Source organism: Hypanus sabinus, chromosome 18 (genome assembly GCF_030144855.1).
Source record: "Hypanus sabinus isolate sHypSab1 chromosome 18, sHypSab1.hap1, whole genome shotgun sequence".
NCBI lineage: Eukaryota > Metazoa > Chordata > Chondrichthyes > Myliobatiformes > Dasyatidae > Hypanus > Hypanus sabinus.
In genome coordinates this window covers 6,770,833-6,842,921 of record NC_082723.1, presented here as the reverse complement: position 1 = coordinate 6,842,921, position 72,089 = coordinate 6,770,833, and the positions used below count along the sequence as shown (strand labels likewise).

The 72,089-nt window shown below is 44.1% G+C and overlaps 1 protein-coding gene and 1 long non-coding RNA gene across 4 annotated transcripts; both read left to right on the top strand.

Moving 5' to 3' along the window:
- Positions 1-15,052: 15,052 nt before the first annotated feature.
- On the top strand, positions 15,053-25,234 carry LOC132407306 (uncharacterized). The gene is made up of 3 exons (XR_009516444.1): positions 15,053-15,575; positions 22,050-22,116; positions 23,323-25,234. It is a non-coding gene; the product is annotated as an uncharacterized LOC132407306 (long non-coding RNA).
- Positions 25,235-27,791: 2,557 nt separating this feature from the next.
- On the top strand, positions 27,792-48,991 carry LOC132407295 (NACHT, LRR and PYD domains-containing protein 3-like). 3 transcript variants are annotated; one of them, XM_059993592.1, is made up of 10 exons: positions 27,792-27,919; positions 29,349-29,515; positions 31,074-31,245; positions 36,059-36,124; positions 41,386-43,123; positions 44,008-44,094; positions 44,188-44,358; positions 44,514-44,684; positions 48,196-48,363; positions 48,528-48,991. In XM_059993592.1, exons 2-10 carry the CDS (start codon positions 29,354-29,356, stop codon positions 48,613-48,615), a joined length of 2,823 nt encoding a protein of 940 aa, XP_059849575.1. In that variant the 5' UTR covers positions 27,792-27,919; positions 29,349-29,353; the 3' UTR covers positions 48,616-48,991. The 3 variants fall into 3 exon arrangements, with proteins under 3 accessions (XP_059849575.1, XP_059849578.1, XP_059849577.1); XM_059993595.1 differs by lacking the exons at positions 27,792-27,919; positions 29,349-29,515 and adding an exon at positions 40,933-41,187 and having other exon boundaries at positions 31,200-31,245; XM_059993594.1 differs by lacking the exons at positions 27,792-27,919; positions 29,349-29,515; positions 31,074-31,245; positions 36,059-36,124 and adding an exon at positions 37,461-41,187.
- The last annotated feature ends 23,098 nt before the right edge of the window (positions 48,992-72,089 follow it).

Below are 72,089 nucleotides of genomic sequence, written 5' to 3'. Positions count from 1 at the left end.
TCACTTTGTCAATTCAACTACTGAGACACCAGTCAGTTCACACCGGGTAGTGGACTTACAACAGCTCAGTCTGTGGGAAGGGATTCAGTTTCTCATCCCACCTGCTGAGACACCAGTCAGCTCACACAGGGAAATGGCGGTTCACCTGCCCTGTCTGTGGGAAGGGATTCAGCTACTCATCCCAACCGGATGTACATCAGCGAGTTCGCACTGGGGAGAGGCCATTCACCCGGTTAGACTGTGGGAAACGGATACACTTCGTTATCTCATCTACAGAGACACCAGCAAGTTCACACTGGGGAGAGTCCGATCACCTGCTCAGACTTTGGGATGAGATTCTCTCAGCAAAATCAACCAAATGTGCATCATTGAGTTCACGCTGGGGAGGGGCCGTTCACCTGTTGTGAATGTGCGAAGTGTTTCACTCAGTAATCTAGGCTTATGTAACTCTCGCTTCAGCCGGCTGCTCAATATAGGGGGTGATAGCCCCCATCCCTGCCAGACATGAGAAATCTCGTTTGGGTGGATACTGCGTGATGTGTCCCCTGTTACAAATCAGTACCCTGAAATAACATACAGTACACAATATGTGATTAAATGATTCAGCTTCAGAATTCTTACTTTGACTATAAGGTTAGTAAAGTAAAAAAAAAGAAAAAAGGCCCTCCCTCTCCATTCGTGTCTTCTCATCTCTCCCTGGCAAAAGACCGCAGAAATCTATCTTCCAGACTGATAAGAATGAACACCATTTCTCTCATTGGTTAGCCACGCACTCCAAAACCCTGTTATCTCTAGTCATAACCTAACCATTGATGGTACAGGGAAGCCATTAGCTCACCAGTGAAACATAACAGAGAGGCCATTACATGAGCAGTGACACCTCACACAATGTTACACTACCGGGTTCACACTGGGGAGGTTTCAATAAGCTGCATATTGGATATTTGTCCATCACCGTTGCTGACCGCTATTTCGAGAGTGACGGTCGGTGCTGAACTCTGCAATGATTGCTGCTGCTCACCACACCCAGTTCTCCACCTTGGTCACTGGGCATGAGTGCAGTTTCTTCTGCTGCATATTCACCTTTAATGGGACTCGAGTTTAATGTGGTTTGGAGTGGAGAGCAGCCAATGAATGAGTGGAGCTATGAGACTTTGTCCCGACAGGTTTCGGCGAGCCGAGGGGGAGGATGAGTTTGCTCCCAGTAAGGTAAAGCCGAGTAAATTTATTTAATTAATTTAACTTAGGAGTTGGTAATGGAGACAGTAGATAGGGCAGTCCAATGCTCCGATTGTAGGATGTGGGAAGTCATGGACAGCACAATTGTCTCTTATGACTACACCTGCGAGAGGTGCATCCAGCTACAGCTCTTGTCAAACCGAGTTAGGGAACTGGAGCTGTAGCTGGATGAACTTCAGACCTTTCGGGAGACAGAGGCAGTAGTAGATCAGAGTTTCAGGGAGGCAATCATCCCTAAAAGTCAGCAGGCAGGTAACTGGTTAACTGTCAGGAGAGGGAAGAGCAGAGCACCCCTGTGGACGTTCCCATCAATAATATGTATGCCGTTTTCGATACTGTTGGTGGGGATGACTTATCGTGGACCCTGGACCCTCAGTTCAAAATGGAATGAGTGAACAGAAGAGAGCAGTAGTGAGAGAAGTTTCGATAATTAGGGGGACAGATAAGAGGTCCTGTCGGAAAGATAGAGAATTGCCTCCCTGGTGCCAGGGTTAGCGATATTTTGGATCGAGTTCTCGGTATTCTCAGGAAAGAGGGTGAACAGCCAGATGTCGTGGACCATGTGGGAACCAATGGCATAGATAGTTGGGATGAGGTTCTGAAGAATGAATATAGAAGTTAAGAAAAAAAGTTAAAGAGCAGGATCCCAAGGGTCGTAATCTCAGGATTGCTGCCTGTGCAATCAGACTGAGAGGGTAGGAACAGGGAGACATGGCAGACGAATGCGTGACTGAAGTGTTGGTGCTTTGGGCAGGAGTTCAGTTTTCTGGAACATTGGGATCTCTTCTTGGGAAGGTCTGACCTGTACAAAAAGGACGGGCTGCACCTGAACAGGAAAGGAACCAACATCCTGTGAAACATGACACATGTGAAAATGTCTTTAGAAATCATCGTGACGATATCCATAAATCACAGTTTGACCACCTGCGCAAAATGAGATTTTGTTTGATGATTATAGAGACCTCTCCTTCACCCATGCGGCCACAACACCGACCTCTGCGGAACAGAACTAATCAGCTAAATGGAAAGAGTCCCCTTGATTCTATGCCGTGCTATCTGCTGTTCAGCCAAACCTTCATCCATCATAGAACATTTAAGTAATAGCAAGGGCATTTTATGTTGCTTAGAGTCCACAAGTATTGCATAATGTCAAAAGACTTCTTAAAATCCAAGTAAACAACAACCACTGACTTTGCTTTATGGAATCTGCCTTTTTATTTTCCTCAACGAATTACAATAAATTTAGCAAATTTAAGAAAATTTACCCCTTTAGGGAACCATGGTAAAATCCAGCCTAATTTAATCCTGGCTCTCCATATATCAGAAAGCTCATCATTAATAATGAAGTCTTAGATCTTTTCAACCACTGAGTTAAGGCTATCCAGCCGTAATTTCCTGTCTTTGGGACAGCTCTCTTCTTAATGAGTGGAGTTCCACTCATCTGGTCCATTCCATAGTCTAGTGATTATTACAGATTCACTGCTTATGCCACCACAATCTTCCAGCAACCTCTTTTCCGAAACGCAGGATGTTATCAGTATCACAGCTGCAGTTTTCCCGGTGCAATACTTTGCTTTCCGATTCTGGGAACAGATGGCGCCAAACCGATCAAACATAAAAGTGCCAGTGAACCAGATAGCATCCTGCTTTCCGCCATCTGATCCAAGTGACGTATTTTACATCACATATTTTAGCCTCCAAACCACCTTCTCCTTACTAAAAGCAACAACACGCACTTCTGTCAAATAACAGTCGTAAACTGCAATGATTTGAAAGCGAAATTAATTGTTTTTGAAGTGTGATGAAACTCATTGGCGGATGAGTATCATCAAAGGGGAAAATGTCAGAATGAGAAGATGGTGTAAGATGGTGTAAAAGGAGGTGAAAGACAAGCTGTAAGATGATATGTGAATCCAGATCGGTTCATAGGTTCATTTGTTCCTTTATTGTCATCAAACCAGGTATTAATATAGAATTCTTAAATCTGTATTTCTCCCGAAAGACACGAACAAAAGAATATGGGAGTTTCTCAGACAGAAACATCAAACCCACCCTTCCTCATACAAAGAAATGGCATCCTAATTATCACACCCCGCCCCCACCAATTCTAGAAAACCTTATCAGGAGGAACACCGACGCCCGAACAACAAACCCTCTCCTGCACAATAAAAAACTAAGAGACAACAGCGGAACATTAACCCGTAGACACGTTTCGCTCGCACAACAGGAAGGAAAAATAACGGGAGATTAAAAAAAACAGAGAGAGAATATAAAGAACTTGTCTGAAAAAAAATCTACACACCATAAACGCAGATGCACGAAACCGAGCCCCGATATCACTGACGATCGTCGAAAGAGAGGAAGACACGCGAGGCACAGGCCGACGCGCCTGCCAAAGCAAGTCACGTAGAGAAACGCCGTTTCTTCTTCTGCGGCGAACCAAAGGCATGCAGTCGATGCTCAAACTCTCTCTCGCCGTCAGCATTCTCAGTCTCAGTCTCCCTCCGTTTCTTTCTAAACGGAAACAAATTTCGGCTCACGCCCCGTCCGAGCCATTGAAGCGTTTACTTCGCAGAAAGATCTCGCAGCCAGCCAAGCGCTGGGTCACCCAAACGATCTCTAGGCTGTATGTCGCAGACTCTTACTGTCCCGCAGAACCGAGAAAACAAAACATTTAATGTGAAAAACAGGCGTAAACGTAGCTACATCAGTGAGTAAGTTATCTGGAAGATGTCGACCGGGGAAGTTTTGAACGCTGGTGCCATCTTGACGAACAAAACGCTAGAAGATAATTTGTAAATTAAGAGCGGTCGGGAAATGAAGGGCTGGGAGCTGATAAGTGGAAAGGGCGCAGGGTTGGAGGAGAAGGGATCTAATAGGAATGGAGAGTGGATCATAGGGGAAAGGGAACAAGAGGTACCAGTGGGAGGTGATGGGTTGATCCAGAGAAGTGGTAAGAGGCCAGAGTGGGGGAAATTCGAAATAGGGAAGGGGAAAGTGTACAGTATCGTCTTTTAGAAGTTGATGCTTATGCCGTCAGATCAGAGGTTTAGTGAACGATGTATGAGGTGTTGCACGTTCCACCTGAGAGTAGGCACAAGATGCCAGAAGATACGGCCATGAACCGATATGTCAGCGAGGCATTTGGATTGGAATTGCAATGCCTGGGAATCGGGAAATGACGCCTTTGGCGAACGGAACTGTGCTGCTCAACAAAGAGTTCATTAATTTGTTTAGTGGTCTGCCTGAGTTCAGTCTCCTCGTAAACCGGAATGTTCTACTAGTTTAAGGCTCCTCACGTCATCACACGAAAATACCATCAGCATAGATTTTTTAATACTTCTGTTTGGAAGATCTATTGCCGAGACAAATTCCAGAGTGAAACAGAGCAGCCCAATGCATTATAACATTGACCTACCATGGCACAATCTATGGAGTCTAGGAATGGACAAGGTCAACAATAACAACCATGAAACCGAGAGGTGAGCCTGAGAGTGTCTCGCAACAACATTCACTGCCTTCTTCAATCGACATTTCTTCGTCTTTGAGATTTTGCAACTTCATGTCAAGCTATCCATACCTCATCACAATTCGGATTTTACCTGAATTACGTCATGTTTATTTTTACCTCAGCTGTTGGAAGACTCGTTACCCTTGTGTAGTGTTGAATGGTCAGTGTGCTGGAGCAAGTATAAATGAATAACCGTTTTCATCAGCAGCTGGAAGACAGGCTGAATGTCACACAGAATGCTTGAAACATTTCACCGAGTGAGAAAGATATATTTCATGATCATTGTTGTTATTGGCGTTCCTGGTAAGAATATGGTCGAACAAACATTTACAGTTCTATGTGCTCTGTCTTCAGACTCGTTCAGTTACCAACAGCGTTGTGATGCCGGTGTCTCAATGAACGCGGGGCAGACATTGTGACAAAACTCTGTGTTCGTTCAGAAGATCCCTTACAGTATAATGCGTGGGCTCGACTGAAAATAAACTGGCAGTTGTAACAGATGGAGAGCGAATGATCGTGGAGATAGATACATTTTGTGGAACCATATCAAGCAATTTTGATTTATCAATCAAAAGTTACTGTCAAAGTAAACTCCGATAATACAGCGCGCTCTGCACCCTTACGGTCATGAATAACGCAACAGGCTTTTCATTCAGATTTAAGGGTATTGCACTATGTCTTAAGAAATTGCTGCAAGTTTGAAGGGAAGGTGGGAAGCGAAACACATTCATGACCATTACCCTCCCTTTCCTTCCAAAGCCAGCATCTCCATGACAAACTCCCTACCCTCCTCTGACCTGACTCTCACTCCCTCTCTCTCTCTGACCCTTCACAGAGATCCACAACCTGTGCTCAGAGGTCTCGGACGGGACGAAAGGCGGTGTGTCACAGCGAGGACGCGGATATCGCCAGTTCTTTCCCGCCTGTAGTTTTTAGAGCGAGCTCATTACATAGTAAAGGTGGGTCGGACTTGAAGTTGGAAGGATCTAAAAGGAAATTTTCCCTCCCTGAGAGAGAAAAAGGCCAGGAATGAAATCGCCTTGGAGTACCCGACGAAACACTCCGTTCTGTTATACCTTATTTTCAAAGGGTCGATCCCCCCACCCCGGGTCCTAGCCTCGTCTTGGGACCCAAAAATGTCTCAAACTCCTGCCTAGCCTTTCGGAACTAACGCATGGGATTGTCCCAGGCGCTGAGTGGCCTATAGGAGCGGGAAGGACTCGGGTCTCGCCTTCCGTTTGGGCCCAACAGGAGGCAGGGGCGAGGGCAGGCGTTCACTTCAGCCTCTGATTCCCGGGTGGCAACGGACTCTTTTGCAGGTAGGGGGCGGGACACTCTTCCACCTCCAGTCTTCCGGAATCGCAGCCGGTTGTTTTTCGCTCTCTCGAGAAGGACGTGCTGATGCTTGTTTGCGAGGCGTTTCCAGTTGATGGGGTTTTAAGACAGAAGGGGCTACGGGATGGGTGGGGAAAGTTGGGGTCTTACCTCACCTCCGTGGCTGATCCATGTCGGAGCGGCGACGCAGTGAGTGAGAGACCCGTAGACCTGGCACTGGTGTGTTGCTTTGTGCTCCTACGCTGGAGGATTCCATGGACTTGAAGTCAAAGGAAGGGTGTGGAGCAAGCGCGGGAATGCAGGGTTCGGCCATTGGGCGGAGCCCTTCGAAGTTTTTAATTTGCTGTATTTCAGTAGATCAATTTAACTATCTATACGGTAGTACAAAAAGAAGGCTCTGGAAAAATATAGTAAAACTACTATTTTATTGTGCTTCACTCTGAAATGAATTGGCTTTATTAATTACATCCTTCACAAACATGAGGAGTAAAATTCCACGTCACGCCTCTATCTAAATGTGCAAACATGGCAATTTATAATTGTAAAGGGGCTTTCTTTTTTTTCTTTGTTACTGTTGGGAAAGGGTTTCCTTTTGTTAACTAGCAGGAATGCTAATTTACTGATAACGAGAATGGTATTCCTTTGTAAACCAAATGGGGATTAATGTTCTTTCTTCTGAGTCTGTAAGCTTTTGTTGACGGGCTTTTGGGCAGATCGGCGCGAGGGGGTCGAGAAAGAGGACGCAATGCTCTAAGCTGGGCGAGGATCGGACCCCAAAGGGGGGTCCGAGGCCGGGAGATTCTCCGAGGAGGGGGGGGTATGAAGTTAGATGTGCTTGGTTGACCACTCGGAGGGTCCTGAGCTGTTTGGAGAGTCGAGGAGTTTGGAGGGTCCTGAGCTGCGAGTCGAGGAGTTCGGAGGGGATCGAATGGTGGCCAGAAGACTTCAGTAATTGAGCTCCAACGGTTGTGCACGAAGTGGTTTGGACTTTGATAAGTTTGGCGCCTTTTCTTTAATTTTCTCTTCATATATACTGTATCGTTATTAATCACTTAGTTATAGTAACCTTTATAAATTGTACTCATTTAATCGCATATGGTGTACTGTCTGTTTTTGGGCGAGGCGGGGACATCACACAGCATCCACACCAGCTGATTACCCAGTTTGGCGGGGCCGAAGGCTGCTCCCCCTAGACAAGAACGAGCTGAGCGAGCCTGAGGCGACCCAGGGGGTTACATAATAATTTATGATTAAATAGAATAGTCAATGTAATTTACAGTACTCTCAAATAAGCGTGAGTTTATCGGTCTGATGTCCTGGTGGAAGAATCTGTCCCGGAGCATGTTGGTCCTTGCTTTTATGCTGCGGTACTGTTTCCCGGATTGTAGCTGCTGGAATAGATTGTGGTTGGGATGACTAGGATCCCCGATGATCCTTCGGGCCCTTTTGACACACCTGTCCTTGTAAATGTCCTGAATCGTGCAAAGTTCACAGATGCGCTGGGCTGTCCGCACCATACTTTGCAGAATCCTGCGTTTAATGGAGTTTCAGTTCACATACCAGGCAATGATGCAACTTGTCAGCATGATCTCAACTGTTCCTCTGCAGAAATGAGCCCATCCGAAACATCCTCAATCGTCTGAACTCAAACGGGCGCTGTATCTTTCACTTCTGAGCTGCACGTGAGGTCCTCGGTGATATGGATTTCTGGAGATCAGGTCAATCAATGTAGTGTCGTCGACAAATTTAATTACCAGATTTGAGCTGTGGGTGGCGATACAGTCATGGGTCTACAGGGAGTAGAGGAGCTGACATGGCCCTGTGCAAAGCCAGAGGGGTGGAGGTGAGGGAGCCCACTCTTACAACCTGCTGGCGATCTGAAAGGCAGTGTCAATGACGAGATCTCTGAGCTTCCTGTCGGGCCTGATGGGAATTATGGTTTTGGATACTGAACTGTAGTCCAAGAATATCATACCAAGAATAGACGATGTGTAGATCAGTGACTGTTGCGCCGTCTGTCGATCGGTTGTGACGGTAGGCAAATTATAAGAGATCCAGAACCCTCCTTTCGTAAAAGGGTTATATATAGTAATCACGCAGGCCCACGTCGATGACAAAGTAATCTCAATGTCCCGCTGTGTCCCCACAACCTCGTGTCACTCCCCGTACCTATCCCATTGCCCCACTCTCTGCCCACAGCCCCGTGTCAGGATCCACATTAATCACACTACCCGCTCTTGGCCCACAGTCCTGTGTCAGTTCCCAAAGTGGAAGTGCAATTATGATGATATTAGACTGGAACATCAAAGTATAAATCGTGAACGGATCTGTCCTGGGAAATGCACAACGGAAATGTAAAGGTTATTTAAGCTGCACTTACATGGGATTTTGGACAGGTTTGCCCCATTCAGGCAGGGAAAGGTTGGTAGCGTAAAGGAATACATGGTTGACAAGAGATGTGAAACATCTGGTCATGAGTAAGAAAGAAGCTTTAGGAAACTGACCTCGGGATTAGAAAGCAAGTATCAGACATGACTGTAGAATTTCAAAGTAGACGGGGATACACTGAAGAATTGAATTAGGTAACTAGAAACGTCTACAGAAAGTCTGCAGTGGCTTTGAGGAAAACCAAAAGAATTTCTAGACGTATGTGAAGAAAAGGATGACAGGATTGAATGTAAGACCGGTCGGGGATAGAAGATGAAACAAGTCTCTGAAGTCGGAGGATGAAGTGCAGGTCCTGAATGAAGACATTAGTTCAGTATTCACCAGTGAGTGGAACTTTTGTGAGGACAGTATTAAACGGGACGATGTGCGACAACATATCAAAGTTAAGCGAGAGGAGGTACCGGTGCTTTAGAAAAAACAAAAACAATACATTAGGATAGATGTCCTCGTGTGTGGTCGGGAGAATCCCTGAGGGTCTGCGGAATGTGTTGAGTCCTACTTCAGCGATGGGCAAATTATTGGAGAACATTTTTAGAAACAGGATTACCTGATTTGGGAGAATCTGTCGTAGGACGGGTATTGAATCAGGACCCATATGCAGGAAGCAGACACTGTAGTACTAGGAACTGGGCAGAACTTGGGTCTTGCGTCGGGCTCTGACCCCCAAACCCTGGCGTAGACGTGACGACGCTTGGCTAGAGACTTGAGGTCTTATGGCTTGGCTAGAGACGGAGTCTTGAGACTATTCTAGAGACTGGATCTTGAGGCTTGGCTCGAGACTTGGGGTCTTGAAGCTTGGCTAGAGACTTCGGTTCTTGAAGCTTGACTAGAGACGGAGTCTTGAGGCTTGGCTGGAGACTTGGGGTCTTGAGGTATGGCTAGAAACTTGGGGTTTTGGATGGAGGCTGCAGTCTTGAAGCTTGGTGAACTCGGAGGCTGGAGCTCGGGGCAGACTTGGAACTGTACATCAACATGGAGCCGGGACTTATCCTTCTGACAGGCCGGGACTCATCTTTAGCAAGACGCTGACATGAGACGGGACAGTACATAGACAGAGAGCCGGGACTTCTCCACTGACAGGCCGGGATTCATCTTCAACTCCACACCAAGGTGCGGCAGGACCATCCATCGGGTAAGTCAGGCCGTACTTCCGTTACCCGACGGAGTTAAAGAAAAGACAAGACAGAATCCCCCTGCAGGGCAACGGCAGAACGGCCTGACTTACCCCACGGGAGCGAGGACAGGAAGAGACAAACACCAAGGAACGATAAACATTTCCATCCCTGCATCGGGGTAGCTCCGAGTGGCCGTTACAGCCGGCAGCCTTGGCTGATTACGGTAGCAACCGGATCCCCACCTAGCTCGGAGTGTCTGACGGTCACCCAGCTGGCCCAGGAAGCAGCTGAATCCATACTGCAATGACCGCTCCGACTACTACTAGCAATGCTCCCAGAAGACATGGTTTTCCAACGCGGCCCGAAAGATGGCAAGTGGCCGTACAAGCCTTCCACCAGTTATTTGCTCCATGGGAAGCTAGACAAGACGACCACCCCCAACCACACTCAATACCAGGGCCACTTATATTCCCAGCCAACAAGATGAATCTCAGGTGGTTCTGGTTAAGTCCGATCGAAACAAGGGACAGCCGGAGGACCCGGAGTCCGCAGGCCAGACCGTGACGCAAGCTCCATGTTCCTATCCAAGAGTCTTTTAAAAGATTCTATATTATCCGCCTCCACCACCTTTACCGGCAGCCCATTCCATGCACTCACTACTCTGAGTAAAAGCTAACCCCTGACATCTCCTCTGTACCTACTCCCCAAAGCATTAAACCTGTGTCCTCTTGTGGCAACCATTTCAGCAGTGAGAAAAAGCCTCTGACTCTCTACGCCTCTATCAGGTCGCATCTCATCCTCCGTCACTCCAAGGAGAAAAGGCAGTGTTCACTCAACCTATTCTCATAAGGCACGCTCCCCAATCAAGGCAACATCCTTGTTAATCTCCTCTGCCCTCTTTCTATGGCTTCCACGTCCTTCTTGTAGTGACGCTACCAGAACTGAGGACAAGTGAGGTCTGACCAGGGCTTTATATGGCTGCAATGTTAACTCTGGGCTCAAAAGTGCAATTCCACGATTGATGAAGGCCTATACACCGTACAGGCCTTATTCCTAACCACAGAATCAACCTGCGCAGCTGTTTTAAGCGTCCTATGGACTCGGACCCCAAGACAACTTCTGATCCTCCACACTGAAAGAGTTTAAGCATTAATACTATATTCTGACATCATATTTAACCTTCCAAAATGAACCACTTCACACTTATCTGGGTTGAGCTTCATCAGATTTGCACCCTATCAATGTCCCGCTATAACCTCTGACAACCCTCCATACTATCCACAGCACCTCTAATCCTTGTGTGTTATCAGCAAAATTACTAAACCATCCCGCCACTTCCTTACCCAGGTCATTTATAAAATTCACGAAGAATAAGGGTCCCAGAACAGATCTCTGAAGCACCCCACTAGTCACAAACTCCGTGCAGAATATGACCCGTCTGCAACGACTTTTTGCCTTCTTTACCACTGGGGTAAGACGCACTGGTCTATAATTTCCTGGGCTATCTCTGCTCCCTTTCTTGAATAAAGGAACAATATTCGCAATCCTCTATTGCTCTGGAACCTCTCCCGTCGCCACTGATGATTCAAAAATCATCGCCAGAGGCTCAATAATCTCTTCCCTCGCCTCTCACAGTACCCTGAGGTACATCTCATCCGGTCTCTGCGTCTTATCGAACGATGCTTCCGAAAATCTCTAGCACATCCTCTTTGTTAATATCTACATGCTGAAGCTTTTCAGTCTGCTGCAAGTCATCACTACAATCATCAAGATCTTTTTTTTCCATACTGACGTAAACTACAGGTTAAGTACGTCGGCTATTTCCTCCGGCTCCATACACACTTTCCCACTTTCACACTTGATAGGTCCTATACTTCCACGTCTTATTCTCCTGCTCTTCACATACTTGTAGAATGCCTTGGGAATTTCCTTAATCCTATCCGCCAAGGCCGTCTCATGGCCCTGTCGTGTCTCCTGATTTCCTTCTGACGCTCTTTCCAATCTGCCTTATTCCCCACAGCGGAATCTGCACTCACGTGCGCAGTGCCTTATGTCACACGCGCTCTGCTGTGCTTGAGCTTGGTCGGCTTACCGGATGAGGTACTAATCACGTGACCCCCTCCCCCATACGCTGCTGTCAACAGAGGATTCTGGATCTGCGCTATCCCATTTGTGCGAAATGACGTCAATCACTGGCTACACCCAATAACGGAGAAGGCGGCTGCTGCTCCCGCGTCGCACTCCCCGTCAACGCAGAGCAAACCCAAAGTAAACGGCAACTTTTTGATTTATTTCTATTTCCCTCGAGGGAAGTTGGGGAGCATTTGTGAAGCGTCTCCTGCGGCCAGATTCTCATGTATCGCTGAAATGTAGGAGGAAACCGCTCGGCCCATCGTCTTGATTTCAGTTCCCCAGGGGAGGGTGGGATCCCGGATGAAGACGGAGGGGAGGGGTTTTTAACGAAAGGATACCGGTGGTGTGAGAGGGAGCTGACAGGATGTTTGTCCCAATGGGGACTAGAGTGTTTTATCTTTGGAAATGTCTGAGCCCATGGTGGAGGTGAGCGTTTGGAGTCACCACTGGTGGGCATAAACTGAAAGACTGTTGATTTCCAAGTGGGGCAAATGTTTCGGGAAAATTTGAGATACGAGTAGTATTGGGGAGGCAAGGATGAACTGGCCAGGGGTCGTATTGAATGCAGGACGGGCTGCAGGGAACAAGTAGCCTGCTCCTGTTCCTGGTGTGGTGTGTTTAAAGAGATGGAATAATCAGACCCTTTTTGGGTCTGCAAGATGTTCCAGTGGGTGTAGTAAGGTCCGGTGCTTGGAGTCGCTTTTCCCCAAACTGTATCAACAATCTGACCTGGGGATCAAATCCAAAATTTCCAAGTCAGTTGAAAACACGAAATGTATATTTATATACTGATATTCACACAGATGTATATAAATATGTTGCTAAAGACATAAAACATATCTTTATGTTGTTAATGTGATTTCTAAGCCTGTTATTGACACAAAATATATATCTATATATCGACTATTGCAGAAAACATGTATTTAATGATATATAAACACATTTCGATATAATTAATGACACAGATGTATAATTTATGCTCCGTCTGTTATCTGAATGTACTTGCCTGTGATGCTATTACAAGTCAGAGTTTCTCTGCACCTGTGCCTTCCCGTACTTGTGCACTTCGTAATATATTCAACTGGATTTCACAAATCTCAGTGAGATTTCAGTATCATCATGGAACCTCGGTGGGTCAAATGTAAAGAGACTGAATACAAGAACCTGAACATTACCGATGAGCAGAGGGACCTTGAGTCTAACTTCACCGCTGCCTGAAAGAGACTACACAGATTGATAGGGTGGTTAAGAAGGTAAATGGTATGCTTACCTTTATAGTCGAGGCGTTCATTTCAAATATCAGGAAGTTATGTAAAAGCTCGACTTAGGCCACATCTGGAGTATTTCTTACAGCTATTGTAGCCTTATTCTAGGAGGAATGTCGAGGCTTTGGCCGAGTGCAGACAACCTTTACCAGAAAATTTCCTGGAGTAAAAGGCATGCATAATTTCAAAGGGTATATGCCAACGTTTATATTTGTTTGTCCTAGTTTTTTCAGTAACTGCCTATTTCTGTAGGGCCATTAGTGATTGTCCTTGATGTGTTCTCCAAACAGGTTCTATTTGCTAATTCCGGTCCATATAGTTTAAACTCTGTCCAGTCTGTATTTTATCAATAATCATATATCAACAACCTTTGTCCTACCGGCTCCTCGTTGTGAAGTACTTTGCCTCACTGAGTTACTTCAACTACCAGTGTTTGTAAACTAGAACTAGCAGAGAATTTGTTGAATGCAGCATGAGGGAGGGTAAAGACAGCCATTACAATTTCAGTTTCAAAGTTCTAAAATGTCAGCTTGTTATTTTTATATAAAGACAGTTTATAGGACAGTGTCAGGGTAGCAGTCTGTCACATGAATTTGAATTGACGTTGAATAATGCAACAACACAATGATCCGAAAGACAAGAGTAAGTCAATAAGAGAACAATCTCAAAGGGAAAACTCGTTTTTTGTAATGGCCGTGTCGACATCCTAACGTTAATCCTGTAAGAATGTTATGGAATGGCCCGAAGCTGCAGTTCAGGCAAGGAATCCCCCCACCATCCCAGATTTAAGCAGTGTTGTTAGGCGGAATGCTCAACATACTTACAAGCCGATATGCAGGAAGATCAACAGTTACCGAAAGCATCTGGTGGAATATTTAGCGGTACACGGGGGCGGGGGGTGGTGGTGAGTGTCTCATGAATTATTGAAAACCAAGTTTGACAGACTATTTTTTTAAGTACATGTAACATTGGAGCATGATAATATTTTCATAAACAGACTCAGAGCATTTAAAATTTAGTCTGTTGCTTATCTTTTCATTCATTTTTGGAGGGCCGCTTTCTGCATTACCAAGATAACGGCCCATGTGACCGGCAGGAAGCGATAAACATTTTTATCTCTCCGTAGTCACCGTTGCTCAGTGGGAGTTAGAGGTGTCAGGAGCAGATGTAGCAGACTGATAGAGGGGTGGGAAGAATGTTGTGAGCACTGAATTTGTATGCTAAATTATTCCTGTGTTGGAATGAAGAGAAAACTAACGATGATCCATTTTCCCATCTAGTTCAATCTGCTTATTCCCCGCGCATCTTGTTCAAACTCTGTCCAGCCTGGACCGCACCACCTCAATGATATATATCAACCTTCTTGTTCAACCTCTGTCCAGTCTGTATCCTACCACCTCAATGATATATATAAACCATCTTGTTCAATCTCTGTCTAGCGTGTACCCCACCTCCTCAATGATATATAACAACCATCTTGTTCGATCTCTGTCCAGCCTGTATCCCACCTCCTCAACGATATATATCAAACATGTAATCATTTTCTAGCCCGTCTGCATCGCATCAATGATTAGAATTTTAGTTTCAACTTTACAAAATGGCACAGGGTTAATCTGACAGCATTAAATGTTGAGTCTTTTATTTCTTTTTTTTTACATTTTTGGACAGCCAATTTCTCTGTTGCCAGGGTAACAGTCCATGTTACTTGCAGGGAGTAGCCCTCATTTTTATCGCTCACTGGTTACGGTCCCTCAGTGAGAGGCTCGGGATCAGATGTCGCAGACTGATAGTGGGGTGGGGATGGTGGTGTGAGCATTGAGAGTATCGACTGTATTATCCCTGTGTTGGAGCGCACAGAAAACTCATGAATGTGAGCATCGCATTTGTACGAGCTTGTTCAGGAACAACATCTTGTAATCAGTCAATCGTTGTGTATCATTTAAGGTAAAAAGAGAAAATGCTGGAACCATTCAGCAGATCGGGCAGCAACTTGGACAGTCCCAGTTCTGATACTGGGTCTTCCACAGTTTCTGTTTCCACGAAGCTAATCTGATGGAACGACTTTCCAGAACTAATATTTCAATTTTATATTAAGAAAAAACATTTTATTCTTGTTAGCCTACAGGAAATGTGATGGCCAATTGTTCTGGTCAAGACCTCATTTAGCAATAAGATATTGATAAATTAAGTTTAGTTTAGCTGCAGGAGACATTGTCAAACATATCCCCGGTATCTGGTGACCCACGCCTAGATTTTCCAGTCCGATCATTGGTCCAGTCAGATTATCATCAGGTTCCTGTTCTACCATAAATTATTAGTCATTGAACTCTGATTGGCCGAAACACTGCATCATATTACCGGTAGTAAGGGGTCCTGGGACAGTTGTTGTTTGGGTTGTAATCATTGGAAACTCTGGACCTATGAAGCTCTCAGTATTTCGGATTTGGCCAAGTTCAGTACTTATACAGATGGGACACAATGTTTCTTCCTTCAAATAATTCAGAACCCTCGGGCATCTGGACATTGGCTGTGAGTATATCACTGAACAGACACTTGCTGTGAAACGTGGGGTCGATGGACAAGGGTTCTGGCGTCGGCAAGTGACAGGTTCAGCTGTGAGGCACTGTGTGGTTGGGTCATGGGATATCATAGTTTTAGAAACAAGTAAAATAGACCCCGAGATCACCCTGCCCAAGTTTCTCAGGTGTTGAGCGAGTATTTCTGGTTTGGGGGTCCAGTGTTCAAACCGTGTTTGGAATTTCCCCCTTACTGTCACCTGTCTGTCAGGCAGTGGAAATGTAACAGTTCAAGATGCTGGAAATCTGCAGAAAAAAAATTGAAAATATTTGAAATCATTCTGACGAAAGGTGTGAACCTCAATCGTCATATTTGTTCCTCTCCACACAGCCTTCCTTACCTGCTGAGTGTTTCTGGAAATTCCAGTTTATTTTTATGATTTTCACCCTGGAATTGTTTATATTTCCTGGAACGGCCCTGTTGTAACTGGGAAATGGAAATGGCTCGTTTTGTCATAACAAAACAATACCGAAACCACTGCTTTTCCCACTAAATTATGCTGGTACCAATTTGCCTGTAATTTTTGGGAATATGTTCACTGCAGTTGTTACTATCAAGGTTCACATGAATAATCTCTGGAATGATCGGCTTTATGTATGCGGAGCATCTTATGGGTCTGGACCTGTGCTGAATGGAGTTCAGTCAGGGTGGTGGTGGGGGCGGTGAAGTCACCCTACTGAATGCTGAAATGCCTGGATTCAGTGGACATGAGGGTTCTGTGATCTGAAAGCACAGTCTCAGAGGGAACGTTTCTCAGATGCTTTCCTTTAAAACTGTGATGAGAAAAAAACATCTTCAGCCAAAGGATGGCTGCTGTGTGGAAATTATTGCCGCAGATGTTGGTGGAGGCTGCCCTTTGCATATATTTATGGCAGATTTAAATATGTTCCTGATTGCTCAGTAGCTTCAGAGTTTCCGGAGTAAGGCAGGAATATGGTGTTGGAATAAAAATCATGTTGGAATGGTGGAACAGACGCGGTGGACCGAAATCATCTAATTCTCCTTCTATGTCTTCTGTCTGACCATAACTGAACGATGACCCCTTCGTATCCCATATCAGGCTTCGTGAAGTGCGAGGGACAAATTCAAATTAGTTCATTGAGATCGTTATATTTGTCTTCAACATTTCAACTTCATTAAACAGAAATATTCTGTTCTTCATGTATTGTTAATGTGCTTTATTATCTGTCTGGTTAAAGTTAGAACTGCGGTGAGAGATTTATTGAAAGAAAAATCGACAATTAGTAATAAACCACGACTGAAGACGAGGGAACATCAACAAGTGAACAAGTTGATTGGGAGCATCAACTGGAGAGAACCCATCTGACAGAGTTTCCATTGATTCAGTCAGGAGAAAGTTTGGTGAATTTCATTTACTCAAACTCTGGTCCTTTAGACATTGCATACCTGTGCAAGGGAAGGTGGGAAACAGTTGTAGTGAGACTGAATGTGTACCAGTTTTGCCTCTATCAGACCCAGTTCCAATCACTCCAGGTCGTGTAATATGTTGTCAGCAGCACAGTTCATTAAAGCCACTCATATACCCCCAGTATTTGCCCATTTCAAGTTTTTGCTTGTTCTGAAGTAGCTTCTGGACAGTTCTGAGTGGGGAGAGGGACACAGAGGGGTTTATTTATTCTTAATATCTTTCAAAAAATGTAATGGATTGAATTTACTTACTGCAAACTTCCTATACATACCCTTTACATTTTCAACCAAATTATTGATATACATGACATGTAGCAATGGGTATAACGCCGGGAAGATCACTAAGCTTGGGATTCGAGTCAAAGAAACAATCTCTCACCATCACCCCCTGCCTTCTACCATCCAGCCGTTCCCAAACTCTGGGGCTCCGTAACAAACTCAATGTTAACAGCAAGATTAAGCAGTAATTAATATGAACGATTTGTTGCTTCCGGAAAATCAGCCACTACTTTATCCATGATACTTTTTCTTTCTTTAATAACATGGACTTGCTACTGACTGATCCAAAGGGAAAGATCATCCGTTGTTTACAACTCGATTCTCCCCGGGACCCATCCTCCCAAGTCACGCTGCATCCAGTAACCCATACGACCCCAACCTTCCCTCACCCGGCCAATAACCCCACGCCCTTCCCACTGTTCACCACAATCGCACAGCTGGACAGATCCCCTTCACCCACATCCTCCCTCTCAGCTTGGGTACCGCAACTAACTGATCCCACATTCCAGGATCGGGCGCAAAAATAAAACCAGAGCTGCGGCACTGGAGACCCCGGACGCTCCGGGTTACCTACTGCAACCGACCTTCAATTTACGCAAACCCGCGAACAGCTACTTCCTCATCGCCGCCCGATCAGGAGAACCGCCGTCATCAATTGGGTTCAGTACTGCTCTCTGATCTGCAGGAGGTCCCCGCGGCGCTACTAGTGGCAGGACGTCTTAGGGGCAGCACAAGACATTCGGGTGTCTGCTCATTCATTGTGACACCATCCAAACTTTACATCAACTCCATCCAACCGACTCCTGGTGAAGTTTAACGACAAACAAATATAATCACTCTCATCGATCGGCTATCTGAATGATTCACCCACTTTTAGCCGAAAGGGTGCCTGCACTGTTAGGGTGTTTAGATTGCGGGGAGCCAATGACAAGAGATCGTCTGTAAACAGATACGAATCTACCTTTATCCTGACGGCAGTTCCGGTTTGCATCAGTAAAACTGCAGTTTATGAAGATACTAAACAAGGAGACACCCCTAATCATATCACCCTAGAAAGTCTTCCCCAGAATCGTTAGGGTTTTTTTTAGGACAACACGGCAGATCTGGACAGATTCTGAATATAAACTCTCACCTGCATGTAACGTCACTCTGGCGTCCCACATAAATCCATAAGATATTGGAGCAGCATTACGCCATTTGGCCCATGGCATCTGCTCTTCCATTTTGTCATGGTTGTTCCAATTTTCCTCAGTACCAATATCCTTCTTTCTCCCTGTCTCCCTTCATGCCCCGATCAAGAATCTAGGAACCTCTGCCATAGATGTCCATAAATACTTGTCCTTTGCAGCTGCCCATGATAAATAATTCTACAGATTCATCACCCTCCAGCTACAACAATTCTCCCTTCATGTTCGTTCTAAAAGGACGTCCCAACTATCCCCTTTATTCTGAGACTGCGTCCTCTGGTCTGGGACTCTCCCACCACAGGAAGCATCCTCTCCACATCCACTGGATCAGGGTCATTCAATGAAATCATCCTTCATTCCTCCGAATTCAGGTGAGTACGTGTCCAGAGTCAAAAAACGCTCTTCAAATGACAGGGAATTAAATCTTACATTCATTTTCATGAACTTCCTTTGAAGACTCTCCAGTGTCAGCCCATCTTTTCTGAGATAAGCGGCCCAGAACGGCTGAGAAGAATACAAGGGTTTCATAAAGTCTCAATATTACATTTTCGCTTTTATATATTAATATTCTTGAACTAAATGCAAACATCGCATTTCCCTTCCTCACCACAGACTCAACCAAAAAATTAACCTTTAGGGAATCTTGCACGACTCGCAAGTCCACTTGAACCTCAGATTTTCAGTACTTTCTCTCCACTTAGAAAATAGTCAACCCTTTAATTTCCTCTGCAAGATATATAATGATACACTTCCCAATGCAGTAATCTATCTTCCACTTCTTTGCCCATTTTACTGATCTGCATGAGTCTTTCTATAGCGTCCCTGCTTCCCGATAACTAACCGCTCTTCTACCTGTTTTTGCATCACCTGCAAACCTTGCAACAAAGCCATCAATTCCATCATCGCAATCATTGACGTTTAACATGAAAATAATCTATCCCAACATAGATTGCTGTGGAAGTCCACCAGAAACCGGTAGCCAGTCAGAAAAAGCTGTCTGGGTCCCCACTTGTTTCCTCCCGCCAATCAGCCACTACTTTATCCATGATACTTTTTCTTTCTTTAATACCATGGACTTCGTGCTTGTGAAGGATCCACATGTGTGGCACTTTGTCAGACGCCTTCTGAAAATCCGAGTGCACAACATTAACGGATTCTCCCTTGTCTACCCTGCTTATTATTTCTTGAAAGCACTCCACATATTTGTCAGGTGAGATTTTCCCTTGAGGAAACAACGATGACCCCGACCTATTTTATCATGCGCCTCCTAGTGCCACGAAATCACATCCTTAATTATCGACTCTAACATCTTCCCAACAGATCGGATAGCATCTTTAGCAGTCCCATTTCTGAAAATGGGTCTTCCACTATTACCACTTTCACAAATGCAGCCTGATGTGCCGGGTTCCCGGCATTATCTACTTTATAAATTCACATGAAAATCATGTTGTCCCTGCTACACTGTGGGTCACATGGCAGCCAATTGTTTAGTGCGAGATCCCACACAGCAATGGTAAAGCGATCAAATATGCTGAGACAAGCTGAAGTGCGTCTGCATCCCCCCACAATCTACAGACCGGTGAACAAGCCTGACCACCGGCAAACGCAAAGGGCCATGAGGTTCCAGTTCTACTATAGTTTGGGACTCGGAAACGGCAGGAATACCGTGGAAAATCACCAGCACAAATTCATCCCAGAAGCGTCTGTATGTGGATTATAATATTTGGAAGGAATCTCTAAAAACATAGAATTGGCAGTGAATGGTCTTAAATCCGGGTACGTACCTCCACCAACACCAAAGCTTCGGAGAGGCGTCTTTGTATGGAAGATAATATTGGGCTGGTGACTCTGAGGATATGGAACTGGAGTATACGGGCTTCAGTCCAGGTTGGTAATTCTGCAGCCGGGATTGGAATTTCCTGAGTCTGCAGTGAAGCTGAAGTCTCGGGATTTAGACTTTGGTTATGGGGAAATAACAGACTAAATCACCGAATGGGACATCATAGCTGTCAAATAACCTGGAGATTTTGGAAGCGGTAACACTGGGGATGGATAAAGTTGAGCAGTATTGTTGTCCATATCGACATTACTGAAGTCTGTGACAAGATTCCACATGGCAGCATGGTCTGAAGGTTAGGTCACGTGGGATTCACGGGGAGATAGGGACGTTGATTCACAACGGGTTCGATGACTGGAAGCAGAGTGTGATGATTGAAGTTGGATTTAGCGTACGGGGGCCTGTGACGAGGGGGTGTGTGTCCGTACTGTGACCTCTGTAATTCATTATTCTTGACATTTATTTGTATATGAATGTTCATTGCACGGTTAGCAAGCTTGACATGATATTCGGGAGTCTGCTTCAGATAGCAAGCGGTTACAATGAATTTCAAAGGGGCCTTGGAACTATTATGGAGATGGTCTCTGAATCTCAAATAATTTTCAACCTGGACAAGTGAGATAATGGCATTTTGAACAGTGAATTGGAGGGCATGGAGGTGTTGTGGAACAGAGCGACCTGAGAGCACAAAGGTGCAATTCACTGAAAGTTGACGGGCTAGTATAGAGGGTGGATAAGGAGGATTTAATCATGCTATTGTAGGAACGATATTAACAAGCTGGAGAGGGTACAGAAGGTAAGGATGCTGCCTGGACTAGAGGGCCGAGTTATAGGAAAACGATGGCCAAACCGTATCTTTATTCCAGAGGAGAATGACGGTGTCATTGTAAGAGTTTATATAATCAAGAGGGAGTATGGATAGTGTGGTTGGTCATGGCATTTTCCCCAAACTTCAACATTCAAGATCGCTTAACGTCTTTCCAGTACACAGGTTTATAGGAGAACAAAATAGTTGTTACTCTGGAGCAGGACAGAAAAAAAACCCAGAACAATAGAGACTACAATAATATTTTTTTAATTACACAATATAGGCAGTATGATAGCTTATAGCACTGTCTGTATGTCCTTAAAGTGACGTTAGGCGCAGGAGTGTCTGGACAAATGGTGCTTGCTAGGAAATGTTAAACTAGTGGTGCCGAGGGTTTGGAGGGGAGTGTTAATGGATGGAAGTGTTGATCAGGTTAAAGCTTCGGGGAAATAACAGTTTTGAGGCTGATTGTCCTGGCATGGATGTTGTGTTGCCTCTTCCCAGATGGAAATGGATCACGCAGTCCATAAGCAGGGTATGTGAGACCTTGAATGATATTCTGGCACTTTTCCAGCAGTTTTCTGTATATATCTACCTGATGGCGGGTTGGCCCTGCTCGGGAGTTTAGAGTTGCAATCATGTGTGAGTAGAGTGTACAAAAATGGTCTTAGGACATGTTTGAGGGTCACACAGGTTGAGCATGAAGGGAAGGAAGGACCATTTGTGTACCCTGACTGTCTGCCGTCTGTTAGTTAGGGAAAACAACACCCACTTGTACAATGGTGTCTTTAAACCGGGGCGTTTTTATGTGTTCGCCAGTGTCTGTGGACATGGTGCCGAACTGAAATCCAGGAACAACCTTTTGACTCATGTTTTTTGTTTTCTAGATGTGTCAAGGTGAATGAGAGATGCACTGTCATCTGCCACAGAGCAATTTGGTGGAAAAGCATATTGGTGAGTGCCCAGTGAGCAACGATAGGAGTTTCTGATGATCAACCAGTGAAAGCACTTCATGCCGATTGGCGTCAGGTCCACTGGGCAGTAGTCACATTGTTCTGAACGTGTAGAGTTCGTTGGTACAGGGATGATGGAGGCTCATTTGAAGCAGGTAGGAAACGGCAGCCTGGAAGAGTGAAGTGTTGACGATGGCTGTAAAGAGATCAATGCGCTGATGTGCACTCAGTCTGCGAGCTCAGCCTGAATGTTTTTTTGGCCCAGATTCTCTGCAGTCCTTCTTACGTTTGCTGTTACAGTTAATGTTTGAATTCATTCTGACGAATGGTTGGGAATCCAAATTATTAACTATGTTCCTCTCCCCACGGCAGTTCCTTACCTGATGATCGTTTCTATAATTCCACTTTTTCTTCATTACATTCAACCCGGAACACTTTAAAACTGCTGGAAATGGATCAGGGCACCAGCGCTGGTTTTGTGAAAGATAGAACAATAAAGAAACCAGAGCTTTTCCCCAGTACACTGGTACCTGGTGAGAGGGCAGTAATTATTTACACCAACTGGATACCGACAAGCCTGTACGCAATTAGAATGGTGACGATGTCTCGATCAGACGGACAAACTGATCTGAGAGTGCAGACTCAGGATAAACAAGCTTCAGTTTAAACTGAGACGAGTGCAATTACTTCAGCCAAATGTAGGTTGAGCTGTGGAATGTGATGCCACAGAGGGTTGTGGACGCTTTCGTTGGGCATATTCATGTTCTGGATTGCTAAATAGGCCGAGTATTAGTGAAGGGATGCAAGAATAAGGTGTTGGAAAAATATTATTCCATGAATGATTATGGAGCAGACTAGAATAACCAAATGACCTAATTCTATCCTATATGTAATGATTTTTATTTTTTACCATGACTGAGTGATGACTTTGTATCCCATCGCAAACAAAAGAAAATCTTCAGATGCTGGAAGTCCAAACAACACACAGAAAATGCTGGAGTGCCTCAGCAGGCAAGGCAGCATCTATGGAGAAGAGTAGAGCCGACGGACAGATGCTCTCTGGCTTGATGAGTTCCTCTAGCATTGGTCATTTCCAGATTTCTTCAATCGGATCATTATATATGCGTTCAAGATTTAAATTTCAGTTTAATGCTTCGTTTTCGTTTGTATTGTTAACATGCTGCATCGTCTTTCTGGCTAAAATTAGACCTTTGGCGAGAAATCTATTGGAAGACAAGCCCACAAGTGGAAGAGAAACATAGCTGAAGACAAGGGAACGACAACAAGTGAACCATCCCGAGGACTCAGAGCACCAAACGGGAGAACCCTTCTGATACGGTTTCCATTCATTCAGTCAGGGATAAGTTTGGTGAGTCTCATTTATTCTAACATTTGTTCTTTAGACATTCCATTTCTGCACCGAGGAAAGCAGGAAATAGCTGGAGCGAGACTGAATAAACCTACAAGTGCCAGTCATATTCAGTGAGACTGTGGAAGGATTGGATGTGGACAGAGATGATGACAGTGACACCCCCGAACTCCACATCAACCCTATCCAAACCACCCTGGGCGAACAGTAATGACCAACAAACATAAATCCTTTCAGTGATCAGCGATCTGAATGGTTCACTCACTTTTAGAGGAAGGGGCATCTATGGTCCACATTGTCATTGTGTTTAGTTTCCCAGGAGCCAAACATCACATGGTTCAGTTTCCATCAATAAAACTACTGTTTATAAAGATCCTAAACAACGAGACTGCGCCGACTGCAGGCACTCCATCCCAAAGCAGAACGCCTGGACAGTCCACACCTCTGTTTCCTTTGCATTCTTTGTTGAAGCAGTTTGGCGGCCAATCGGGAGAAGTCCCTCTCAACCCGGGGCTGCATCACTCACTGCGGGACGAAGAGATGAAGTTCCCATCAGTGAGTATTGAGCCCAGTCCCGAGTGAGGAGGTCTGATGCCGGGCAGTGAGTCCGTTAACTGATTCGAACTGCCGGCCTCGCCCCGCTTCCTGGACGGAACCTCCCGGAGTCCGTCCGGGTTGCGGGACCTTCACACCGAACCGCCTGATATAAGCTGCCGCCTAGACCCTATTGTCTCGCTCCTCGGGAGTGGCGGAGGTGAGTTGGTGATGCCGGGACAACATCCATCTTTCATCTTTCGCCTGTTTGGACAAGGCAGTGAGATCCACATCTGTCACGTCCTCTCATTTTGGGCAAGCAATATATTTTTCTTAGGTCCATTCCACTGTTCCGACCTGCTAATGTTACTGGATGTATGACCTATTTATGTGAAAATTAAGCCTGTTCTGTTTATCCGAGCTTCTCAAAAATGTGTGCCCCTCAGTTAAACGGCCTGCAGAATTTCTAAAGCAGCAACCCAGACGGTCTAATACACCCACACAAATAAAATTTGGAATCAGTTTATCAAATGTATTTAAATTTTGCACTGCTTAGTTAACTAAACATGTATATTATTGAAGTCACTTTTTTCATCTACTATTATGTGTTATATTGTATTGCTGCCTTAAAGACAACACAATTCGTGACATTTGCCGGTAATATTAAACCTGATTCTGAAATTGTCAGGGGAGAGCCACCCTTCTGTAAAGCGATCACTGTTGACCGCAGGTCTGCGGCATTTGCGGGATTGTTTCCGAGGCCTCGCCCACAGCTCTGCTTTACTGAGGCAGTGGGAAGTATAGTCTGATTCCACGGTGTTAAAGTTTGTTTCTATGATGTTCCTCAGCTGTGTCCACAGTTCTCTGCATTTCATTGCAGTCACATGCAGTGCTGTAGCCACAGGAAATCTTTAGGGATCTGGATGGGATACTTTCTACGATAATATTTGGTGAGGGACAAAGGGTGTATGCCAAGGTTGGTTTTATTTGTTCTATCTTTGTCATTTTATGATCATTTACATTTTATGTACATTTTATTACATTTTACATTTTATGTACTATTAATTCATTATCTGTGTATTGCTGGAGGATCATCAGAAATTGTCCTTGATCCCTTCTCCCTCGTGGTTCAACAATCTTTCTCCTACTGCTGTCTTCATTCTGAGGTATTTTGCCTCAGTTACTTCTGAATACGGTTACCCTGAGTTTCTTCTGAATACGGTATTTGTCACTTGGAGATACAGGAGGATATATTGAATACAACATGAGGTAGGGTGAAGACAGCTACTACAGCTTTAGTTTCGACGTTAGCAAATGGTCGTAGTGTTAAACTTATCAGGCGAACACTCTCAGCATTTAAAGTTGAGTCTATTACTTCCTCTTATGGTTATGTTTGGAGAGTCAATTTTTCCTTTGCTAGGAACAGCCCTCAGGGTCTGCAGGGAGCGGAGCACATTTTTCTCTCTCATGTCACTTCCCCTCCGTGAGAGCCAATGGCCTCGGGAGCAGATGTAACAGATTGATAGTGGGGTGGGGAGGATGTTGTGAGCATTAACTGTATCGACTGTTTTAATCCTGTGTTTGAGTGAAGAGAAAACTAATGAATGTGGGTATTACAACTTTGTTCAGGCCGTCACACATGATGGCATACACATGACCTGTGCTCACGGCATGGGCAACGTTGTTCCGGCCGTCACAAACATCTTGTAGTTAATAAATAGGTTTGCATCATTTAAGCTAAAACGAGAAAATGCTGGAAAACTTCAGCAGATCGGGCAGAACCTGGAACAATTCAATTTCTGATACTGTGCCTTTCACTGTTTTTCTTTTCACAGATCCAATCTTACGTACCGAGTTTCCAGAAATTTACGTTCAATTATATATATTTTAATACATTTTATTCCTGTTAGCCTACAGGAAATGCGCTAACAAACTGTGCTGGGCAAGACGTCATTTAAAAATGAGATAATGATAAAATGTAAACATGAAGAAATCTGCAGATAAAATGTGTTCAGTTTAGCTGCTGGAGACAGCTATCCCTGGTATTCAGTGACTCACAGACAGGTTTTCCAGCCTGATCTCTGGCCCAGTCAGAGATAACCAGGTTCCCGTTCTGCCATAGGTTGATGTCGGAGAGTTAAATTTTGAACTTTGAATGGCCGGGACACTGCAGCATGTTACAAGCAACAAGGGAGTCCTGCGAGAGTTGGTGCTTGGGCTATTATCCTGGGATGTAGACTCCAGGCGCATGGTACTTTTGGCTTTTGGGATTTGACCAGGTCGGTACATCTACAGATGGGGATTGATGTTCCTCATCACACAATGATTCAGAATTCTGGGGCTGCTGGATATTTGCCGTGGGGAAATCGCTGATTACACCACAGTGCGACTTGGGGACGATGTGTGTGGTTTCCAGGGTCAGTAAGTGACAGGTTCAGCTGTGTGATCCTGCGAGGCTGGAGTCTGGGAAATTAAAGGTTTTGCCCGGGTGAAATGGACCCGGGAATCAATCTGCCTGGGTTTATGAGGCGCTGAGCGAGTATTTCTGAGTCTGGGAACAATATTTGTTTTCCTCTGGAGTTCCTTTATAAGCAATAAATGCTAATCAGAGGAGAGAGTGAATTCCTATTCCATCACTCACAGGGTCATTAAATGTTAGAAGCTGTAGAATTGGACCCAATGGTTCAGTGTTCAAACTCTGTGTGAAAAATCCCCCTCCCTATCGCCTGTCTGTCGGTGGAAATCAAACAGAAACTCACGATGCTGGGGTTCGGCAGTAAAAACCTGAAAATAATTGAAATCAGTCGGACGAACAATTGTGAACTCGAATCGTTAAATTTGTTCCTCTCCCCACAGCTGTTCCTTACCTGCCGAGTGATGCTGGTGAATCCAGTTTCTTTTTATTCTGGAATGGTTTAAAACTCCTGAAAATAGACCTGTGTTCACGCACTCGTTAAGTGATAGTTTGTAGAACAGTACCAAAACCTCAACTTTTCAGAATAAAGTATCCTCGTACCAATCTGCATGTTATTCCTGGAAAAGTCTTCAGTACAGTTGTTTCTACCAAGGTTCACATAACTCATCTCAGGAATGATTGGATTTAAGTATGAGGAGCATTTGATGGTTCTGGCTCTGTGCTCAATGGAGTACAGAGGGATGGTGAAGGAGAGCTGGTTAGGTAAACCTAACGAATGCTGAAAAGCCTGGTTACAGTGGACATGGAGTGGATGTTTCCATTAGACGGAGAGTCTGTGATCTGACAGCACAGTCTCAGAATAAAGGCACTACCCTTTAAAACAGAGGTGAGAAAAAAAATTCAACCACAGGGTGGCTGATCTGTGGAATTTGTTGCCGCAGAGTTTGGTTGAAGCTGCCATTTGGGAACATTTATGGATGAGGTAAATATATTCATGATTGTTAGTAACTTCAGAGTCACAGGAGGAAGACAGAAAAATGACGTTGGAATAAAACACAGCCAGGGTTAAATGGTGGAGTAGACTCGGTGGACCGAATCACCTAATTCTGTTCTTCTGTCATCCTTCTTACCACGACTGAACAATGACTCATTCGATTCCCATATAAGGCTCTATGCCGTGTCAGGGACAATTACAGGTTTGTGCACTGAGATCATTATATTTGTCTTCAACATTTAAATTGCGGTGAATTTTGTTTTTAGGAACATTGAGCAGTAATACTCTTTTTGGTATTTTTAACATGCTTCGTACTCCCTTTGGTTAAAATTAGACCTACGGGGAGAGATTTATTGGACGAGGACTGTAAACAAACCACCACTAAAAACGAGGGAAGAACAACAAGTGAACCAGCCAGAGAACTGTGAGAAGCAATTGAAGTGAACCAGCCTGACTCAGAGTTTCCATTCATTAAGTCGGGAGAAAGTTTGGTGAGTTTTATTTTCCCAAAGACTGGTTCTTTAGCAAATTAGCAGGATAATTTACAATGTCTAATTGACCTCCCAACAAGCGCATCTTTGGGCAGTGTTAGGTTACCTCTGTGGTCACAGGGGAAATGTACAAAATCCTTACAGGCAGCAGTGAGAACTGTATCCAGGTAGTAATGCTGTAATGCTTGAACTGCACTAAGAGTTTTCTTCTCATAGAGGAATCCATGGGTAACATCTTGTTTGTCCCAAAATTGAAAGATTCATCTGCGTTATTCACAGACGTAATTGAAACTCATGCATTGGGTACTCTCTTACAGTAGGTACAAGTGTTGGTTTTGCTGGGACGATAGCAGAGGTGCTTAATATTTGTGAGCTAGAAGTAATAGAAGGAAAACACATTCAAATTAAAGAAGCAAACATAAATCCTCAATAAAGCAATCAAAACAAAACACAGGGAAGAACAGAAAAAAAATCAGACAATAAAACTATCAGGAGGGAAATGTTCTTGATCTGCTTAAGGCAAAATTGGAGCCGCTAGTTTACCGATCGCACAGTGTGGTGCCAACTGAGTAATCAATCCCATGGGGTCAATGAATATTGTATCAAAAATTGAACATTTTCTCTGTTACATTTATTATATATTTTTCATTCTTTCCCAACTTTCTTAGTGTCTCAGCAATAAAGGACGACATGTTTCCTATTCCATCACAAGCCCATCTCTCACTTATTCTATTCGTGCTATTTTACCGTCGCTGCTTTCCCTACTCTTCTCTTGTCTGCTCTCCCATTCGCTCCACACAATGCTGCATTACTTCCAATCTCTCTTGTGTGGATCTATTGCTCCATCTCTAGCTGTCTTTCCTCTCCAATACAAACTTTATAATTCCTTTCTGCACTACTTCCACCCTTGAAGAAGCCTGCCCCTTTCTGTTCAATCATTTTTTTGACTCCGAAATAATCTTTCTCCCATTTTCCTTCCAAATTCTCACTTCCCCAAATCTTTTCAGCATGGCGTCTACAAGAATTCTATTCTCACTTCAGCCTCTTGTTCCTTTCCTGCCTGTTCATATACACTTCCCTTTCTTGTCATTCGTTCTCACCCAACTCGCTCCAAACACTGAAAGATGTTGTAGTGCTGTGATGCATTCTTCATGTTTGCATCAAAGGTTTGGGCCAAAGACGTGTTCTTGGAGATGTCGCCATTGAACATTAGCTGAGTTTCCCCAATTCGAATGTCTGAATATGGACAAGCAGGCAGTAAGATTGGACAGATATTTGTCGGATGTGGACAGATATATTTGATATGTTTTGAATTATAATAGATGTTGAAACAGGGAAAGAAAGTTAACACGTACAATTTAAGGGATAAAGTGCATGCCGAGATCAAATATTCAGAATCTGTTTGATTTTCTTTACCATTTATTCACAGCCTCTATGTCTGCAATCACTGAGCTTTTGAAAAATTGGGATGATTATCAACTGTTTCAGTTGTCAGAATTTTACCGACAGAGATTGGAACAGGCGATTGAAGAAGAGGTGGAAGGAGTCAGTTTCATGCTAACTTACAAGGGCCATATCAATGGGCAAGAACATCAGGTGAGTGGAGAAAATGGCGGACATAATGAATATAAGCCTGCTAGCATGACAGGAAGAACAGCAATTAAACCACTTAATATTCAAATAGAAAATGCAAAATGGAGACGAAATGAATAAACAGAAGATGCACTGAATCTGAAAGTGCATTAGATGAATGCAAAAGATAATCCCAGGTATCTACTGATCAAGGAGGCCAAGAGTGTTTAATACGTAATTAATGGTGGTTTGCAATAAAATGTAGAAAAAGATGCCGGGCTGGTAGGAAGAGATATGATATTTCCAGAGCATTAAGTGAGAAAGGCACGATTAACAACCCATCAGCTCGAGGATCACCATGGGACCTAATGCATCATTTCAAAAACAAACGTCAATGCCTTCACTACATTGCACAGATGCTGCTCAGTCAGCTCCTGCAGTTGACTTGTCATTCCCAATACACCATGCACTGTCTCCAGAATGGAAAGAAAAACGTGATTTGACTTCCATGCACACATTGGGGAGAAAAGTTTAGTTGGGTCTTCCACAGCCACAGCATGTCTATACTGAGTGTTACCTATGCTCAACACTACCAACCTCCATGGGAAACACATCGCTTTTATTTGCTTTTGAATAAACTGACTACTTCTGTTTTCAGGCATGCCAAGTGTTTGATTCAACCATCCTTTGAAAGAGAACTGCATGTATTTCTGTGAGCAAACAAAAGTGCCTTAAAGTTCATAGCTTTGACTTATACAGGGAACTCAATTTGTTAAATGCACCAGCCAAAACATTCTCATTGCACTCACCATTCATAAACAATCAAATACGAAATGTAAATGATAAATTCGTGGCCTAAGACAGAAGGAATAAATTTTAGAAAGCCTAGCACATTTCTGTTTCATCAGAGTCCCCTCCTATATTTACACTTTTAGTCCAGCGGTCGTGGAGCATACGGATCCCTTCTTTGTAGAAGACGGCGTCTTTTTACCTCCTGATATGGCCTAAGGAAGAAGGTGTTGAGGTATATCGCACTTGTTACATGCCTGTGAAGCTCAAAACTTTGAGTGATTATGCAGAAATGTTGAAGTTAATAACTCATCCCCTTCTACCTTAGGCCACCAACCTATCAATTACCCCTGCTGTGGACCTCTTCTGGAAATACAATAATTTCAGTGTTGAGGTCGAAATGCTTAAAATTAAAGCTGATGAATTTTCTGCCAGTGAAAAGTATTTCCCTGTGCATTGCTATTGATGTTCACTCTATTCCAGCAAACAGTTTATTTGTGCCATAATACGTACTGAATGACAGGACAAACTGATCACGTAAAAATTCACCACTTCTCGACGCGCAATATTTCCGATTACCTACGGTCTTCCATGTACTTTTTTTTGTGTTCTCATAGTTGACGATTTTCTTACAGCTAGAAAATATTATCAATATTTGATAATCGATAAGTACTAGTGCAGTGTATTTTTTTTCAGTGCAGGCAATATCTTCGAACCGCCATCTCTGGTCCATTAAGTGATGGCATGACTCTTTCATCCTGCACCTTCTTGTGCGTATTGCTGTTTGTTACAGGAAGTCGTTAAGATCAGGGAGAAAGGAAATCGGGTGGACAGTTCAAAACTCCTCCTCAGCATTCTGTTAGCGAAGAACCCTCGTACCCATAGGCTGATGTGGAAATCTTTCTTTAAAATGCATCGCATTTTGCCAAAATTGGAGGCACTAAGGAAGGAAATGCAAGAACTCGGTACGGTAATTTTCATATTTTTCATAGTTTGCTATCATCAGTGGGGCAATTGCTCAAAGGAATTATTTTATCAAGAACTCATAGTATTTCGATTGATAGCATCAGGGTTCAGCATGGCTTTGTGGTGAAAATTCCTTCTGGCCGAATCATATGACGTGTTTCCATGCAGTAACCAGGAAGATAGATGATAGTACGGTAGTGGATTATGTCAGCATGGACTTCAAGACGTTTGACAAGTTCCTGCATGGTAGTTTAGTCCAGGAGCTAACTGCTATAGACTCAAAGATGAGCCATTTGCTTGGACCCAGTGTTAACCTGGAGGTAGGAAGCAGATGTTGATGAATCAAGGTTGTCTTTTGAAATCGAAGGCAACCACTAATTTGTACCATGGCGATTGCGCAAGGCCTGATCAGAACATTTGCGAACGGCAGAAAATTGAGAGGGTTTTTTTTATTTTGAATAAGGTATTCCCTGATTAGAGAGAGATGTTGGTCAATTAGAGATCTAAGCTTATGAGTGGTAAATATACGTCAATATAAATATAAGGGAAAATATTTTGGAGAGTCCAAGTAGTGTGTGGCTTATAATACCAATGGGAAATTTCTCTACAGCAAACCAGAAATATGGAATTCGAGCAGTGATTCATCGCACAGTTATACAGCGGCATGCAAATGTTTGGGCACCCATGGTTATTGTGAATAGCTAAGCGAGTAAAGGATGACCTGATGTCCAAATGGCATAAAGTTAACGATAACAGACTTCTTTAATATTTAAGGAAGAACTCTTTTTGTTTATCTCCTTCATTTACAGGTTCTAAATAACAAACAATGGAAAAGGGCCCGAAGCAAAAGTTTGGTCAGTACTTAGTAACAACCCCTTTGGCAAGTATCACAGCTTGTAAACACTTTATTTCGTCAGCTAGGAGTCTTTCAATTCTTGTTTGGGGGATTTTCAACACTTCTTCCCTGCAAAAGGCTTCTAGTTCTGTGAGATTTTTGGGTCGTCTTGCATGCACTGCTCTTCTGAGGCCTGTCCACAGATTTTCGATGATATTTAGGTCGGGAGACTGTCAGGGCCATTGCAAAACCTTAAGCTTGCGTCTCATTACGTAGGCTATTGTGGATTTTGAAGTGTATTTAGGATCTTTATCCTTTTGTGGAAGCCATCTTCTTTTCATTTTCAGCTTTTTTACAGAGGGCGTGATGTTTGCTTCCAGAATTTGCTGGTATTTAATTGAAATAATTCTTCCCTCTACCAGACAAATGCTCCCCGTGCCACTGGCTGCAACTCAAGCCCAACGCATGATCGATCCACCCCCGTTCCTAACGGTTAGAAAGGTGATAGTTTCTTGAAATTCTGCCACATTTTTTTTCTAAAATGCCTTTGTCCATTATGGCCAAAAAGTTCAATTTTAACCTCATCAGTCCATAGGACTTGTTTCTAAAATGCTTCAGGCTTCCTGAGATGTTCTTTTGCAAAGTTCTGACGCTATATTTTAGAAACATAGAAGCATAAAAAGCTTACAGCACGATAAAGGTCTCTTCGGCCCACAAAGTCGAACCGAACATATGCCTACCTTAGAAATTACTAGGCACACACATAGTCCTCTATTTTTAAGCTCCATGTACCTATCCAAAAGTCTTTTAAAAGACCCTATCGTATCCGCCTCCACCACCGTTGCCGGCACCCCATTCCAAGCACTCACCACTCTCTGAGTAAATATTTACCCCTGACACCTCCTCTATACCTGCTCCCCAGCACCTTAAACCTGTGTCTTATTGTGGCAACCATTTAAGTCCTGGGAAATAAAAAAAAAACCTCTGACTATCCACACGACCAATGCCTCTCATTATCTTATACACTTCTAAGAGGTCACCTGTCACCCTCCTTCACTTCAAGGAGTAAAGGCACTCAACCTACTATTACAAGGCATGCTCTCAGGAAACATCCTTTTAAATCTCCTCTGCACTCTTTCTGTGGCATCAACATCCTTCCTGTGGTGAGGCGACCAGAACTGAACACTGTACTCCAGATGGGGTCTAAACAGGGTTCTATACAGCTGTAACTTTACCTCTCGGCTCCTAAATTCTATTCCACGTTTGATACACTGTATGCCTTCTTAACCACAGAGTCAACCTGCGCAGCTGCTTTGAGAGTCCTGTGGACTCGGACCCCAAGATCCCTCTGACCCTCCACAGTGCTAAAAGTGTTACCATGTATAGTACGTTGCACCATCACATTTGACCTACCAAAATGAACCACCGCACACGTATCTGGGTTAAACTCCCATCTGCCACTTCTCAGCCTAGCTTTACATCCTATCAATGTCCCTCTGTAACATCTAAAAGCCTCCACACTATCCACAACACCTCCAACTTTTGTATCATCATCAAACTTACTAACCCATTCCTACACTTACCCGTCCAGGGCATTTATAAAAATCACGAAGTGTAAGGTTCCCGGAACAAATCCCTGAGGCACTCCACTGTGGACCTATCTCCATGCAGAATATGACCCGTCTACAACCACTCTTTGCCTTCTTGAGCAAGCCAGTTCTGGATCCACAAAGCAATGTCCCCTTGAATTCCATGCCTCCTAACTTTCTTGCATGGGGTACCTTAACACATGCCTTGCTGAAATCCATATACTCTACAGCTACTGCTCTTCCTTCACCAATTTTGTAGTGTGGACATAGGAAAGATTTTCTTCTGATTGCTCTTCCATGAAGATAATACTTGTGCATTTTTTGCTGCACAGTAGATCAGTGCACCACCACAGAGTCGGCAAAATCTTCCTGAAGGTCTTTTGCAGTGAAACGGGGGTTTTGATTTGCCTGTCTAGCAATCCTACGAGCAGTTCTCTCGGAAAGTTTTGTTGGACATCCAGAATTCAACTTGACCTCCATCGTTCCTGTTAACTGCCATTTCTTAATTAATTTACGAAATGAGAAAACGGCTACGCAAAAACGATTTGCTATCTAGTTATAGCCTTCTCCTGCTTTGTGGGCATCGATTACTTTAATTTTAAGATTGCTAGGCTGTAGCTTGGATGAGCCCATGGCTGCTGATTGTTGGGCCAAGGTTCGAGGAGTATTTATAAAGATCTCAAATTTGTATCGCCTGGCCCTTCAATCATGCCTGTAAACAAACCATTGTCCTAACAAGCGAATTATATGTGAGAACTTGGTAAAAATTATCTGAGAGCTCAAATCTCATGGGGTGCCCAAACCTTTGAAAAATGCTCCTTTCCTTTTTGTTCAGTCTAACATTGTACAAAACAAGACTAATACACAAATCTTGATTAAAATGTTGAAAAGAATGTTTCATCTTTAACTTTATGCTTCTTGGAGATCAGTTCATCCTCTACTTACTTAACTTTTGATAGTAACAGAATTTTTTACCAGTGGTGCCTGAAGTTTTGCCTGCCACTCTAAGTATATAAGCAATTAAATTAGGGGCGAAGCACACAAGCTTGTAGTGTAAACTATGCTGATGGTGATTGCCAAGCATGTGTTTCCAATCTGATGTAACAGATCTGCAAGACAGGAAATCGATCGATGAATCGTTTGCACGGGAATATTGAGGCCTAGGTGCTTGAGATTATTGACTTCCATACGTCATTGTGTACAACTCCTGACAGAGTAACTTGTCGGTTATGTCTCAAGTAACTCCAGCCAAATGCCATTTTTGATATAGTTTTGATCGCACTGAAATATGAAAGCAAGGCTGAATGCAAAGTCTTTGTAAGGTATTGGTCAGACAGCATTTTGCTTTGTCTTGATTTGAAACTATCCTCAAAATCTAAGAATATCCTGTATATAACAGAGATAAGCAGGGATTTCCATTGCTACAGCGTGGTAAGTGCGTGGAATACAATTCCGTTGAAAGCTGTGGAGGCCACGACATTGAAGATATTTCAATATATTAGAATATTTAAGAATATTTAAGTATATGTAGGTTTAGGTCGATAGGGTTGTAAATTAGTAAAGACGTCAGTGGTTTCAGGGAGAATGAGTTTGAATAGGAAAATAGATCGGCCTTGATAGAACGGTACAGCAGACTCTATGGTATTAATGGCGTAATCCTGCTCTTATATTTCAGGTACTTATGGTCTGGTCTTTTGGGACCTCGGATTTCAATCCTTCGTGTGTTGAAAAGAACGTCAGTGTTAGAACTGTAATAGGAGTAATAGGTCTTCAGACAGGGAATTGAATAGAGTATCGTTTGCATTATGTGGCATAATGTAAGGCACACTTGGAGTTTCGTGCAGAGTTTTACACGTTGTGTTGTTGGAAAGACGTGTTATATTTGTTTAAACAGATACAAATCCTAAGGATTTTAGCAGACCTCGACTGCCTGGGTTATAGGGAGTGGTTGGTCAGTCTGAACATGGGAGAATGAAGGTTCAGTATTTCGATGGGGTGTACAAGATGGACACTAAATGTATTTTCCTGCAGTATCATGAGATCCTACAGCCGAAGTGTGGAGGGGGGTTGGAGGTGGCATAGACTTCGCGCAAGAAGGGAAAATTGTTAAAAGGACTAAATGGCAACGGTTCCATGCAGAGGGCGGTGATCTGTAGGGGGATCAGCCAGAGACTGTTTTTGAGGCACATACAACAGTGTTTTCTTTAAGTACTCTTTTAGAGTACGTTTATGAATGGGGTTTCAAGTCTAGGGAGAGAAAGCAGGAATTGGATAATAATTGGGTGATCACGTAGTTGGCATGGCAAGAGGGCCTGTATCGATGCCAACTCTAGGACTCTATTTGCTGAGGACGTCACATTGACTGATTGCTTCTATTAATTTTAACAGCTTCTGATCCCACTGAATTTTTGAAAATAATGGAACTTCTGTGTGAACTCCCTGCAGAACTGAAAGGTAAGTCAAAATAACACTCGGTATTTTTCTTCTGAAGCTGTGGCGTTTACTTTAAGGAGTTGTGCAGGCAATCAAAAGCGAAGGGAAGATGAAGTCACCTTGATAACTGAGCAATGGAAACTGGGTGGGAGTATGGAAGCTGGCTGGCTGTGTTTAATGTGCTGAGTGTTATATGCACTTAAATGCATGTTATCTTTGGATCCTCGATGACACTCAAAGTAATTCTGAAACTTTGTCCGTTCCACAATTGAATTTAACTTGAGTTTGAGTCCTCAAGAAATCCATTCACCTCAATAATGAAGTCTTTTATAATAGTCTTTGCATAGTCTCAGTCTTCCACCATTTTAACGCAGTCAGGCTTACTGCGTAACACACTAAAACACTCTACAACAAATAATTTGCTTCCCGAATAATTTTGTGTGTATATTATGGCTTTTGGGCTGCTGATAATGAAAATTTCCGGAACATTTCCCTAGCTAAAGTAACTAAAATAATTATGCTCAGAACACACGCACTCTTATGACTCAATCATTTTTTCTCTTACTTGTGCACAAAGAGATCAACACGGTCACCTGTAACACTCACTGTTCTAAAGGCTGAATATTTTATACTTTATTTTCTTGTCATTCATCGGTACTGATAGTTATAAATGGTATATCTTTGAATTCCTTGCTCAGAAGATTAATAGCCATTGGCAATTGAGGGATTAAAGTTAATCAAAACCTCAAGCGGACAGCTGAAGATATTTTGAAGTTAGTGAGGACGACAGAGTTTTAGTTGTTAGTTATGTTCCATTCTAAATTGTCTCTGGCATCCTTTATTGTACAGTGGGAAGCTAAGTTTTAAGAAGATCTTCTTGGAAAAAGTCTCAGTCCAGAGGCCTTACTGGTTTATCTTAAATACACATTGTCAGAGTTACTTCAGCTTAACTCATCTGTAGTAAGCACAGGTGTCTCCGGTCGTCTGTCTTCAAATGTCTTAATTGACTACAACTACCAGGCTATCCATGTCTCACTCCCTCTTCTTTGTTCTTTAAAGGACAACATAAACATTACGAATTTTAATAAAGCGGTCCATGAAACTCCACGACAGTTTCATCAGGGACCGGTGCCTCTCTATATCAGGGATGTACGTGCAACATTCCTGGCTAGTAATGGCACAGGTACACTTCGCTTTGATAACAGATTGCCAAGTGCTAGTAGATTTTGGGGTCCACAGTGCAGATGAACTAGCAATTTTTACGAACTTTGGAAGGGCTCCACAGTGGAGGAAGTTGCGCATCGCCACAGCTGGAAGAGAAGGAGGGCGTTGGACTCAAAGCAATGCTGAAGCACAGTGGAACAACATTTTACAAACGTACAGCCACAGGAGAATAAGATTGATGATCTAAGGGCAAAATTGCTTTATAGTTAAGAAATGAGGAATTGATGTGTTCTGTATTTTGTGGAGACATGGCTCACTTCAGACACGCTGGATATGTAACAAAATATCTGAAGGCTTCTTGATACACCAGATGGTCTGGAAAGCTGATTTAAACAAGGTAAAATGTGGGACCTATGTTTAATGATAAACTCTTTGTGCTGCTCAGACTCAGCACTCCTTTCGCAGGCTCCTCCACACATGGAACATCTGATCTTTATGTGCCCTCTGTTGTAGTTGGCAAGAGAGTACTCCCGCGTGAAGCTATACTGAAAATAGCATCATAGTTTGCATACTGACGAAAACAGATACTTAAAAATCAATCGATGTATTGAATGCCTCAATTAACAAACAGGAAACAGCTTACCCTGCCGCCTTTCTACTAATTGTCAGGGACTTCAGTCAAGATTGTTTAAAGAAAACCCTGCGCAAATAATTCAGTATATCAGCTGCAGCGTTACGATTCTCAACACACTCAGCCACCGTTATCTACCGTTCCATGCCTGGACTGCAGTTCAGGGTATCTGAAGAATTAGTTCTCCTCATCTTACCTGCTTAGAGTATAAGACTAATGAGCATGGATCCAGATTCAAAGATAACTGAGAAATGGCAAACTCACGCGGGAGCCCAACCCTGACCGTGGAAAGCATCGCTTATTTTTTTACAAGCTGCATCTTTCCTATGTTGGTGACTAATGTGGTTTACCTTGACAAATCCACACGGGAGGAGATTTCCATTTCAGCAACGGGCACAGTAAATTGTTCAAATGCGAGAAGCCTCGGACTCAGGAGTGATCGACATCTTGGACTGAATTCCTTTCTCTTGAGCAATAAAGCATAGTGTTATCCATCTTGGTGGAACCCCAAGTACTGTCATCACCGATAATAAAAGTCAAGCAAAATAATAAGATATGTAAAATAACAGGGCGCAGAACATACGCAATCTTACGACTCAAAGGCCTCACTCGTTCGGCTTGAGGATGCACTGCTGTAGACACGACAACCTTTCTCGTCTGTTGTAGGCAGAGTTGTCTCCATCCCACTCGACTGAATCTGCCCCAACTTATCCTTCCTTTACCACAACTTCAACACAGGCTCTGGAGATTCTGCAGATGTTGAAAATCTTGAGCAAAACACTCAGAATTTGCCTTTGTAACTCTGCAGGTCAGACAACGTCTATGGAGGGGAATAGCATTCAACCTGTTGGGTCAAGACATATCATCAAGACACCCATCCTGAGGTGCTGACAATTTACTCCTCTGCATATTTGCTGCTGAACTTGCTGAGTTCCTTCTGCATTGTGTTCGACCATCCATAGCCCTTGGTCAAAGGAAATCCGAGTTACCAGCAAAGAGCTCACCACCTTTCCAATTCTGAGTTCTATATGTCCTACATTTTATTTGCAAAATAAACCATGCTACGTTCCGGGTCAGCCAAGTTATTTTGTAATTGTTTCCCTCATAAATAAAGCCTGCTGGGCTGCAATTACTCTATTTTTTTCAGTTTCTCTTCCTCTATCGGGGATTCATTTGTGTTGCTGGAGGGAAGCAAGAACTGTCAGCTGTGCAATTGGTATCGACTCATTCAGGCACTACTTGTCCCAAAATAATAATCATTGTGTAAATAAGGACGGAACCACCTACTCTGCGCCCATACAACTATCTTCTATGATTTCTTACAGGAAAATCATATTCCTTTTAGCAGAGCTATCTCATAGCATTCGCTGATGCACAATGCCTCGCTTTGCATCTATGTGTGACAAAGCAGGTGATCTTGCTTCTGTAATACATTCTGTTTACTGTATTTCACCTGCTCCCCTTGCTAGAATTCTTAGTTCAAACACATAGTTCATTAGAATATAGTATCATGAATTGTACAGCTCAGCACCGATCCCTGTTGTGTGCTACTCGTCATAGACAACAAGCCGAGAAAGACCGGTCTACCACCCATGCATGTGTATAAACACGGCGAAGCAATGACTTTAAAATCATTCGAGAGGAAAGCTTCCTTTATCTTTTTAATGAGAGCTTACTTCTGCAATTGATGAACGTTAAGTAAAATACATATGAATGTAATTACAATATTACCAGTGTCCCTCAATATACACTAACACTATCAATTATTCTTGCAATCAGTGTTAACCAAAGTAATACACACATGTAAAATTCCGTAATTCTGCTGTGCAGAGTAGTTGCTTAATAGTGATAGGCGATAAACATAAACATCACAGGAAAACGATACTGGAGAAACAGAAATGGATGACAAGGAAACACCAGACAAATTAAATACGAATTTTATCTAAGTCTTCACTGTGAAAGTTTCAGGCGTCAGGGGTCATGAAGTATGTGATAAACGTTTCTGGAGAGAAGTCACCGACGCATATTAACTGAATCTGCAAGCAGCCATGTGGTTCAGCCGGGAGAAGGCCACATTTATAGCAATATACCTCTCGGGCTGATAAAATATTGAGTTCAACAAAAATGGATGTCGACATGTTCCTATTAAAGGAACCTCGTTTTATGCAAATGCTGTGTTAATACTGTTCGTACGCAATCATCGGTCGCTAATATGACAGATCGTACATCAGCATAAAATCAAACCGATATATTTATTAGTTTTCAACTTTATCAACCAGTCAGTATAAAAATAAGGAAGAATGATAATCTGTTACAGTTAAATCAGTCTCAATGTCCTTCGTTCGAGAAGGGTTTCTTGCAACAGGAACTTCCCTTCAGATTGGATCCTCCAGGCATCTTCCTTGATTCTATCCTCGTCACATCCCCAACCAAAAGAACCTAAACCAGATTAATGTCCATTAGGAATCACTCCTCACCCAGCTCGTGGAACTTTGTTTCCATCACATATCCTTATTGGATGACACAGCATTATCAAGTTGGAAAACCTGGCTCCTTATCTTTAGCTGAAGCAAAAATACTATCACCATCAGAACACATGGCTATTACCAAAAAGAGCTGAAATAAATTGCCACACCATGTCACAGTAGAAATCTTAACCAGGGCTTTACCGATAAGGGAGTCCGAGTAGAGCACACAGCCTCAGAATAGGGGGTTGCGGGCATGTTTTTACAAAGGAGATGAGGAGGAACCTCTGGAAAGAAAGTGGTGAATCGGTGAAATTTATTGACACAGACCAAGTCATTGGGTATATTTAAGGCAGAAGTTGATAGATTCTCGATTACTCAGGGACATAGAGAGAAGACAGGATACAGAGGCAGAGAATGGCCTAATTCTGTTCCAATACCTTTTTGGTCTTATCGTCCTAAGGTTCACCTTAATGAAAGTCATGTTATGCAAAACCAGCCTGTCCCGATGTGCATCTAACTGTGTTTGTAACTTCATTGAAAATTGCTCTTTATGTTAATATCTTCAGTACATTGACCGGGGCCTCTCTGAACCAAGAGGCCGACATGAAGCACTTTAAGATGCTTCTCAGAAAGTGCGCAGGTAGTACCACTAGAGCTGGAAACATGTTGAGCTTTGCGTTGGGAACTGAACCGAGGTTGGTTACTGGCCATGGAATGAGAGACACTAATCTCTACCTGTACCACGTCAGTTCGTTCATATCCTTCTGCTAAACAGAATATCGGTTTCAGTTTCCCTGAATCACAAACCACGCATGCCACAGGTAAGGCAGAATGAATAGTGGATAATTTTCAACTCTTGCACTTAAGCCTATATCAACATAGACGATTTATTTTATTTCTAGCCATTGATTGTTGTTGGAATTTGTCTTGCAATATTAAACCTGTCAGTGTGTTAGTTGTTTTAATTTTCAGTTCAAACAGCTAACACTGAGTTCATTTTCTTTCCATTTCCGTGGAAGATGTTCAACAGAAACACAAGGAAGTGCTGCGGATACAAACAGAAACACTGAGGATGAACACGATCTCAAAGGGGGAGAAGGTGAAGATTTTCCAGCTGCTTGATCACTACGCTGAGCTAACAGTCATTTCCACAGTTCGAGATCGAAGACTGGTGGAACATGAGCTGCTGGCAAGAGGCCGAAAACACGAGGAGTTCAGACAGCAACATCTCAAGGGAGATTTGAAAAAAATCGGGACTGATCAATTGTTCGAGAGCAGATTATTCCTGACGAAATCCAAATCTGGGAGTTCAGCAGCAGTGGCTGGAGTCCCGGGGATTGGGAAAACAACAATGGTACAAAAAATTGTTTATGACTGGGCCACGGGGAAAATATACCAACAGTTCCAGTTTGTCTTCAGTTTCAGATTCCGGGATTTAAACTCCATTAACACTAGAGTAAACCTAAGGGAACTGATTCTGGATCAGTATCCTTACTTTAAGAATTTCCTGACAGAGGTCTGGAAGAAATCAGAGAGGGTACTGTTTATATTCGATGGTTTGGATGAATTCAAGCACACAATCGATTTTTCTGACAATCGGAGAGATACAGAACCCATGCACCAGTGCCCAGATCCCGAGTGGTGGTGTGAAGTGTCTGACATTGTGTACAGTTTAATCCAGGGCAAGCTGCTCCCAGGGTGTTCAGTGCTGGTGACCACACGCCCCACTGCGTTACAGTTATTGGAAAAGGCGGAGATCAGTGTTTGGGCTGAAATCCTGGGATTTTCCGGTGAGGAACGGAAGGAATACTTTATCAGATATTTTAAAGATCAGACAGTGGCGGAAGCTGTTTTCGAACACATGGAGGAGAACGAGATCATGTACACCATGAGCTACAACCCCTCGTACTGCTGGATCCTCGCTCTGGTACTGGGCCACTTCTTCACACAAAGAGTCACGGACCCGCAGCGAGTTCCCAAGACCATCACACAGCTGTATTCCTACTATATTTACAACATCTTGGAAAACCATGGCCGTGAGGTTGAAAACCCCCGTGATGTGTTACTCAGGGTTGGTCAGATGGCCTTCAGAGGAGTGGCTGAAAAGAAGATTGTATTTACAAATGAAAATTTGATCAAATACAAACTGCAGTCTTCCCAGTTCCTGTCCGGGTTCCTGATGGAGCTTTTGGAGAGAGAGGATTCTGGTCGGAGCGTGGTGTACACATTCCCACACCTCACCATCCAAGAGTTTGTAGCCGCTCTCGCACAATTCCTGGATCCACAAACCGGAAATATCCTGAAATTCCTCACTGAAGTCCGCAGTACGACTGACGGCAGATTTGATGTATTTCTCCGGTTTGTTGCCGGACTCTCCTACCGAATGACAACTTGGAGGCTGGCAGAGATTCTGGGTCCATTTCCTCAAGAAATTGTCTGTGGAGTTATTGACTGGGTGAAGGAAGAGGTGAAACGCCAGACTGGGAACGCATCAAGTGCGATTGCTAAAAGGAAACTACTGAACACATTGCACTACCTGTTTGAGTCTCAAAATCGTGTAGTGGCTCAGGAGACACTCAGGAATGTGGAAAAACTTTCATTCAGTGGACTGCGACTGACGCCAATTGACTGTGCTGCCCTTTCTCATGTCATTGGGCTTTGCAATACAATAAAACATCTCAATCTGGAGCAATGTTACATTCAGTGTGAGGGACTCCAGCGGCTGGATCCAGCGCTGCACAAATGCCTGGATTTGAGGTAACTGTCATTTGTCACTGATTTCTGAATTTGTCCCATTTTGTTGGTGTGATAAGAAGGAAAAGAAACAGTGAATGAAACACTGGGAAAGTAGACTCCCAGTGTCGTTGACGAAAAAATCAGTGTATCCGGCAAGAGACTACAATCTCTACAGTGCCTCATTATGATGCGGTTTTCTGATCGTTATCTGATAGAGAATACTAGACAATGATTACATTGGAATTTAATTAAATGTTTACTATCCTTCCCTCTGACAGACACACTCACATTGATGAGTACTGTATGGTGCCCCCCTCTTCCCCAATTGTTGGTATCGAAGACTATAATAGCGAATGGATTTCAGCCTGTACACCATGTATTCTCCCTTTTCTTACCCTGTACGTCTCTGATAGGAGGCATCCATTTTACATTCTGTCTATTTTCGATTCTACTCACATGTCTTGCCCATTTCTCTTTACATCTCCATGCTCCAACCTCTCACACCGCATATCGGCAGTTCTGCCAGGTACCAGCATCACGTCGTTCTGACATTGCTATCTCCACCGCTGCCCATAAGCGATGCGACCTGGGCTTTGTCACCACAACGTATGCACAGTGAACCAGCACCTGCTCTAACAACCATAGCTGCCGCTGTATCTTCCTCTCTCTCTTTCGTTAAGCAGGATGATTTTCCAGTCGTCCTGGATTGAAACACAATTGGGAGAGTTCACAGATCTGTAAACTAAAGCACTTCATTGTATAGATTATTCACATTTCTTGGAAAACAAATAGGAGGGGGTAATTTAACTGTTAATTCCTGCAGGTTTTAATGATTCTTTAAATACTCATGTGATAGAAGTGTCATCGATTCGTATTAGCTGATTTCTCACTCTGTTTGTGTTTAGACTGGGTTCTAATGAACTGGGAGATTCAGGAGTGAAATTCGTGTCTGCGGCTCTGAGGAACCCGGAATGTAAAATACAGAAACTGTGGTAAGTACCAGACAATAATTGACTGTGCGACCGCCAAATGTCAGTAGAGACAGTCTCTCTGTGTCTTAAAGTCTCACCCTCTCCAATCTACAGGATAGACAGAAACAGTCTCACAGATTCTTGCGCAGGGAACCTTGCCTCCGCTCTCAGTACAAACCGATCACTAACAGAATTATATTTGCGTGGAAATAACCTGGGAGATTCAGGAGTGAAATTGATGTCTGCGGTTCTGAGGGACCCAGAGTGTAAAATACAGAGACTGTGGTAAGTACCAGACTGTGGCAGCTTGAGTTTGAAATCAGTGGGTGTCTGACACTAAACAATAATGTGATCAGTAATGGTGTTACTGATAAACTCTGGGGAATCTCACCGTCCCCTGTCTGTCTGTATCACTGAGTGTTACTCTCTCTGATCCGCAGGTTGGGAGAAAATAGTCTCACAGAATCTTGTGCCACAGATCTCGGGGATGCTCTTAGTAAAAATGACTCACTGACGATGTTGGAACTTGGTCGCAATGAACTTCGGGATTTGGGAGTAAAACTGGTGTCAGCATCTCTGAGCAGCCCAGCCTGCAAATTAAAGCAACTGTGGTATGTGCATTTATACATACATGTCCCCATATGCACAGCGTACAAATGTATAAGTCACCATGTAGGTCATACAAATTTAACCATGTCAGCGTATACATCATATAAATGTGCATATGTCAGCATGTACAGCATATGCAAATGTCACTATGCAAATATTTTCCTACAGGCAATTGCAGTAAAACAATAAAATTCAATCGAATCAGTGAAAAAGTCTGTACACAAGTACGGACGTGCTATCAGTGTGTAAAGGCAAATTGTACAAATGAAAGGGACAAATACTAATAATAATATTGAGGATGTAAAACGTGCTTCGCTAATCAACTTAATATAGGGAGCGAAAACCCCCTGCCCGGCTAAACTTAAGGAATCTCCTTTGGGTGGATGCTGCGCGATATATCCCGTTTTACAAATCAGTACCACGAAATAACAAACCTTACACAATATGCGATTAAACGATTAAGCTTTATTTCTCTTACTTTGACTATATGGTTAGTAGAGAAACAATATAAAAGGAAAAGGGCTCAAATCGTAGTAACAGTCTGTGCACGCGAAGTTGGATCTCACGCTGTTCAGTAGACCTTCATCCACCATCGTTCTCCTCTTGGCGTCACCGACCTTCGGACCTCTGCTCCGTGTCCATCCCGACCGGTGGTCTACCAAATTAGTGCATTCGCATCTGCTCACTTCATTTCACACTCTCTCTCTCCCCCTCTGGCAAAAGCCTGCAAAATCAACTGCTTCCAGAATCACAAGACAGGGCAACAATCTCCTGATTGGCTAACCCCTGCATGCCAAAGCCCCGATATCTCTAGTCATAACCCAAACAGTGTTGATACAGAGAAACCGTTACCTAATCAGTGAAACATTACAAAGAAGCCATTCCATGTAGATCAGTTGAAACATCCTTGAAAGTCAGCCCATAGATTGCGTTGAGTGATTAGATTAGTGGTGAGGTGAAGGCAGCAATCTGTGCTGGCTAAAATGCCTGATGACTCGAAGATAATACCTATTCCTGAACCAGGAGGCATGGGAATGAAGACACCTGTATCTCTTCCCTGATGCTGGGAGTCCTGGATATTGATCGCTGCTTTCTGGCGGAGGCACTCTTTCCAGATATGTTCAATAATGAGGATAGCTTTTTTTTCTCTGAGAAACTCTGTTTTATCCACCAATGTTTATGAACACTTATTTTCCTGGGGCTGGTGTTTCCATACCAGCCTATGGTACAATCAGACAAAATAATCTGCACTGTGCATCGATATAAGTTGTTCAAATGTTTTAAATTCCACGTTGAATCTCTGACAAATTCTAACAATGTGGAGACTCTACCCTTCCTCCTCCAAGATAAATTTATCTGTCGGTCCCAACACAGGTCCTGCCATAAGGCAGAGGAATTTAAAGTTGCTCTTGGCTGCTAAACCCCTAATGAGCCCTGGGATATTACCCCTTATTTCCTCCTCCTGTAATCTATAATTAGCTCTGTGCTTTTGCTGATGTTGAGTAAGCACTGTTATAGTGGCACCAGTCAACCAGATTTTAATCCCCCTCTTATATACAGATTCATCACTACCTTTGATTCAGCCAACAGCAATGGTGTCAACAGCAGATTTAAATGTTTCATTGTAACTGTTCTTAGCCTCACAGTCACTGGCATAAATGAAGTTGAACAGAAGGATAAGCAGATAGACATGTGGTGTACTTGTGTTGATACTGATTATGCAGGTAATTTTCACAAACATCAGGGTTTTGCAACTTCTCCTTTCTATCCGTTAAAATGAAAATATGAAAGGCAATGTATTATCAAAGTACATATGCAACCCTAAGATTTGATTCTTAGGGGAATACAGAGTAAAATCCAGAAACACAATAAGTCAATGAAAGGCCACATGTAAAAGGACAAACATCAAAAGTACAAAAACAACAAACTGTGCAAATACAGAATGATTATAATAAATAATTAAGAAATGTATATCGAGTACTTGAGAGGGTCCATAGTTTGAAGAAACTTTTCAATGATGGAGCAAGTGAAGTTGAATTATGTTATCCCCTTCAGTTCAAGAGCTTGATGTTTGAGGGTACTAACTGTTCCTGAACCTGGGCTGAAACCTGATGCTGCGCTCCCTTTTTCCTGATGGTAGCAGCAAGAAGTGAGCATGGCTTGGATGGTAAGGGTCGCTGACGATGGAGACTACTTTCCTGCAAAAACGTTTTGTGTAGATGTATTCAATGCTGGGGAGCGCCTTACCCATGATGAACTGGGCCATATCCACTATATTACATATGCATTTCCGTTCAAGGGCATTGGTTTATCTATACCAGCATCTAACGCAGCCAGTCAATATACTCTCCACTACACATCTGCAGAAGCTTTTAAAAAACATCAGATGTCATTGCCGAATTTCGCTAGCTCCAAAGGAATTAGAGGCGATGCCTTGCTTTCTCTGGAATTGCATTTACTTGCTAGGCCCAGAACAGGTTCACCAAAATGTTAAGACTGAAGAGTTTAAAGTCCATGACTGTTTCCACCTCTGTTCTTCCAAAGTAACTGGCTTATGAACCTGTGGATTCCTCCTCCTGAAGTCAATAATCAGCTTTTTAGCTTTCCTAAAACGGAGTAAGAGATTGTCATTATGACATCACAAGCCGATTTTCAATCTACTTCCTATATGCTGATTCGTCAACACCATTGATTAGGCCAATGAAAGAGATGTCATCTGCAAATCTGAATATGGCATTGCAACTGTGCATAGTCACTTAGGGATAGTTGCAAAGTGATTAGCTGAGGAAGATGAACACACATCCTTGTGGTGCACCTGTGCTGATGGAGATTATGGATATGTGATTGGCAACTGATCGGCCTCTGCAAGATGGGATACAACGGATCAAATTGCATAAGGAGGTTTTGAGGCTATGAAGTTTATTGATTAGTTTTGCGGGGATGTTAGTATTGAATGCCAAGCAGTACTCAATCAAGAGCATCCTGATATATGCAGCTGTGCTGCACAGATGTCCCTTGGTTAGGTGAAGAGCCAATAAACTGGCATCTGCTGTGGATCTATTGTTCCGGTAGGCAAAAATGAGTGGATTCAAGTTGCCTTTCATGTAGGAGTTGAAATGCTTCATTTCTGACCTTTCAGAAGACCTGATCACTGTGGATGTAAGTACTACTAAATAGCGATTGAGATAGGTTAGCACATTTCTCTAAGGCACTAATATAAGGAAAGTTGGCTTGAAGCTGTTGAGTACCTTAGACTGCTGAAGTGGGAGGTTAAAGTCCTCCGTTATCACACCAGTCAACTGATCAGTATAGCTCCTCAGTACTTGGCTAGTTACACCATCTGGTCTTGCAGGGTTTGTTTTTCATGGGAACACCCTCCTGAACGCTGCTTGCATTGGAGGCTCAAAGACTGAAATTTAACTATTATCGGGGCACATACAGATTTTCTGAAATAATAACATTGAGGAATTTAAAGATGCTGTCTTTCACCTTCATTCTTTCTCTAATCTCCAGGCTGAGGGATGTCGGTCTTACAGATTCTTGCATCGAGGATCTTGCGTCTGCTCTCATGAGCAACCTCTCATTGAACGACCTGGACCTGGGTTCGAATTCCCTCACAGACAGATCTGTCCCCGCACTTCAGAGATTGATACTTGAGCACCCAAGTTTGCATCAGTTCGGGTGAGGGTTTATGCTAAAGTTTAACGTAATAAAATTCCACTTGATCAATGGGCTTTATTTATTATGGTTTTGTTTAAGTGTTATTAGTACTTTAAACCCAGACGTCTATGAAAGACATTTTAATGCAGTCAGTTATTTACTCTTTTTTCCTCTATGTTTTTCAGGCTAAGGAACAATCCATTCAGTTCAGATAGAGAAAATCAGTTGAAATCGCTGCAGGAGAAGAGACCTGGACTACGTGTGGACCTATAAACACATCAGTATATCAAAAAATGGGAATGTTTTGCCCAATTCCCCACCTTCCACTTTAAACAGATAATGCAGAAAGATTTGGACAGGACATCCGCTGTTTGCAAGATGTGTTAATATTTTTGATGGAAAATGCTGGTTTTCTGATTATTATATTTGCAGATAGCACAGAATTGATCAAGTTTTGGAAAATGTGGGAGATTCACAAAGGCCAAAGCAGATGGATATATTATTTGGAAATTTGAGAGGGCAAAACTGCATAGATAGCATCATTAGTGGCACTCGGGGGCAGACCCCACCGTATATTCAGACTGTCACAGTATGTTTTGATGTACACGTGACCTGCACAGCTAATGTATAACAATAAAATGTGTGGTTTTGCAATTTGTCCCTACCTCACTTTAACCGACTTTATTTCACAATATCCTTTCCTTGCTCATCTGACTCTCAGTTTCTCAGCTTGTTCACTCTCAACATGTTAGTTATTTCTCTGCTGTGAAATGGAAATATGCAACACACTAATGTTTTTGTCTGAGTGTGTGAAAGAAAGAGTGTGTCTGCTGCAAACGCCACACTCACATAGATGCGCACAATATCCGGACATATACAGATGCTACACCTTTCACATCACATGACGGGCATTTGTGTGCACACATCCACCCTTGCACATGCACCCGTCAGCACCGACTGAAACTGTTGCCTGGAATGCTAGAACACATAAACTTTGTCTATTGCTGATACCCTATTGCTGTTGCTTCTGCATGTCTCCGCTTTCTCACCGTCACAGCAACAGTGACCAAAGCGGATGAGGCAATTCCGTCCTTTACCAGTTCTCGCTTCTGATCCCAGGCAAGATAACAATGCAGTGGCCTATAGTTACAGTCCTAATTGAGAGCATATGCAACTTCAGACCTATTTGCGAAGGACTAGAACTGTATCCTATCCTTCTGCTGTGTGATGTCCCAACCTCATGTTTCACATCCTAATATCCCTCCCCATCCAGTTTCTCAGTCACCACACATACACACTGCTAATGATGTCCCATAATGGATCCCACACTCATACCCCACCTCATCTGATCTCATATCCCATCTCAGCTCACACCACGACGTGTTTGAGAAATTAATACAGACAACCAGAAACCGACCGTGGCGAAACAGGTGACGGGAAAATAAACATTGAGGTCATTGCCTCCACAATGTCTTTCCCTTTGTTTATTCTGACGGAGAAAAATGTCAAAAACATCACAGATTAGATGGGGTAAGCGTTCATTTTTTTTCTCCATCTCCTTTGTCCCTGTGTTTCTCCTCATTTTTTCCCCACTTCTCCTGATCTCTTTCGGCAATATTTTGTCTCCTCCTTTTCGCCAGATCGATCGATCCTTTCTGACAACTTCAGCAGATTCATAAACATCCCCGGCATCACTCAGGTATGCGGCATCTTGTGCGCCTTTAACACAGGCTGATCTCTGACTGACACAAAGGGAGGTTTACGCGGTTAGCTGGAACAGTAGGTAAAGAGGCTCTCCTATTCTGCCACAGTGATATCTGGGACTGTGTGCTCACATTTGGACAACTTGAAGTCCAGTTGTTCCGCCCGTCTCCTAAGCCACACCAAACATCCTCTGATGAAAATGGTCTCGGCTATGGTATGCCTGTTTCATCTTCGTCAATGGACTATGGTATGACAATCCATTGTGTGCCAGCACCAAAGTTGACACTTATACACATGTTTCATCCAGAGTTCCAGAGAAAGCTGTTATGAATGGTTTATGCACAGACTCTAGGTCAATCGCAAATCCTCCCGTGTCCACTTGAACCAGAAGGCGACAGATTTTGTTATGTCATCAAAGAGGAAGATGAGTCAATACATGGGCAACACAGAAATGCAATGGATCCTCAGTCCTGATACAACATTTCGATTTGAAACACCAATTCATTTTCCCTCTACAGATGCTGCTCGACTCATTCCTCCATGAGACTGTGTGGTGCTATGCAGATCTTGACTGTGGCCCCAAGTCCTTTAGGAAGTACAAGGAAGTTAACAGACAGTAACCTTTGTGGATACCTGAGAAACAGAGTTTACCTTTATTGCAGAGACAGTTCGGGATAGATTATACAAATGGACAAGAAGCTCTTGAAAGCAGTTAACGAGACGACATACTGGTGGTGGGTTGGTGATCGGCTAAGTAGAGACTGATGGTGACTGGTACGAAACTATGCCTTTTCCCAAAGAAAAGAATTATGATTTTTGAAGGTGCTGCCTGATACTATGATGGAGACGGGTTCATCCAGAAGTTTTAAAAGCAACTGCACACACAGATGATGGTCGATTTACAGTGGCGTGCAAATTTTGGGTACCACCAGTCAAAAGTCCTGTTACTGTGAAAAGTTAAGTGAGTAGAAGATGTACTGATCTCCAAAAGTCATAAAGTTAAAGATGAAACAGCCTTTTCAACGTTTTAAGCAAGATTAGTATATTAGTCTTGTTTTGTACAATTTTAAAGGAACACAGCTGACTACAGAAAGCATTTACCAAGGCGGGTATTACTAAGTACTGACCATGCAGGGTACCAAAACTTTTGTTTCGTGCACTTTTCCTTCTTTGTTTCTTTGAAACTGTAAAAGATGAAAATAAAAAAAAATCTTGCTTAATATGTTAAAGAAATGTATTATCTTTAACTTAATGCCTTTTGAAAATCAGGTAATCTTTTACTCGCTTAGCTATTCACAGTAACAGAAATTTTGACCCGGGTTCCCAAAATTTTGAATGCCACTATATGCGGAGATATCAAATCGAAACTTGCAGCACAATTAAGGAAAACGCTCGTCCAATTGTCAGCACAATGAACTGGATGAGGGACCTCCTTCTGCACCTTTCACTGGGTTAATTCAATGGCGGTCAGGGATATTGAATTCCCAAAATATTGATTGTCACACTTGCTCGAATTTTCCCCGTTCTGAATCAGCTGATTTTCGCCTTTATCACGTTGATAGTACCGGCCTCTGCTCCTCCAAGTATCTTCTATTTTTACTGCCGAAGGGAAACTTGCAGAAGAAGCAGCAGCAGCTTAAAAAGACCAAGACGCATACATCCAAAGATTCACAGACATCTGATCCGGAGGGTGCAATGTGCGGTCAATTAGATGAGTGAACGTTGCTGGCGGGATTCTGTGGATTTTGAGCAGTGGGCGTCCACTGAGTGCGAGGAGTAGGGATGTGGCGGGGGAACGCATGATGTGGATTCCGGGGCCATAGGAACTGGGTCTTGTTTCGCTGGCAAGGCCAGTGTGGGTGCAGAGATACAGATGTGCTCGTGGTGGGGAAGCATGCGATCCGTTTCAGGGTCTGGCGGATGAGGTGTGGATTGAATGGGTGATCGATAGTGGTGTGTGATCAGTATCAGACGACTGGACGTGTGGGGTTTCCTGGGACGCTTTGCTCGCAGTGTGAACTGATGGGGACGAGTGGAGTCAGCGTGCATATAGGTGTGTGGCCATTGAAGTCGTGAGGAAGTGGCGGTCAGTGGACATTAATGGAATGTAGGAGTGTAACTATTGCGGCAGCGTAGCGGTTTACGGTCAGTGGGAACAGCTGGACAGTTCTGTGGTTATTGGGGACGTGGAAATGTTTGACGTCAGTGGGAACTGGGAGATGTGTTGCGGTATTAGTTGTACCGTGGAGGAAGTCAATGGGAGCTGGCAGAAGTATCGACATCTTCTGGGCACGGACAGTAGGAATTGCGCAGGATGTGTGGAGACACTGGGGACGCAGACTGCGTGGAGTCACTGGGGGCATATAGAGGAGCTGTGGTGCTAATTGGAACATGGGCGAAGTGCAACGGCAGTGGGTAACGTTGGGTCTTTTGGGTTGCTCGGCACGTGGAGGGATGAGAGGCCAATGGGAACTGCTGGGGAGATATGGGTTCATTGCGACTTGAATTCTTGTGGTGCCAGGGCAGTGGGGGAAGGTGGAAGCGATGTGGCGTTCTTTGGAATGTGGATGAACGATGTTGTCAGAGATAAGCTACGGGGTGGTGTATGTCCAGTCGAGATGCGTGGAGGCGTGTGGGGTCATTGTGAGCTGACGGTATGAGTGTATTTAGTGACTCATCTGGTACAACGGTACGGGTTCACTAGGGCTGTTGCAAGTGTGTTGTGTCAGAGAACCTGATGGGGAGGTGGAGGCAAGTGGTAAGGTGGGGCTAGTGGGAACCGGTTAACGCGGGACAGGATTAGTGAGAAATGTATTGGGATAACACATACAAAATGCTGGAGGAACGCAGCAAATCAGGGAGCATCCATAGCAAAAGCACAGCCAATGTTTCGGACCGAAACCCTTCGCTAGGACTTAAGAGGAATAAAGCAGAAGTAGATGTGAAAGGTGAGGGGATGGGAGAGAGATAAATCAGGCGATAGGTGACTCGTCGAGGGGGATGGATGAAACAAGAAGCTAGGAAATTGATAGGTGAAAGAGACAGAAGACAATGGAATGAAGAAAAAAATGGGAGATGGGCGGACAAGGTGATAAGATGACAGAGAGAAAAACGGATAGGAAGTAGTGAAAGGTCGGGGAGAGGCATTACAGGAAGTTTGAAAAATCGATGTTCATAAATCAGATTGGAGGCTGCCCAAACAGACCCAACCTCAGTATCGCCTTACCTCGACAGTGGAGGAGGCCATGTATAGACATATAGGAATGGGAATGGGAAGTGGAATCAAACTGGGTAGCCGCTGGGAGATCCCACCTGTTCTGGCGGACGAAGTGTAGATACTCCTCGAAGCGGTTTCGCTGTCTACGTTGGGTCTCACCGATATACAGGAGGCGCAACATGAGCACCGAACACAGTATATGACCCCAACAGGCTCGCAGGTGATGTGCGCCTCATCTGGAAGGAGTGCTTAGGCCGCTGACTGGTAGTGAGAGAGTAGGTTTAGAGGCAGGTGTAGCACTTGCTTCGCTCGGAAGGATAAGTGCCAGGAGGAACATCAGTGGGGTGGTACGAATGGACGTAGGGAATGTTCTGCCAAAAGACGAAACAGGGGCAAGTGGGGGTGGGGTTGTGGTGAGATGTGTTTGGTGGTAGGGCCCAGTTAGTTGTGGTGGAAATTTCAGAAAATTATGTGCTGGATGCGGAGGCTGGTGGGGTGGTAGGTGAGGGCGAGGAACCCTATCCCCGGTGGGAAGCCGGGAGGATGGTGCAAGAGCAGATGTGCGTGAAATGGAAGAGATGCGGTTGAGGACAGCACTGATTGTGGAGGGAGGGAAGCCTCTTTCTCTGCAAACGGAGAACTTCTCCTTCGTTCCATAATGAAAAGCATCATCCTGAGAGCAGATATGGCGGATACGGAGGATTTGAGAGAAGGGGAATGGCATTTCTTTCCAAGTAGCAGGGGCGGGTCGAGGTATAGTCCAGACAGCTGTGAAAGTCCATTGGTTTATACTGCACATTAGTGGATAAGCTGTCACCGGAGATAGAGTCAAGGAAAGGAAGTGATGGAAAAGGACCAGCTGTATATGAGGCCAGTGTGGAAGTTGCAGGCAAAGGGGATGGAATCGACGAATTCAGCATGGGTGCTGGAAGCAGCACGAATGTAGTCCGCAGTGCTGTGTAGGAAAAGTGCGGGACGGTAATCGGGATGTATGTCCGTGGTTAGTGATTGTGTCGCTGACAGAATTGGTCAATGTATGGCCCTTGAGGGTTGCAGAATCAGAGATTAATAGGTTTGCGTGGCTACAGCGGTGCATCCTGCTGGGATCCAATGAGATCACTGGGAAAATTACATTAACTATCCTCCACATCACGATTATGCTCCTCCAAACTAGTTATGCTTCTCATAAACTTATAAATCTCATCTTCAGTCGCCTGCCCTCCAGAGGGAAACACACGTTTATCAAAACCCTTGTTTTAGCCCATGCCTTGTTAAAAGTCTTCTGCACCCACTTCAAAGCCTCGACATTGCAGTTCAAATTTCAAAGTAACATCTATTATCAGAGTGCCTACTTGTCACCACACACAACATTGGGATTTTTTGTTTTCATTTCTGTGCGGGTATAATTAGCAGATCTACAGAACAGTAAGTATGCACTGTTAACACCTGGAGAAACGCAGTAAATCAGAGGAAGACCTTTCCAGCATACTCACCACAAAATTCAGCATCAGAGGTTTGCAAAGGGACATCTAAACACGTCTGATGCATTTTGGAAACAGGTTCTGTGTACTGACGAATGTAAAATAGAAGTTTTTGGCTGCAATTTTCAAAGGTATCTTTGGAGAAAAAAAGCTGCAGAAATTTGTGAAAAGAGCACACCTCCAACTGTTAAGCACGGGAGTGGATCGATCATGCTTTGGGCTTGTGTTGCGGCCAGTGGCACGGGGAGCAATTCACTGTTAGAGGGAAGAATTAATTCAATTAAATACCAGCAAATTCTGGAAGTAAGCATCATACCATATGTAAAAAAGCAGAAGATGAAAAGAGGATGGCTTCTACAATAGGATAATGATCTTAAACACACCTCAAAGTCCACAATGGACTACATCAAGAGGCACAAGCTGAAAGTTTTGCCATGGCCCTCATTGTCCCGCAACTTAAACATCATCGAATATATGTTCATATACCTCAAAAGAGCAGTGGATGCAAGACAACCCAAGAATCTCACAGACCTAGAAGCCTTTTGCAAGGAAGAATGGTCAACAATCCCCCAAACAGAACTAAAGGACTGTTTGCTAGCTACAGAAAGCGTTTACAAGCTGTAATACTTGCCAAAGAGGGTGTTACTAAGTACTGACCATGCAGGGTGCCGAAACCTTTGCTTCGGGCTCTTTTCCTGTTTTGTTATTTAGAAACTGTAAAAGCTGGAGATGTACAAAAAGTAGTCTTGCTTAAAATATTAAAGAATGTGTCATCTTTAACGTTATGCCTTTTAGAAATCGGGTGATCTTTTACTCGCTTAGCTTTTCACAGTGACAGACAATTTGATCAGGGGTGCCCGAACTGTTGCATGCCACTGTAAATAATAACGGTTAACACCGTGATTTATCTTTCTGAAGTCAAATTGGCAGGGGCCCTTTAGTTCTGCCAAAGGTATTGCAAAATACAAAAACAAAAAAAAAAGTCATCGTTGTAACAATAAATGACGCATCACTGCCGCTTTCTGGAATAGTTAGAGTGAGTCTTTTTCCATTGGTCCAATGAGATCACAGGTGATAGGTACGTCTTACCTAGAAACATAGAAAATCTACCACGTAATGCAGGACCTTCGGCCCCCAAAGCTGTACCGAACATGCCCCTAACTTAGAACTACCTAGGATTTACCCATGGGCCTCCATTTTTCAAAGCTCCAAGTAGCCATCCAGTAGACTCTGAAAAGACCCTAACGTTTCCGCCTCCACCACCGCCACCGGCAGCCCAGTCCACGCACTCACCACACTCTGCGGGACAAAACCTACCCCTGACATCTCCTCTGTACTCACAAGGTACACTGCGGATGCTGGGGCCAAAACAGCACATACAACAAGCTGGAGGAAACGTTTACGAAACGTTGACTGCTCGTTTCTACGGATGCTGTCCGACCTGCTGATCTCCTCTGTACCTACTTCCAAGCACCTTAGGACTATACTCCCGCATGTCGTCTTTCATCCATTTGATTTAATATCCCTCAGCAGACTGGAATACCTCCAATTGTGGAAGAAGTGGATCAGCTGCACGAACTTCCTTCTGAAACTTTCACGCTGCCGAGTATAAACATCTATGTATTGAAATTGGCCGTTTTATTCACAAAATGCTGTGGAAATGCTTTTCCATCATGCAGTTAGCATTGAGCATTGGGAATGTGTTACCAGCCTCACAACGTTGCTGGAAATTTGAATTCAATTTGACTAAATCAATAGAATAAAATCCCTAATCCCACTTTATCAGAGACATGTGGTTGTACGTTTTTAGTTGTTTCACTCGAGATGTTCAGCTGTGTAAACCTACCGCCCGGTCAACAACGACGTGACCGACTGAAAGTTATATCTGCATTTGCACAGCTGTGTCCAGTCTATCTTTCCTGGTGTTTACAGTATATACTTACTGATATAGATCTGTTAATTATACCCGCACAGAAAAGAAAAAAAAATCCCAGTGTTGTGTGTGGTGACAAGTAGGCACTCTGATACTTTGAAATGTTACTTTGAAATTTGAACTGGAATGTCGGGGCTTTGAAGTTGGTGCAGAAGACTTTTACCAGGGCATGGGCTATAACAAGGGTTTGGATAAACGTGTGTTTCCCTCTGGAGGGCAGGAGACTGAAGCTGAGATCTATAAGTTTATGAGAAGTATGAATAAAGTTGACAGACAGGATATTTCTACCAGACTTGAAATGTCAAGCAATAGAGGGCATACATTTAAAGTGAGACGTGGCAATTCCAATGGAGATATGGGGGTGCGGTAGGTTTTTTTTTTGACACAGACTGTGGATAGCGCCTGGAATGAGTTGCCTGGGATGGTAGTAGAAACAGATACATTTGGGATTTTAAAGAGACATTAATATAGGCACAACATTTTCCATTAAATGGGGGAAGATTTAGGGGATTTTTTTTCCACAGACAGGCGGGAAGACATGAATGTCCTGCCGAGGGTAGTTATAGAGGCTGATGCATGAGGACGACAGATGTCTGAAGGGTTATAGGCTGTGAGTGGGGAGATTGTGCGCGGGGGAGCGATTTGAGGGTCTGGCGTAGACAGAGCGCGGACGTCAACCGGGAGAGTTCGGGGAGGGAGCCGAGTGAGGAAAGCGCAACTGGGGGGCTGAAGGGTGTGGTTCGAGCATGCAGAGTGCCGAGTGCTGGTGGGAAGCGAGGAGAGCGCAGAATCGGCGGAGGTGGAGGACGAGATCCTGGACATTACTCATGAAGTAGATGTATACCAGATATTTAACAGACTTTCATAAGCACGGGAAAGATGCGACAATGGAGTGTATTGGGCTGTGCAGTACGGATGGGTTTGACACTGTTCAGCAGCGAGAGAGCGAGAACGTGGCCAACGCAAGATGAGCGCGGGATGCGAAAACAAGGACGGTAGGCTGCCGGTGGTTGCAATGAGTAACCCCAGGCGGATAGGCATGCAAATTGAGCAGCGGATGGGAACGGGAGGGTATGGAGAGGGTTGCGATGAGAGCGCGGTGGGAAGATTGCGCGGGTTAGGCAGCGAGGAGAGAATGGGAGTTTCATCGAGCGTGGAGAGCGCGGGAGGTCACCAGACTCTGTGAGACTGACTTTCATCAGGCTGCAAATGAGATTTTTCTTTTCTGTGAAGAGATATAAACCACTGCTACAGTGCGCGGGGCAGCAGTAATCTGAGGTCTGTGTTGTTTTTTTAACTCTGATAAGACTCATCTGATACAAGACTTCCCGGTGGTTTATTGATTTCATCATGACAAATGTAAATTAAACTACCTATGAGTTGCTAACATACGGAAATAAATAAGCTGCTCCCGATTCATACACCGTCACACACGATTAACTGACCTACGACAACGAGAGACAAGTTGAATAATTAGTCCCGTTTCTCACCGTCACTCTGAATCAGGGAATCGATGATTATAAAAGCACACCTCAGGGCAGTGTCCGAGATCGCTGCCGAAGTATTTGTTAATTTAACATCACTATAGTGGCAAGACTGACGAATTACCGTCCTCAGCCCAAAGTGAGAAAAACGATGCCCTTCCCGGATCATCCAACCCGGGACACTGGTGTCCCCGAGGAACAATGGCCCGCTGTATTATTCCTGTCTGTGTAAGTCCCCGGCTCCCCTTGGCGAAAACTGCACCAGGACATCCGGCGGAAGCAGGGCCGCTGCACTGCTGATGGAAACACTCGGTTCTGGAACTGGTTCTGACGTCAGAGTATGCTGGGCTAGAGCCGGAGTCTATTGGAATTAATTCCAGAGCGCGGCCATTAAAGGCAACCGTTCAACGTAAAACCGGGAAATCTGCCTAAATGTTCTCATCCCTCGGGGGAAATTTTTCACATATTCCGATGGTCAAATATTACGCTCAGTTCTGGTCTGGGTTCTTGGAGAGACCTCAGTTCCTTCTCCCCGGTTTGACTGAACCGATTCTTCACCAGCCTGAAACAGATGGAAGAAAAAAAGATTAAATATACAGATTACAGATTACCCACCAGTGTCAGTAACAGGGAACTGGGAGATTGGAGTTAAGGCTTCAACAACACTCACAGACAAATATCACCAGAAAACCTACGGATCCGCTGTTTTTTTTATCTTATTGAATCTTAACACTTACACGATCCGCTCCAGACTCGGGACTGCCAGTATAAGGCGACGAAGAGCGGGGACAGATCGGTCTGTGAGCCAGTTTGATCCCAGGTTCAGCCTCGTTAGTAATCGATTTGTAATGACAGCTGAGACGAGATCCTCGACACCAGAATCTGTGAGACGGACTTTGTTCAGCCTGGAGATGAGAGAAAGTGAGGGTGAAGGACACAGAGAGACTGGAGACGGTAGAAATCCCCAGTGTTCATCAGTGACACAATTACTGACCACATTAATGTTCAGTGTCAGACACACAGTGACTGTAAATACTATCTCCCACAGTCTGGTACTTACCGCAGCTTCTGTATTTTACACTCTGGGTTCCTCAGAGCCACAGACACCAGTTTCACTCCTGAATCTCCCAGTTCATTGCGCCCAACTCTAAACACAAACAGAAAATTGATGAACAAAGTGATTCAAAACGTGGGTCTAAGGGAACTTATCTCACTCTGATATTTCAGGTAACATTAAACCCTTCAGTAAACCATGGAACAGAGTTCCCATCATTGTCAATGTCCCTCGCTGAACAGCTGCAGGGTATTCACCGAATGGAGGTAATTTAGTCTGTCGGTGTGACCCTGTAAACTCCACTTATTCTGACTCAATCCCGGTGGTCAGAAAGATATTCCGGTTTCGTGTTCGTCAGAAGGAGCAGGATTGAAGTTTAGATACATTCCCATGGTGAAGATCATGTTGGATGGGAAGATGTTCAAAGGCGATTGTGGAAGAGTCCCCCAAACAGAAGAAAATAAATAGGCGGAGAGACTCCAGCGGCAAAAAGGGGCATGGGGAAGGGGAAGCCGACTGGAGGAAGGGGCGGGGAAAGGAAATCCGACAGGAAGAAGGGAGATGACAAGGAGAATCCCTCAGGAGGATGAGCTAAGACGATTGATTCCCTCAGGAGGAAGGGAATAAGGAAGAGTAATGCCACCTGGGGTTGGGATGGGGAAGAGAGATTGGTGAGTTGGAAGTGGACTGCGCAAGACAGATCCCCAGCAGAAGTGAGTTCCAACTGTGAGAAGGGGAATGCAGGAGAAATTTCCTCAGGATGAAGGGGAATGAGAACAGAGATCCGACAGGAGGAAGAGATTCGAAAGAGAGATCCCACAGGGGAAATGGGACGTGGAAATGTGATCGGACTGGTGCAAGGGAATGCGCAAAAAAAAGTTTCTCAGATTAGGGGCTTGTGGTAGAGGTATCCGAGCATCGGAAGGGGAATACAAAAGGTGGTCCCACAAGAAGAAGTCATGAAGGGGACGAAAGATACCACAGGAAGAAATGGGATGCGAATGAACATTCCGCAGTAGTAAGTAGGATGCGGAAGAGGTTATGTAAAAGGAGGAAGTTGGATTGGAAAGAGATCCCACAGAAAGGTAAGGATGCGGCAGAGAGACTCTACTGCTGAACGGGGCTGGGGAACAGATATCCGCCTGGAGAAAGCGGACGAGGGAAGTTGATCCGGCAAGATGGAGGGGGATGGCGAAGAAAGTTCCGTTGGAAGAAAGGGAATTACTACAGCGAGATCTCGGAGGATGAAGCGAAAAAGGAAAAGAGTTCTCATAGGTACAAGGCGGGTGTGGAAAAGAGAGCAGGCAGGTGTAAGGAGGAGGTGGAAGGGACATAAAACCGATTAAGTGTAATGGAGAGGAGAGACGCCACGAGGAAAGGGAATGGGAGAAGAGAGACCCAACAGGATGAAGGAGGATGGGGAAAAGTTGTCCATTAGTAGGATGTGGATTGGTGGAGAGATTCCACAAGATGAAAGGGGTGTGAAAGAACGATCCAGCGGGAGGGAAGACTGGGAGAGAGTTCAGACAGGAGGAAGGAGATTGCTGCAAAGAGATCCACAGGACGAAGGGGATCGGAAAGAGGGATTCAACAGGTGGACGGGGGTGGGGCGTGAAAGAAGCAGACATATCCCACAGAAGGCTAGCGATAAGAAATGATGATCCCGCAAGAGGAGGCGATAGGGGTAAGGCCCACAATCTGGAGAGGAGGTGCTCACATAGGACTGCGTATCTGATAGTGACCAAATACGCACAAGTAGAGCGATGATGATAATCACGCACAGGGCAGGACAAGGTCAGGACAATCTCACAGAGTTCTGTCTCACTTTCTCACTAGGAGAGTCTACTGGCCCTCACTAGTCCCTCACCAGGAAGATGGTGTTAATCTCTGACCCACACGGTGCAATTAGTGTCGCTCTGGGCGTCAATAACAGTGAGAAGAAACATCGTCAATGGACGTGTCACAGGCAGCGAGAAACACGGCCATTCCTGTGATTTACTCTCATTAAACCAATGGCCAGTGTCACTAATCTGGTGGTCTCCAATGTCTCTTCACAAGGAAACACAGAACCCTCCTGTCCTTGGAGATTTACTGACCGATCCCCTGGGCATTCGTCACAATTCTCACAATCTGATTTACTACAATTTTAGCCAAATTCTTTTATATTGAAACAACACAATGGAAAGGTTTCACAGTTCAGAGTGAGAGATAAATCAAGTTACCTCAACTCCTGGCACTTGTGCAGCCCGGGTCCCAGCCGCTGGATTTCTTCACACTGTATGTTGCATTTCTCCAGGTCCAGGTGTTTTATTGTATCACAGAGACCAATGACATGAGACAGGACAGAGCAGTCAATCGGGGTCAGTGTCATTCCACTGAATGAAAGTGTTTCCACAGATCCCATGGTGGCCTAAGCCAGTTCACTATTCTGAGACTCAAACAGGTAGTGCAATGTGTTCAGGAGGCTCCTTTTACCAGCTTCACTCTCCGAGTTTCCACTCTGGCGTTGAAACTCCTCCTTCACCCTGTGAATCACACGGCAGGTTGTTTCATGAGGAAATGGACCCAGAAACTCTTCCAGGCCCCGACTTGTCATTGGGGAGGAGAGACCAGCAACACAACGGATAAATACCTCGAATCGCCCATCTGTCGTGTTGTGGGCTTCACTGAGGGATTTCAGGATATCCCCGGGATGTGGATTCAGGAATTGTGCGACTGCAGCTACAAACTCTTGAATGGTGAGGTGCGGGAATGTGTACACCACGCTCTAGGCAGAGTCTTCTCTCTCCAAAAGCTCCATTAGGAACCCGGACAGGAATTGGGAAGGCTGCAGGTCGTATTTGATCAGATCTCCACCTGTAAACACAATTTTTTTTTTTCGGACACTCCTCTAAAGGCCAATTGACCAACTCTGAGTAACACATCACGAGGGTTCTCAATCTCACGGCCGTGGTTTTTCAGGATGCTGTATATATAGTAGGAATATTGTTGGGTGATGTTGTTTGAAATTCGTTGCATGCCCCTGACATTTTGTGTGAAGAAGGGTCCCAGTACTAGATCGAGGATACAGCAGTAGGAGGGGTTGTAGGTCATAGTGTATAGGATCTCGTTCTCCTTCACGTGTTTGAAAACAGCTGCTGACACTGTCTGATCTTCAAAATGCCTGAAGAAATATCCTTCCGTTCCTCACCAACAAATCCCAGGATTTCAGCCTGGACTCTGATCTCTGCCTTTTCCAATAAATGTAACGCAGTGGGGCGGGGGTCACCAGCACTGAACACCCTGGGAGCAGCTTGCCCTGGATTAAACTGTACACAATATCCGACACTTCACACCACCACTCGGGATCTGGGCACTGGTGCTTGGGTTCTGTATCTCTCCAACTGTCTGCAAAATCGATTCTGTGTTTGAATTCATCCAAACCATCGAATATAAACAGCAATCCCTCTGGGTTCTTCCAGACCTTTCTGAGGATATTCCTAAAGTAAGGATAGTGATCCAGAATCAGTTCCCTCAGGTTTATTCTGCAATTAATGGAGTTTAAATCCCGGAATTTGAAACTAAAGACAAATTGTAATTGTTCGTATATTTTTCCCAGAGCCCAGTCATAAACAATCTTTTGTACCATTGTTGATTTTCCGATCCCTGGGACTCCGGCCACAGCTGCAGAACACCCGGACCTCGGTGGTGTAAATAATTTCTTCATTTTGTCTCGAAAACGATGTGAGTCATTGCTCTGAAACAAATGATCAATGCGGATTTTCTCCAGCTCTCTGCGGAGATGTTTCTCCCTCCATTCCTCGTGGACTCTGCCTCTCGCCAGCAGTTCATGTTCCACCAGTCTCCGATCTCGAACAGTAGAAATGACCGTGAGCTCAGCGTATCGATCAACCAGATGGAAAACGTTCTCCTTCTCGCTCATCAGGATCGCGTTCACTCTCAGTTCTTCCGTCTGCGCGCGCAGAGTCTCTTCGTGTTTCCTCTGAACGCCTGAGGACATTATGAACAAAAAATGTAATGGTCACGAGTCCCCCAACACATTTTCTCATCTGGAATGACCTGATAGATAAAGTGTGTGATCTGGGCACATGATCAATGTTTAAGGCACCCAGATAAGCACATTGGCAGGAGAACTTTAGAGCGTTATGGGCCAACTGCGGAAAGCTGGGACTAACCCTTTGGGTAACATTATTCGTGCGGATGTGTTTGACCGAAAGGCCCAATTCCATGCTGTAATAGACTATGACACTGTGCATCCATCACAACATCAGGGAAAAATGTCTGTGCGAGCAGAGTCTCTTTGTGGTTCCTCTGAAAGCCTGAGGACATTATGAAAACAATATGTAATTGTCACGAGTCCTCCAACGCATTTTCTCTGCGAAAGGTTTTGCAGAAGTTCAGACAATGTTTGTCTGCCGGTGGGGATCCGGCCTACATACAGTGCTGAAAATGAATACGATAGCAAAATCATTTAAACTTCCTAGTTCCCGCGTCCCAAGGATCATGTCTTCCCTGACGGTGGCTTTAGCCGTTTAAATGATTGCCGTTTCACAAAGCTCTGATGAACTCGAGGTCAACGCACAGTCCTGGATATTTCAATGTCTGATTTTACAGAGGGGAAGATGCATACTCCCTTTACAGTTTAAATTCTGCTGAACTGGGCTTTTGTACCGACTTTTTAACAAACACTATGATCACTCAAATCCTCCCCTCCTCAGCAGTCCATAATGTTCACTATTGCTTTCCTCCATTACCTATTTCAGAGTCGCTTGAATGACCCTAATTTATCAGCTTTAGCTATTAACCCCGGAACCGCATTCCGGACAACTCTCTGGGTAAAGGATAAAGAAAACTGCCTCTGATATCTCTTTTAATGCCTGTAGTATAAAACAAACTGTAGAGCCCTGCGATTCTGATATTGATCAGAGGGATGTGGACGTGCCAGTACAGATTTCACTGAAAGCAGAATCTCAGGTAGATTGGATGGTGAAGAAGGCGTTCGGCAGACTGAACTACGTCAGTCAGCGTTTTGAGCACACATAGCAATTGGAAGATGTAACTGACTCACGAGGAGTAACTGTGTAGATTTGGTCACCTTGTCATGATAAACATGTCAGTAAATTAGAGAAAGTGTAATAATGGTTCACCAAGATGTTGTCAGAACTTGATGACCACAGTTACAAGGAAAGATTGCATAGAACTGGATATTATTCGATGCAATCTAGGAGGTTGAGGGGTGGGCGGATAGAGGTATCTTGTCATGACGGATAGAGACAGGGTACTCAACATCTTTACCCTGGAGATGTGGTGCGAAGAACAAGAGAGTATAGCGTTCAGATCAGATGGAAAAGAATCGAAAGAGCTTCAGGGCAGCTTATTGGCTGAGTACTGGACTCGTATTGGAAGTTTCTGCTCAAAAGCTCGAAACTTGGCAGGCTGTCTGAGGACTATGGCAAATCTAAATGGCTTTCAGCCCTCCAGGCGCCCAGAGACCAACACGAGCTAAACAGGGGTAAATATTCTCAGAGCGAAATAAAAAGTTTGGTATTTCAGATTACCTTTTAGGTGTGTGGGCACTTCAGATAAACTCCGCTCGGTGTCCATGTCGGCGAACTGCGCATCACCTGTTTCAAACAGATTAACTTGTATGACGTCTGCTCTCTGCAATACTATACATTCGGCAGCACTTACATCTGTAACACAAACTGTATTGTTCAACTTACCACGTTCCTGTATTTCCTTCAGTATTCTGTTCAGCTTCGGTAAATGGTGGTGTAGTTTCACAAAGGATTCCCACATCACCCTCCGGGCCCCGGAGCCCTTCTCCATCACCAGATCCAGGAGGAGTTCGGAAGCGCCCGCTCGGTTTCCCTTCTCTGCGAGCTCAGTTACGCTCTGTAATGAACAATGGCGAGTATATTGAGAGCCGGAGAGAGGCGGACTGCAGGCTAGAGGAAAGGATCTGCAGGGACAGTGAGTGCGGACACTGGAAGTGTACGGGTCCCTCCTAAACACAGACAGAGAAAACACCAGATCCAGCAATGACAGTGTCACTGTCGGATTTCCCCGGGGTAAACTGCTGGTAAAAAGCAAACAGGCTCACGTGATGGACGATGGCAGACTCACGCTTAACTGCCTGGTACCATGAGTGCTCCGGTCTCAGCCTACAGCTGGGAACTTGCACCAAGGAGCAGCAAGCAACTTTAAGAGTTCTGTGCATGTCAGGAATATCAATGCAACTGGTAGTAATGGCGAAAAGGAGTTTGGCCTGGGATTATCAGACATCAAATGGGGAACGTTATGGTTCGATATCATGTGCAGCCCCTCGATACCATGCAGTCTGGGTGTCAATAAGTGAATCTGCCCCGGTACGTAATGGTAATTAGAAGGCGGTCTCTAGATAATATTTTGTTCAGGTACGCATACTTAGCATATCGTGGTTTTATTGATAGTAATTCAGCAATATATGTGTCAGCATTTCTTTTTACATAGGGTGGCGAATCTGTGGAATTGATTGCCACAGTAAACCGTGGAAGCCAATTCATGAGGTATTTTAGAACATAAAAACCTACAGCGTATTTATGGCCATTCGGCCCACAATGTTGTGTCGACCAGATAACCTACTCTAGAAACTGCCTAGAATTTCCCTACCACATAGCCATCTATGTTTCTAAACTCCAAGTACCTATCTCTTAAAAAACATTGTCTGCCAAGATCACTCAACCGGTTCTCATAAGAAACGCTCTCTCATCCGGCAAATCTCCTCTGCGCTCTTTCTATAGTATCCACTTCTTTTCTATTGTGAAGTGACCAGAACTGAACACAGTATCTTAAGGGGGTCTAACTACGGTCTAATATAGCTGTAACATTACCGCACGGCTCCTGAACTCTATCTCACGGTTGATAAATACCAACAAACCACACACCTTCTTAAAAACACTGACAACATGCGCAGCAGCTTTGAGCGTCCTTTGAACACGGACATCAAGATCTCCGTAATACTCCACACTGCCAAGCGTCTTACCGTTAATATGGTATTTTGTCTTCAAATTTGAACTATCAAAATGAACCACTTCACACTTGTCTGGATTGAACTCCATCTGACACTTCCCTGCCCAGTTCTGCATCCCCTCGATGACCCGCTGCAACCTCTGACAACCCTGCAGACTATAGACCACACCGCAAAACTTACTAACCCACCCTTCTACTTCATCATTCATGTCATATATAAAAATCACAGAGGAGGAGTCACCGACCTCTTTTCAGAATACCAACCAGCTACAACCTCCCTTGCCCTTTTGTGATCAAGCCAAGTTTGGATCCCAGAAAGATCAACTTCGATACCATGCTTCCTTACTTTTTAAACTAGCCCTGTAAGAGAAAGTTGTCAAATGCCTTACTGAAATCCATATACAATACATCCATCTATTTAAACAGGAGGTTGATAGTTTCTTGATTACTAATGTGTTGAAAGGCATTTGCTAACATGGTTCGGGATCGTTTAAAACAATTTTCAAGGGGATGGGACGCGGAGCGATAGAGCAGTGAAAGAAGCGCATGGAGTAAATCCAGATCTATCGTATAGAGAGGCTTTGAAGAAAGAGAAGCAGAATAAAGGGTATAAAGTTAGTAAGGTGAAAGGGCTAAAGTATGTGTACTTAATTGCAAGAAGCATCAGTAACAAAGGTGATGAACTGAGAGCTTGGATACATACATGGAATTATGACGTAGTGGTCATTACGGAGATTTGTCTGGCACCAGGGCAAAAATGGATTCTCAATATTCCTGGATTTCAGAGCTTTAAAAGGAATAGAGGAGGGAAGTGGAGGAGCGGTGGCATTACTGGTCAGGAAAACTATTACAGCAACAGAAAGAGTGGGTAATGTTGCGGGATCCTCTTTTGATTCAGTATAGGTGGAAGGCAGAAACAGAAATGGAGCAGGTCCTCCACTAGGGATATTCTATAGGCCCTGGAAGCAGCAGAGATACCGAGGAGCAGATTGAGAGGCAGATTTTGGAAAGGTGCAAAAATAACAGGTTTGCTATCATGGGTTACTTTAACTTCCCTGATATTGATTGGCACTTGATTATTTCCAAGGGTTCAGATGGGGCAGAGTTTGTTAAGTGTGTCCAGGATGGATTCCCGTCACAGTATGTTGACTGGCCGACCAGGGGGAATGCCATACTAGATCTAGTATTAGAGAACGAACCGGGTCAGCTCACAGATCTGTCAGTGGATGAGCATTGGCGGACAGTGATTACCGCTCCTTGGCTTTTAGCATTATCATGCAGAATTATAGAATCAGAAAGGACAGGAAAACTTTTAATTGGGGAAGCGCAAATGATGAGCCTATAAGGCTAGAACTTGCGGGTGTGAAATGCGATGACGTTTCTGCAGGGAAATGTACTATGGACATGTCGTCGATGTTTAAGGATCTCTTGCTGTATGTTAGGGATAAATTTGTCCCGGTGAGGAAGATAAAGAATGGATAGTGTGAAGCAACCATGTGTGACAAGTGAGGTGGAAAATCTAGTCAGATGGAACAAGGCAGCAAACATGAGGTTCAGGAAGCAAGGATCAGATGTGTCTATTGAGGAATATAGGGTAGCAAGAAAGGAGCTTAAGAAGAGGCTGAGAAGCGTAAGAAGGGGGCATGAGAGGGCCTTAGCGAGTAGGGTAAAGGAAAAGCCCAAGGCATTCTTCAAATATGTGAAGAACAAAAGGATGACAGGAGTGAAGGTAGGACCGATTAGAGATAAAACTGGGAAGATGTGCAAGGAGGCTGAGGAAATGAGCCAAGTCCTCAATGAAAACTTCTCTTTGGTATTCACCAACGAGAGGGAACTTGATGACGGTGAGGACAATATGAGTGAGGTTGATGTGCTGGAGCATGTTGATATTAAGGGAGAGGAGGTGTTTGATGTGTGAAAATACATTAGGACGGATAAGTCCTCGGGGCCTGACGGAATATTCCCCAGGCTGCTCCACGTGGGGAGGGAGGAGATTGCTGAGCCTCTGACTAGGATCTTTATGTCCTCATTGTCCACGGGAATGGTACCGGAGGATTGGAGGCAGGCGAATATTGTCCCCTTGTTCAAAAAGCTAGTAGGGATAGTCTGGGTAATTATAGACCAGTAAGCCTTAGGTCTGTGGTGGGAAAGCTGTTGGAAAAGATTCTTAGAGAGAGGATCTATGGGCATTTAGAGAATCATGGTCTAATCAGGGCCAGTCAGCATGGCTTTGTGAAGGGTAGATCGTGTCTAACAAGCCTGATAGAGTTATTTGAGGAGGTGACCAGGCATATAGATAAGGGTAGTGCAGTGTATGTGATCTACATGAATTTTGGTAAGGCATTTGACAAGGTTCCATACGGTAGACTTATTCAGAAAGTCAGAAGGCATGGGATCCAGGAAAGTTTGGCCAGGTGGATTCAGAATTGACTTGCCTGCTGAACGCAGAGTGTCGTGGTAGAGGAAGTACATTCAGATTGGAGAGTTGTGACCAGAGCTGTCCCACAAGGATCTGTTCTGGCACCTCTACTTTTCGTGATTTTTATTAACAACCTGGATGTGGTGGTAGAAGGGTGGGTTGGCAAGTTTGCAGACTACACAAATGTTGGTGGTGTTGCAGATAGTGTGGATGATTGTCGAAAATTGCAGAAAGACATTGATAGGATGCAGAAGTGGGCTGAGAAGTGGCAGATGGAGTTCAACCCGGAGAAGTGTGAGGTGGTACTCTGTGGAAGGACAACCTCCAAGGCAGTGTATAAAGTAAATGGCAGGGTACTTGTTAGTGCGGAGGAGCAGAGGGATCTAGGGGCACATGTCCACAGATCCCTGAAAGTTACCTCAAAGTTAGATAGGTTAGTTAAGAAAGCTTATGGGGTGTTAGCTTTCATAAGTCGAGGGATATAGTTTAAGAGACACGATGTAATGATGCAGCTCTATAAAACTCTGATTAGGCCACACTTGGAGTATTGTGTCCAGTTCTGGTGGCCTCACTATAGGGAGGATGTGGAATTATTGGAAAGAAAACAAAGGAGATTTACCAGGATGCTGCCTGGTTTAGAGAATATGGATTGCGATCAGAGATTAAGGGAGCTAGGGCTTTACTCTTTGGAGAGAAGGAGGATGAGAGGAGACATGATAGAGATGCAGTAGATATTAAGAGGAAGAGAGAGTGTGGACAGCCAGCGCCGCTTCCCCAGGGCACCACTGTTCAGCACAAGAGGACATGGCTTTAAGGTAAGGGGAGGGAAGGTCAAGGGGGATATTAGGGGAAGGTTTTTCACTCACAGTAAGGTTGGTGCGTGGAATGCACTGCCTGAGTCAGTGGTGGAAGCAGATACACCAGTGAAGTTTAAGTGACTACTAGACAGGTATATGGAGGACTTTAAGGAGGGGGGTGGTTATATGGGAGGCAGGGTTTGAGTGTCGGCACAACATTGTGGGCCGAATGGCCTATAATAATGCTGTACTATTTTATGTTCTATGTACTAAAGGATATGTGGAAAGGCAAGAAATTGGGGTTGAGAGCAATGATAGCATAGCGATCAGATCCGACGGGCCGACTGCCCTAATTCTGATCATATGTCTTATAACCTTAACAGTATATAAGGTAGGATTTTTTTTAACTGTAAATATAACAGACACAAGTAACAGAAGTTCACTGAACAACGAGGTACGATAGGATAATTGCTCAAATACAAGAGTCTCAGCCCTTCATAAAAAAGACGATATTCAGTAGTGTCTGGTCAATAGATGCTGGGGGTGAAGGTAGACACGAGAGCTGAGCTGCGAAACCAGTCACTATACCCGGGTTATGAAGCGAAAGCAAACTGCTGAGTGGCAATAAAGATTGAGCTTTGTGAATATAATGGGAAATGAGACAGATTGGTGTGAAGTGGTTTTCTGTACACTTACAAGTTCCATCAGGTTGGCACAGTACTAAAGTCTCATGTCAGTGATTGGCTGTACCATAACCAGTCTAAACATGATACGGTCTGCTATTCGTTTAATAAAGACTCAGTGTAGCTGCATCTGAGGACACTTTTGTTATTATTGACCATAAGTATCTCGGTCTTTCAATGACCGACATTTCTTGTGCACCGATACTGTGGGTCTGTGATAGCTTTAGAAGAATCTGCACTCAGTCTGTGTCCTTTCGACTTACGTGAAACTCCCGTCCCGTGAAATGATCCTCGCCTGTTAACATGAGGCCGAGTTCCTCCACACCCTCGTCAATCGCCTGCTCCAGTCGGTCCCGATAGAATTTCGTCAACTGGAACAGTTGGTGTTCGACACAGTGTGACAGGAAAGCGGAGATTTCAGAGCTCGGATCTGTGCACAATAGAAAATCACATCGTGACTGTGCCGAACACGGTGTGAATTTAAACCACAGGCACATGGTCAATATCCCTCCGTTTCCTACTTACTACTAAGTATAATCTGCTTCATTCCGGTTAAACTACCGCACTGGCCCGTGGTACTGAATGTAAGCACATCCCAGACACCGATCACTTTCAGTGGAAGCCATGCATCCTCAATCCCCTTTAAGCTTTCACCTTCAATCTATCTCCTCAAGTATTTGGCATTGTCACTCTGAGTCAAAGGCCATATACCGTATCGACGCCTCTCCTAAATGTTAACATCTATCAGGTAAAATATCAACCCCAAGGCAATCTAACGTTGTGCAACCTCTCCTGATGTTCAGTATTCTGTAATCCAGGCCGTACCGTTGTTAACCTTTCCTGTACACCCTCTAGTGTCTCCATATCATTCCTGTGATCAGCTGTGCGTAAAATACTGAAATTGTTTTCAAAGTAAAGTTTCAACCAGCTACATCACAACTTTTTAAAATTTATGTCCAACACCTCGACCAATACTTTTACTCGTCGTTTATACCATATCTACTTGTGTCGCTATTTTCTATCTATCGATCTATCTATGTACTTAATTACTTAGATCGCTCAACAACGGGCTCATCAATGATTCTTGTAGAACACTACTGGACACAGACCTCCACTCAGAAATCCCCTGCGATGTCCGTCTCTTCTTTGTGTGGTTAAACCAACTCTATAATTAATTTACTAATTATCTGCTGAAGACTCTGAACCCGAAACGGCGATTGTTCCTTTCCCTTCATTGATGCTGCCTGACCTGCTGAATCCCTGCAAATTCTCTCCGGATACCCTTTTGGTTTATTTTGACCCTAAAGGGCAAGGACATTTAATTGCCCGGGAAGAGCACTTAAACTACACGTCTAAGTTTTTTTTCCCTCTATTCTTTATATTACTCAAAATTACCCCCCACTCCATGTTTGGGTCGAAGGACCTTTAGCACGCATTAAGAACCTCACTTTCACATTAATCAACTAACAACATCATTTGACCATTATAGCAGATTAACAGACCACAAATCTGGTAAACATGATTTGTCTACGGTGAGCTATCTTAGCTGCACAATCTGTAACGTTATGTAATTCGGCCACAGAAATCAGACTCGGGGAAGCTCCGTTAAATGATCGTTAAGCTACTATCCGAAAAAGCAAAGGGAAATTCACTGCCCGTTCAAAATATGAATTACGCTCTCATAACTCAGACACTGAATTCCTAGAAATGTTCCAACCACCCGACGTTGCCATCTACAAATGAAAATAACACCTGGTCCTCCCGCTGACACATTTCTCACATCAGAGTGTGCCAAGGGCTGAAAGAAACTCTGCCTGTTCCCTTGAGTGTTACATTGCCCACACAATCGCCGATGGAATCCTATCTGTGTTTCACCCACATTCATCTGATTCAGGAATCCTGCTCCGTTCACTCAGGTGAAGATTTGCACTGTGAGCGGCGGAGTGATTCGACATGCATGGTAT

Bases quoted from the DNA above. Each gene is read 5' to 3' on its own strand.
- LOC132407295 (XM_059993592.1), top strand. From the start codon at position 29,354: ATGTCTGCAATCACTGAGCTTTTGAAAAATTGGGATGATTATCAACTG. The intron at 36,125-41,385 runs GTAAGTCAAAAT...TTTCCGTGGAAG, and splicing joins ACTCCCTGCAGAACTGAAAG to ATGTTCAACAGAAACACAAG. The intron at 44,095-44,187 runs GTAAGTACCAGA...TCCAATCTACAG, and splicing joins TGTAAAATACAGAAACTGTG to GATAGACAGAAACAGTCTCA.